The sequence below is a fragment of the Cyanidioschyzon merolae genome, chromosome 1, assembly GCF_000091205.1.
Source record: "Cyanidioschyzon merolae strain 10D DNA, chromosome 1, complete genome".
Lineage (NCBI taxonomy): Eukaryota > Rhodophyta > Bangiophyceae > Cyanidiales > Cyanidiaceae > Cyanidioschyzon > Cyanidioschyzon merolae.
In genome coordinates, this window is record NC_010127.1 from 347,233 (window position 1) to 414,135 (window position 66,903).

At 55.8% G+C, this 66,903-nt stretch overlaps 18 protein-coding genes and 1 non-coding gene across 19 annotated transcripts, besides 9 other annotated features; 12 read left to right on the plus strand and 7 right to left on the minus strand.

The window, feature by feature from the left end:
• Positions 1-558: 558 nt before the first annotated feature.
• CYME_CMA118C (hypothetical protein, conserved) lies at positions 559-2,397 on the plus strand (the record flags this gene model as incomplete). Its single annotated transcript, XM_005535040.1, has 1 exon — positions 559-2,397. One exon carries the CDS (start codon positions 559-561, stop codon positions 2,395-2,397), a length of 1,839 nt encoding a protein of 612 aa, XP_005535097.1.
• Positions 1,266-1,605: a sequence feature (possible transcribed region).
• A 407-nt stretch (positions 2,398-2,804) lies between the features above and the next one.
• Positions 2,805-4,337, minus strand: CYME_CMA119C (similar to oxidant-induced cell-cycle arrest Oca1p; the record flags this gene model as incomplete). Its single annotated transcript, XM_005535041.1, has 1 exon — positions 2,805-4,337. One exon carries the CDS (start codon positions 4,335-4,337, stop codon positions 2,805-2,807), a length of 1,533 nt encoding a protein of 510 aa, XP_005535098.1.
• Positions 3,772-7,122: a sequence feature (possible transcribed region).
• Positions 7,123-7,215: 93 nt separating this feature from the next.
• Positions 7,216-9,159, plus strand: CYME_CMA121C (unknown zinc finger protein; the record flags this gene model as incomplete). Its single annotated transcript, XM_005535042.1, has 1 exon — positions 7,216-9,159. The coding sequence occupies one exon, from the start codon at positions 7,216-7,218 to the stop codon at positions 9,157-9,159; it is 1,944 nt and encodes a 647-aa protein (XP_005535099.1).
• A 14-nt stretch (positions 9,160-9,173) lies between these two features.
• Positions 9,174-9,776, minus strand: CYME_CMA122C (40S ribosomal protein S7; the record flags this gene model as incomplete). Its single annotated transcript, XM_005535043.1, has 1 exon — positions 9,174-9,776. One exon carries the CDS (start codon positions 9,774-9,776, stop codon positions 9,174-9,176), a length of 603 nt encoding a protein of 200 aa, XP_005535100.1.
• A 193-nt stretch (positions 9,777-9,969) lies between these two features.
• CYME_CMA123R lies at positions 9,970-10,115 on the plus strand. Its single transcript has 2 exons — positions 9,970-9,992; positions 10,067-10,115. It is a non-coding gene; the product is annotated as a tRNA-Met (tRNA).
• A 1,391-nt stretch (positions 10,116-11,506) lies between these two features.
• CYME_CMA124C (probable cell division protein glsA) lies at positions 11,507-13,477 on the minus strand (the record flags this gene model as incomplete). Its single annotated transcript, XM_005535044.1, has 1 exon — positions 11,507-13,477. The coding sequence occupies one exon, from the start codon at positions 13,475-13,477 to the stop codon at positions 11,507-11,509; it is 1,971 nt and encodes a 656-aa protein (XP_005535101.1).
• Positions 13,478-13,495: 18 nt separating this feature from the next.
• CYME_CMA125C (similar to Rab11-binding protein) lies at positions 13,496-16,936 on the minus strand (the record flags this gene model as incomplete). Its single annotated transcript, XM_005535045.1, has 1 exon — positions 13,496-16,936. One exon carries the CDS (start codon positions 16,934-16,936, stop codon positions 13,496-13,498), a length of 3,441 nt encoding a protein of 1,146 aa, XP_005535102.1.
• Positions 13,636-14,833: a sequence feature (possible transcribed region).
• Positions 16,937-17,644: 708 nt separating the features above from the next.
• Positions 17,645-19,619: a sequence feature (repetitive element).
• Positions 19,620-20,788: 1,169 nt separating this feature from the next.
• Positions 20,789-21,088, plus strand: CYME_CMA127C (cyclin-dependent kinase regulatory subunit; the record flags this gene model as incomplete). The annotated part of the gene is made up of 1 exon (XM_005535046.1): positions 20,789-21,088. One exon carries the CDS (start codon positions 20,789-20,791, stop codon positions 21,086-21,088), a length of 300 nt encoding a protein of 99 aa, XP_005535103.1.
• Positions 21,089-21,998: 910 nt separating this feature from the next.
• CYME_CMA128C (hypothetical protein) lies at positions 21,999-22,610 on the minus strand (the record flags this gene model as incomplete). Its single annotated transcript, XM_005535047.1, has 1 exon — positions 21,999-22,610. One exon carries the CDS (start codon positions 22,608-22,610, stop codon positions 21,999-22,001), a length of 612 nt encoding a protein of 203 aa, XP_005535104.1.
• A 744-nt stretch (positions 22,611-23,354) lies between these two features.
• On the plus strand, positions 23,355-24,161 carry CYME_CMA129C (hypothetical protein; the record flags this gene model as incomplete). Its single annotated transcript, XM_005535048.1, has 1 exon — positions 23,355-24,161. One exon carries the CDS (start codon positions 23,355-23,357, stop codon positions 24,159-24,161), a length of 807 nt encoding a protein of 268 aa, XP_005535105.1.
• A 320-nt stretch (positions 24,162-24,481) lies between these two features.
• CYME_CMA130C (similar to MCM3 associated protein) lies at positions 24,482-29,284 on the minus strand (the record flags this gene model as incomplete). The annotated part of the gene is made up of 1 exon (XM_005535049.1): positions 24,482-29,284. The coding sequence occupies one exon, from the start codon at positions 29,282-29,284 to the stop codon at positions 24,482-24,484; it is 4,803 nt and encodes a 1,600-aa protein (XP_005535106.1).
• Positions 29,285-29,705: 421 nt separating this feature from the next.
• Positions 29,706-31,508: a sequence feature (possible transcribed region).
• A 673-nt stretch (positions 31,509-32,181) lies between these two features.
• Positions 32,182-32,820, minus strand: CYME_CMA132C (unknown metallopeptidase; the record flags this gene model as incomplete). Its single annotated transcript, XM_005535050.1, has 1 exon — positions 32,182-32,820. The coding sequence occupies one exon, from the start codon at positions 32,818-32,820 to the stop codon at positions 32,182-32,184; it is 639 nt and encodes a 212-aa protein (XP_005535107.1).
• Positions 32,821-33,645: 825 nt separating this feature from the next.
• CYME_CMA133C (similar to syntaxin 6) lies at positions 33,646-34,440 on the plus strand (the record flags this gene model as incomplete). The annotated part of the gene is made up of 1 exon (XM_005535051.1): positions 33,646-34,440. One exon carries the CDS (start codon positions 33,646-33,648, stop codon positions 34,438-34,440), a length of 795 nt encoding a protein of 264 aa, XP_005535108.1.
• A 3,168-nt stretch (positions 34,441-37,608) lies between these two features.
• Positions 37,609-38,544, plus strand: CYME_CMA134C (similar to phosphatidyl-N-methylethanolamine N-methyltransferase; the record flags this gene model as incomplete). Its single annotated transcript, XM_005535052.1, has 1 exon — positions 37,609-38,544. The coding sequence occupies one exon, from the start codon at positions 37,609-37,611 to the stop codon at positions 38,542-38,544; it is 936 nt and encodes a 311-aa protein (XP_005535109.1).
• Positions 38,545-39,092: 548 nt separating this feature from the next.
• Positions 39,093-40,295, plus strand: CYME_CMA135C (similar to androgen-regulated short-chain dehydrogenase/reductase 1; the record flags this gene model as incomplete). The annotated part of the gene is made up of 1 exon (XM_005535053.1): positions 39,093-40,295. The coding sequence occupies one exon, from the start codon at positions 39,093-39,095 to the stop codon at positions 40,293-40,295; it is 1,203 nt and encodes a 400-aa protein (XP_005535110.1).
• Positions 40,296-42,692: 2,397 nt separating this feature from the next.
• CYME_CMA136C (similar to Ran binding protein 11) lies at positions 42,693-45,638 on the plus strand (the record flags this gene model as incomplete). Its single annotated transcript, XM_005535054.1, has 1 exon — positions 42,693-45,638. The coding sequence occupies one exon, from the start codon at positions 42,693-42,695 to the stop codon at positions 45,636-45,638; it is 2,946 nt and encodes a 981-aa protein (XP_005535111.1).
• A 1,364-nt stretch (positions 45,639-47,002) lies between these two features.
• Positions 47,003-48,287: a sequence feature (possible transcribed region).
• A 293-nt stretch (positions 48,288-48,580) lies between these two features.
• CYME_CMA138C (cell cycle switch protein) lies at positions 48,581-51,061 on the plus strand (the record flags this gene model as incomplete). Its single annotated transcript, XM_005535055.1, has 1 exon — positions 48,581-51,061. The coding sequence occupies one exon, from the start codon at positions 48,581-48,583 to the stop codon at positions 51,059-51,061; it is 2,481 nt and encodes an 826-aa protein (XP_005535112.1).
• A 2,402-nt stretch (positions 51,062-53,463) lies between these two features.
• Positions 53,464-54,214: a sequence feature (possible transcribed region).
• A 305-nt stretch (positions 54,215-54,519) lies between these two features.
• On the plus strand, positions 54,520-57,666 carry CYME_CMA140C (mitotic control protein dis3; the record flags this gene model as incomplete). Its single annotated transcript, XM_005535056.1, has 1 exon — positions 54,520-57,666. One exon carries the CDS (start codon positions 54,520-54,522, stop codon positions 57,664-57,666), a length of 3,147 nt encoding a protein of 1,048 aa, XP_005535113.1.
• A 416-nt stretch (positions 57,667-58,082) lies between these two features.
• Positions 58,083-59,251: a sequence feature (pseudo-gene of NADPH:protochlorophyllide oxidoreductase).
• Positions 59,252-62,039: 2,788 nt separating this feature from the next.
• Positions 62,040-64,775, plus strand: CYME_CMA142C (similar to trefoil factor; the record flags this gene model as incomplete). Its single annotated transcript, XM_005535057.1, has 1 exon — positions 62,040-64,775. One exon carries the CDS (start codon positions 62,040-62,042, stop codon positions 64,773-64,775), a length of 2,736 nt encoding a protein of 911 aa, XP_005535114.1.
• A 1,229-nt stretch (positions 64,776-66,004) lies between these two features.
• Positions 66,005-66,903: part of a sequence feature (repetitive element) that runs on past the window's edge.

The window sequence follows — 66,903 nt, forward strand, 5'->3', positions numbered from 1 at the left end:
GCGCGCAGTTCAGTGCTCCACTTTAAACTGAAAAGTTTTCAAGCACGTTACCTGCCCGACATACATACACACATACATAAACATACAGCTTCGTCTCTGAAGCGTCTTGATAGCCACGACGACAGCGTCTCCTCGAAGTGCGGCATGCAACCCGGATGTATCGCCTCGCAGGGCGTCTGAGTGATCCAACGACAAAGCGATGCCGAATGGCTTCACGAGACGCTGGCTCGTACAGTGTTCAATAGCTTCTCGAACAGGTGCACTGAACGCTGCCCTGGCTGTTGACAACACTTGAACGCATCCGAAGGCGTCTGGTGAAGTGCACTGAGCGGAACCGGTACGGAACGCTCCGCAGGGGCCCTGACCTGAGCCCTGCCCTCGAGTTACCTGTTCTTGTGAGGAGCACCCAAGGACGCGAACGTCTGCCTCGAAGCTACCGAGGCGCTGTACTCTGGAACGTACGCTAGAAGGAGCCGGGACACCAGATTCACAAGTTTTTGGTTCGGTTTCCCAGGACGGTACACCGCTACGACTAGCCGGCTCTCTGGCTGTGCTGTGATGCTGGGGTTTTGCGCCGGTTGGGCACGTCCCCGAAGCACACATCGACGACGCTCTTTACCTTCGGACGCATGGGCGCTGACCCCTGACCCGTTGGCTCGACAACAGCAACGCACTTCATATGCGGAAAGGAGCGCCGCCAAGCGTGGATGCACCCGGTGGTTGCGAGCGGCGCAAGCTGGGGATCCTGCAGCCTGCCCGGCGACGTCGACCTCGTTGCAGGCAAGTACGAAGCTGATCCACACCGCTGGGGTAGAGCGAGTGTACCTCGTCCGCTGCAGCCGCGTTTGGGTCCCGCCAGCGTGCCGGACGCGTGCTGCTGGGCTGCATCTTGCTATGCAGCCGGTGGCAGCGTCGCCTCCCTCTGGACAAGTAACAGGGGTGACTCGCTGGGAGCCGAACGTGCTCCTCTCAGCGGTCTTCCTGGGAGCACTCGTCATGAATATGGGTCTTTGGGTATGGAAGAGGCTTTCTTTGAGGCCTACCCGCACTGATGACGTCGTATCTGGCCAGGATACTGAACCGGCATTGGATCCCGACTACGCAGACCAGCAGCGTGCAGGTACGCGGCCAGCAGGCCTCAAGACCAGAGTCCGACAACCAGCTGAACTGGACCAGGTCTCTGGGCCAGCGGCAAGTACAGACACGCCCAGTGCAGACGACAGCGAGCGTGTCGGGCTCGGTGAGACGCTGCGTCAGCTCAACAAACGTTTACGAGAGCTCGAAACGCGGCTTGCAGAGCAACAAAAGAGCAACCAAGCGCTCGAGCGCCAGAGTCGAGAGCTCGAGCAGCGGTATCGTGCAGAGAAAGCACGAAGGCAAGCTCTACGGAAAGAGCTTGCACAAATCGAAACAGCCTATCAACAATTGGAGAAAAGACATGAGGAGCAGATGGCTGCCCTGCGATCCAAAGCAGAGGCACAACTACAGGGTCTGAGGCGTACAGCCGAGAAGCGTTTGACGACGCTGCAGACGCAGCTTGAGGAGAGCATGGTGCAGGCAAAGAAATGGCAGAATCGGGCACAGGTGCTTTCGGCTCAGCTGGCATCACTTTCGGCGGATATGGAGTCGTTATCGGAACGCGAACAGGAGCTTCGGGGCCAGCATTCGGAAAAGTCACAGCGATACGCTGCGCTTCTGCGTGCATGGAAGCAGCTGCGTACAGACTACGAGGAGCTTCAGTCCAAACTGGACGCACGAACAGGGATGCTAGACGCCGAGTCCGAGGAGCGCGCCCGACTCGAACGACAGAATGCGCAGCTTCGCCAGCAGATCCAGGCGTGGATAGAGCATCACCGGGCATCCATTCCGTTCCCGGATGGTGCACCGAATGACGCTGGATCATCAGCAGCAGCAGCAGCAGCAGCAGCAGCAGCAGCAGCAGCAGCCCCTGCGACAAGTGCTACGAAACCGGAGAAGGGGCCCTCGGAGTCGGTAGCGTCCGAGACGCCACCTGCCAGCCCCGATGCGTCGTCGAGGATCCCGAGGCATCCGGGATTCTCTGGGCCTGCAACGAGCCGCAAAAGGCGAATCCGCGTCGATGCAGTCGATCACGTGCTCGAAGTGGGTTTCTTTCGGCAGGAGTTTAACGCTCCTGATACGACATCGTCAGCCGTCCATCCAGACAAGGCGCATTCGAATGAAGGCGTATCTGAGACCACACCACAAACGATGGCAACGAGGCCCGCCGAGCCCCATCCACCTACCAGTTCGATGCGAGCAAGTGTTTCCGTCAGCGCAGCAGCAGAAGAAGCAGCAGAAGAGACACGGGATGCGCGACCGCTCGAGGATACGGCTAGCGAGCAAGCGAGTGGCGTCGAGAAGCAGGCCGCCGATTGAATGGACCCTGACGACCTGTGATGCCGGGCAATGGCACCATCACCGATTTGCTGGATGAAGCGTACTACGAGCGGCAACAGATCACGCGCTTGCTCACAACCCCGTTAAACAGCGTACCTGGAGACCGCAACGATGGTGCCGAGAGCGTCACCAAAGTGGCTTGGTGCAACCGCCGGTCCATCTGGGCCACATGCCTAGAACCCGAGCATTGCAACACTGGCCTGGCGCTTGCAACAGACGGACACTCAGGCAAGGAGGCGGGTTCACGGCACTAGAGAAAAACCGGGAGCAGACATGACGCTCTCGGACGATCGATGTGATTCACGAGCGAATTGATTCGCAGTTGCGTCGTGCCTGGGATACGCAAAAGGCGGCGGACACAACAATGTACAGGTGCTCAATACTGCTTATCCCATTTGATCGAGAGCGAGCGCTTCGATCAAATGCGACTGTCCCCGGCTACTGGCATCCAAATGGCTGCTATCCGGCATCAACGTTCGCCATGCGCGGGTCCGTAATACGTGTCGGCGGCTGGGCGTTGCTTTCGCGGATCGTCGTGGTGTCAGGTCGTCACGCTCGCGCTCTTCCATGTCGCGCGTTCGTGATCTGGGCAGTCGTAACAATCGACGCAGGGATGTCGAGTCAACAAGATCCACAAAAACGTCTGCACATCGATTTCCAAATACCAGACCGTCTAGAATGTAGTCCCATTCGGTAGGGCGGAGCGCGCGCTGAAGTGCCCCCTGCATCTGCGACCATTGCAATGCATTATCGAGCAATATGGTATTCGGGACGCTGTGTCCTACCAGGTCTGCGGGTTGCAAAGCTCGTTGCGGAGCCTCATGCCCAGGTTCGCTATCGACAGGTGTGCTCGTTGCCGCGAACCACAGCGCGTCGGAAGCATCGTTTGCACAAACCGATCCTGGTTGCAGCTGGATATCTGTGGAGGTTGCTGGATATGCTTCTTCTTCTTCTTCTGCTCCTTCTTCTTCAGCCGCTGCTGCTGGAATTGTTGTTGTTGTTGTTATTGTTCGCGGTGGTAGTGGTGTTCGTTCCAGCGCAGCCTGCGCATCCTGTTGCCCTCGAGAGCGCCCTGGCTGGTCAAACGGAGCTGATGCTGATGATGTGGCGATCAGGGCTGCTGCCCCTGGGCCCGGGACTGTACTGCTAGCAGAAGCACCAGGCATTCTGGGTTCGGTCGCAGTCGCGCTAGAGGAGGGCGATCCTTCGACAACAGCAGTCGTGGCGGCAGCAGCAGTCGTCGCACAAGTGATCATGCTGCTGGCATTCCACGACGACGTGTCCCCGGGTGTCGGTACACGGGACGGTCCTGGACCGGGCCGCGAACTCGCCACGCGAGCAGTGCCGTTCATCGATGCTGCGTCTATGTACCGTAGACGTAAATAGGGATGTCGGGTGATACGTCGACCGCCCCAAAGCCAGTACGGCAGCTCTGAGGGCAGGGTGATCTCGGCTTTAAAGCTCTCGACGTACTGGGACTCACTGAGCCGGATCTCGCTGCCCTTCACGTATCGACAAAACTCTGAAAATATGACAGAGAGGTTCCAGTTCTGTAGTCTTCGCAAACACATAATAACGAGACCGGTATTATGCCCTCCGTCACGACAATGGATAAAAAGCGGTTGGTTTCTCTGATCCAGCAGACAGAAGAGAATCGACGCTATCGTGCTTGGCGCAAGCGTTGGCACATCCTCGAACTTGTCCGCGTGCCAGTGCCACAGGCGAATTTTTTCGTTTTGGCAAAACTCGCGCAGGTCTTTCGTCGGTGCGTCGGCTGAGAGCGTTACGATCGACCGAAGTTGCAGACGGCGCAAGAAACGCCAGTTCTTCAGCGTGGGGTACGCGCCACGGTAGAGGCCGTCCTCCACGCACCCGAACCGGAACGGTGTGACCAGGGCGGGAAGCTCCCACTCCTGCATTAGTGAGGTTGTGTACGAAGCGAACCGCTGGAGTACGCAGTTACGCCCAAACTTGACCGGAGCCTCTGGCCCGCTTGCCCTGCTCTTATCCCGGTTCGCAGAAGCGTTCTCGCGTGCACAGCGTTGCCACCACGTGGAGAATAGGAAACCGGAACGCTGAACAACTGGCTATGCGCTGCCTCGGGATTTGTTTTGCGAACTTGTTTTCCATGCAGAGTTTTGATATTCACAGTGAAGCTATAAGCGTTGACAGACTCATGCGTGGTTTGTGGATTCTCGGACGTCTTTTCGGAGTGGTTCATTCGACGGTTTGCTGTTGGAACGTGTGATGTCAACGGAATCAAGATGACTCGGTACGCTCTCGAGCACGGGTGCATGAGATAAGTGATTTGATTAAGCTGTTCATACTTGCAAGCCTCTATGATTCTCATTTCCCTCCGTATACCATGCTCAAATGCCGCATGCTTCAATTGTTTGGAACAGTTCGTTTTGAGGCTGCTCGTAGGGCAGCTATCTGTGCGGACGCACTGACGAGAAAAACTTCAGCGTCGTCATATGCGGAATCCTCCACAAGTTCAAGGAAAACGTTCTTCGAGACGAGCACGTCAAATCATCGATCTCGTTCGGAAAGACAAACCTTCATCTCTTTGCGGCCATCAATGAGATGGACATCGACACCCGGCTGATTCCCCTCATGGGATATGCGTCAAGACGCCCCCGTCGCTTCTTTTTTGCACGGCAGAGCGCCTTGAACTCCGAATGCAGTCACCACAGCCATCGCTTCCGATGTCGAGTTCGGTACCGTGTTGCACGAAGCGAGCATGCGAGGATCGAAAATGCTCCGCATGATTTCCGATGTTGATTCTTATTCGGTTACTCGTTTCATCATGGACGACATCGTGTTCTAGAAATCCTGTATCGAATGGACCAGCGTTCGCTACCCTCTGCAGCAGATAGAACAGGCTCAAAAGGGATCGCCCAGAAGAAAGCACGCGATCGAGGGATATCGTAAGGGGTACGGCATTGGGGAGGCGCTTCGAGGAGAGGCCCCACGGACGTGTTTCAAGAGCATGCATCAAGCGATGATATGAGTCTTCATGCGCCACAGGGCAGCGCCCGACGGTGGAGCTGTTGTTGAGCTTTCGGAAATACTGTCTATAGCAAAGTGTAACCGCTGCGGGGAGTGCACTGCAGAAGTAGGCAAAGGCGTAGAAAACGGCAAGCAAAGCGTAGCTCGCGACGAACTTCGGTACCTGAAAAATGTCGACAACAGCTGGAAGCTGCAAAATCGCGATGTTTCTGCTTCCATCAATACCTTTTGACTCCAAGCAATAGAGCTGAAGGGAAAGAAGAGCCCGGCGTGTTTCATGCCAAAGCTCAACGGGAGAGGAAAACAATGCAGTTGAAGAAAAATCCGCCAGAAGCTAGTGTCGATGACAGTGGACAGTGATACAAACTTCAGCATGGACGCCCGAGTTGGCTGCGTGCGCCTTGCCCATTTCATTCGAACATGAGTATAACGCATCCGGCATTCTACAGCAGCGATGACACCACATGGACAGGGACGAAGGATCTGGGCCCTAGACGATCCGCAGCGTTGCACGACGTGCGCACCTTGCGTATCCAGCCCGCTTCCCCGGATGCCTCCATGAAAACCATCATCGGGTATGTACCATGCATGGCGATGATGCGTTATTCAGTGAGAGGGAAATGCAAGCCTGCACGCCTTGCCCGAACGCCTCTATGAAAACCATCATCGGGTATGTACCATGCATGGCAACGATGCGTTTATCAAAGAACCCGGGCTCGCGTGCTGCCTCGCAGCTGGTACGCCATTTGCGTCGGACGCGCTCCAGTGCGTGGATCCGACTCGAGCGTGCGACAGTCAAGTTGCTTCATGGAGGCAGCTGTGGTGTCTGTTTAGGTAACCAGCGATCATCATCATTTTGCGCATTGGATTCTTTGGGATTCGCGTGAGCAAACCTATCACGGACGCATTAGAGAAGCAGAGGAAACACCTGATCTCTCGAAAGCGGACACCTGCCAGGGTACACGACAGAGCCCTTCTGTACTGATTCAACAGCCAGGGCTGCGCATTCAGCGCGATAGCTAACCCATGCACTCGACTCGAAATCGTCAAGTTTCCAGCAAGTACGGCGTTTCTCTATTGACACTGCATGCATCCTATTCTAGATGTTGTTGAACGCGACGGCTTCGTAACATCTACTGCGCTTTCATCCCTACCAACAAGTACAAGTGCCAGATCCACAGCCGGATCGCCAGAAGTATCGATCTCGTCCCGGAAAAAAGGACTTGGAGCCCGCATTGCCAGTCGCCCGCATCTCTAGGGCCGTTTGATGCACGCCGCAGCGGCACTGCGTCCATTGCTGGTGCAGCGCCAGCGCGGTACCCTCGGCGATGTCCGCTTTGTCCAGACCTAGGATCGATTTCGAGAGCGTGCCTCGCCTGCGTTCGACGCGAGGGCGTACACGTGTCCCATTTTCTCCTCCGACGGTTCCACGTTGTAGGCCTACCCGCGATCGCCGGCCATTCTTTTCTTTGCAGATTGGTGCACTTACCCAAATAAGGCAGTTCGGAGCGGGCATAGTTCTCCGCTCTATCTCTACTGCCAAGTCCGACACTTTTGGGGTTATCGGTGCAACAAGGCAGGTCTCGGTGTGAAACAAAACTGGCTTGGGCGCTAGCTGCCGGAACAAACCGCCTCGTACAGCATACCGTGCCTCAGGGCGAATACCCCTGGGAGCGGTGCTGAACATCGTAAAGTGCGTTCCAGATAACAAAGACTGTTCAGGGGGGTTTTGGTATCTGATTGAACTTATTGCGAAAGCCTTTGACTCCATTGTTTTATTGGTTTGACATGTACGGATCAGGTGCTGGAGCCTTTGCGGGGCAGGAGCAGTTCGCCGCGCACGCAAGTCGACGGACCTCGTTGGAGATGCCGTTGCAGGAGCGGGCCACGCACGCGGCCCCTCGAGGTGAACTCGAAGCTGTCGGTCAGAGCGCTGCATCGCAGGCGAGTCCGAGCGACGCTGCGTCGCCCGCGGAGCGTCCCAAGCCCGCTTCCTCTGCGAGTGCTTGCTCACACGCGAGCGTGCCGCTCTGGGAGAAGCGGTCGTTACCTGGATTCCGCATCGACACGACACCCGTGGTCCATACGAACGGAAAGGATTCGGGTTTTGGAATTCGCTCGGGCAGTACGCTGTCGTTAGCTTCGCGCTCAGATGCGCCTGGCGACGCGGTGCATATACCTTCTCGCAGGGGTACCCTGAGTAACCTGAGCAGAGCGAACCTAAGCGAGCAGCCCTTTGCTATCTCGCCGACGAAGAAAGAGCTGAGATCGCCCGGTGCGCTCGAGCCGAATATCGGACGCGGCTGCAGCAGCTGCCGACCCGCACACACAGGAAACCGGACTCCCGGCTGGGGCGCGCAGTCGCGCACATCTACGCACGAGACACGTCCAGAAGCGCACCCATGGACAACACCAACAGCAGCAGCAACAGCAGCAGCAGCAGCACATCCACCACGGACGCCTGCAAGTGCACCGCCCATTGGCGCCCACGCAGTCAACGACCTGTACAAAACAGAACTGTGTCGGTCGTGGATAGAGACTGGCGCCTGTCGCTACGGGAGCAAGTGTCAGTTTGCGCACGGACAGGAGGAATTGCGCCCGCTACCCCGCCATCCGAAATACAAGACCAAAGTGTGCAAAAACTTTGCGGAAAATGGAAGTTGTCCCTACGGGAGCAGGTGCCGCTTTATTCACGAACGTACCCGAACGGGAAGCTTTGAGGGTCTCGAGCCCGAGCTCCTAGCTGTCGTGACGGCTGGCTCCAGCGCGACACCACGCAAACTGCCCATCTTCGAGCAGCTCCACCACAGCATCGAAATCGATACCGCCCGCCCGCTTGGCGCCAGACCTGCGACACCCAGTCGCGAGTGTGTCTCGCCGGAGCGCCAGCGAGACCGCTTTTTCGGAACATTCGTTGCTGAGCCGCCTTCGCCTCCGTCGCCTGTGCTGTCGTCGCCTGTGCTGTCGTCGTCGCTGCCGCCTAACTGCAGCAGCAGCAGCAGCAGCAGCAGCAGCAAGGCAGCCGCCGTAAGTGCACAGACGACAAACGCCCTCGCGAACTCGTGGCCCGAAAATCCTTTGCTGCCGTCGCCAGGTTCGGGCGCCTGCCTGTCGCTGCCTCCGTCGGCACCGGAAGCGACGGGAAAGCGGTCTGAGCCCAGCGATCGATCACAGCTGTCGCCAGCGCGAAGCGTGGAAACACCGAATTCGAGGCCGCTGGATGCAACCGCAATATCGTATTGGAATTGGTGGAGTGCGGAGCACTCGCCAGTGAGCAGGCACGCACTCGAAGCCGCCAAGGTGCTTCCCATGGACGCATTACCGCTATCCGTGAAGCAAGAGCGCGTCATGACCTGGCACAGTATGGAGGAGAGTCTCAGCCCAATAACGCCGGCAAATATCGTCGCGGGTGCTGCCGCTGAGGAGCTCCCCAAATCCGTGTCCACCACCTGGGGTAGTGCTCGGAGTCTGTGGACGGCATTCAGTGCGGCCTCGATGCCGCTTTCCGCGACGCCATCGACCCCGTCGCCATCTTCCTCCTCTTCGTCTGCGTGTCTTTCGGCATTGTCTTCGACAGCGACGCTGAGCCTGAAAGCGGAAAGCGGCGGCGTTGCCGACTCGAAAGAGCGGTGCACGGCGGGGAGCCAGGACCAGGGCCAGGGCCAGGCCTTGACGCCTGTCGCCGGTCAGAATACCTGTCACGGAAAAGACGCCTTTACATGGATTCATTGACGGTTCGCGCTATGTCAGACGTCTGGAAACTCAAACACAACATCCTTGCCCGTAAGCTTCTTGTAAACGATGGCATACGTGTCGATACGATGCTCGACCTGGTTGCGCTCGTTGGGGTCCAGGTGCACCCGCAACAGGCGCGTCTGGTCCGTACGGTACAGAATCCGTTTCCCGACAATATCCGTGGGGTACACGACGTCTTCGAGGTATGCCTCATGGACAGCTGTGAGCGTGCGTGAGTGTGGACGTTTCTGTTTCAAGAGCCGGCGCCCGTTCCGCTCCCTAGGCAGAATGCGTCGTTTCCCGATGATCACGACCTGCTTCCCACTGAACTTTTTCTCTAGTTCTCGTACAAGTCTCGTGTGCACTCGGTGGTACTTGGACAGGAGACGGTACGGAACAACAAGCAAAATGGCGCGACGTCCACCACCACCTACATCGATTTCCACGGCGCTATGAAACACGAGCTCGCGCAGGTCCGCGCGCCACTCCGCCGACCCCGACTCGAGATCGTACATCGCTTGTGCCACTTGCTCCTCAATCGGGCTTATGCGCTCTTTCGTTTGTTTCACAATCCTTCTCATGATAACGCCCGAGTCGCTGGGAACGGTCTCCATCGTTTCGGAGAGTACTGGTCAGCGTCTGCACGCGTATGTTTCCGCAAAAGCGCAGCCCAGTGCTCGCCAGGGGTCGCAGCGGCAGGGACGGGCCGGGCGCGGCGGCGACGGCGGCGATCGCGGCGATCGCCACCACATCATTACGCTTTATATATCAATTTACGAGAGCAAATCCCAAGACGTACGGGACCCAAGGATCGAAACCTCGTCTCGCTAGGAGCGGATGCGGCCTTCGGCGGCGGCGGCGGCGGCAACGATACACCACCGTCAGAGGCAGGCACCGTCTCAAAAGCGAGATGGCGCAGCGGAAGCGTGATGGGCTCATAACCCATAGGTCCGACCGAACGCTCTTTTGCCACTCGCCTCGCTCCAGAATACATCGCTTCCCCATATCTGCCCTAGCGTCGACGCATCTCGGGGGCGTTTCCCATGTACAGGACCATGGGCACCGTCCAGGCGAGATCGACTGCAGCACCACACCAGGCAGGAGACGTCGTGCGACGTTCCCCGAGATGCCGCGCACCAAGCACCGCTTCGGGATTCAGGCGCAGCAAGCCTGGGCGTGCATCGACCACACCGATCGATGCTGCCGGAGACCGTCGGGCATCCCCGATAAGCACTCGAACCCGGCGCACGAAACGGACAATCAGTGAAGCTATGCGCGTTCATCCGCAACTGCGCACCGATGACGGTGTTCACGAAGCGTCGCACAGCGGGTGCCAGCGCCATATATTCCCATTGCTGCCGCCGAGCAGCGCATCATCCACGGCCGGTATCTGCGTACCAGACGGCATCGTCGGGAGCGCCCGCGGCTTCAGCGCTTTTGGGCGACGGCAGCACACATGCGCACAGCGACACAGTACGCATCCCATGCGTCTACCTGGATGTGATCGGATGCACCTGTGCCGCTGATGCCCAGCGAAGCGATCTCACGTGCTCTACATGCATGGGAACGTTGGGCTAGTTTCTGCTCTGCATTTCCCAGATGCGAATGAGGCTTGAAGAATCGAGCGGGTCTGCAGGTGCCGAGCCTCACATGAGCGGTCACTGCAACGCATGCCATGTCGCCACAGTCGCGCAACAGAGACAGGCCGAGCGCACCGCACACCCCTGCATGGGCATGGGTTCAAAGCGCGTCTGCTGAGGGGCACGCTGTTGCGGCTGCTGGGGCTTCTCTACCTCGCCCGGCAACCGGGGCATGCCAAGTGCGCGCCCTGACGACACACCCGGTCCGAAGTACCCGCGATAGCGATGCAAGCGCACGCTGATTCTCGAGAACAAATACGCATCATCGTTCGGCGTTGATGGGCGCGAAAACCTCCACCATTCCGCTGGCTGCCGCAGCGGCAGACTGTAAGCGCGGATTCGTAACCAGCACCCGGGCCTTGTCATTGCCGTGGTCGATCTAGACACGCGAGGAGCACAACCCGACCAGGAGCGAGTACGGAGCAGGCAGTGCTGTTGCGTTTATCGCTCGCGAAACGAGTATTGCTGTGGAAGACGCAAATGCGCTCGAAGCGCGCCGCTGTTGCAAACACCTACACATCAATACACAAATATGCTGAAGGAAGCTTCGCAGGAAAGCTGCTTTTTAACGACGCGCACCACGCGGTATGCATATCTCGTCGAAAAAAAGCGCCCGATATGAATGTACCAATCCGCTCATCAGGCCTGAATAACCATGAACTTTACACGGGGATACGGCTGCACCGATTCATCGTCCTAAACCGCTACTCCCGTTTCGTCGAGAACGCACCCAGTGCTGGTCGGCTCGCTGGTGTCGCCAGTGTCACCGGTGACGTCCGCTGATGTCCATCCGCAGTATGATCATAGTCAGCAGGAGCAGCAGCAGCAGCAGCAGCAGCAGCAGCAGTAGCAGTAGTAGTAGTCGAATGTTGCAGCGACGCGTAAAACACGCGCAGTTCCTCAAAACGAGCAGCGCATGCGGCTGCGCTTCGTGTCGGAACGAGGGAGGCGATAAGCTGCCACCGGGCTGCACCTTTGGAAGCACCAAAACGTCGCAGCGCCTCCTCCAGTTGCCGCTGCTCACTGACCGTCCAGGAAGCAACATTCGGTGGCGTCAGGCTGGCAATGCGTTGACCAACGCTCTGTGGCGCCCGCATGAGCGCCTGCGCTTGAGCCCGTATCTCAGCCGGCGTATACCGGTGCTGCAACGCTTCCGCGATGCGCGTCCAGCGGTCTCGCGTACCAGCGGGATACTTTTTCAGTGCACGCGAGAGAAGCGCCAGCTCCTGCGCACTCCATGCATCCGCATTTGCAGCGCGCTGCGTAGACGCGGCATCAGGAGCAATCGTCGCTGCCCCATTTCGGCAACCGCCCACACCGCATGACGTTTCGTGCGATCCCTCTGCGTCTCCGCTGAGCGATGACAACCGCGACGACGAGTTAGAGCCGGCAGTCGTCGCGAGTGCAGCTGCATCGCCACCCGCATCCATGGTGGTGCTTCCAGCGTCTGCGAACTCGCCGCGATGCCTCTGATGCCTTTCGAGCGCATCAGCGCGCCCGGCACGTCCGGTACCCTCATGAACACCAGGCGGTTGTACCAGTGTCTGGCACTGTGCCCCAGGCGTCACTCGATGATCCGTGGACGCATGCGACGCCACTGCGTCTACTTCCACAGACGCAGTGCGCAACGCAGGGCGCACAGCTTCTCCATAGACGGCTGCATTCTGAGATAATGACGTTTCCGCGGGATGCTGCGCCTGCGCAGGCGCTCCATCCGCTGCCTCCAGCCACTGCTCCCGAAAGCGTCGCCGTGCTGCCCGCTCAGCCGCTTTGCGCTGGCGCTCAGCTTCGCGTATCCTGCGCATACGCGGATCCAACCGATAACTCCGCTCGACAAGCTGCCGAATACGTGCGCGCTCCAGCTGCTTCCGTCGCAGGCGCGCTTTGCGCTCCTGGCGTTCATGAAAGCGACGTTCCTCGCGAGTCATACTCTGATCCTCCCACAGCTGATCCGCATCTTCCGAAGGGAACTCGCGCCACGACTCAAACGCTTGCCAGAACGCGTAAAACGCTAGCACTTCATCGTCTGGTGTCGAGGCATCGCCGAGAAGCGGCACCGGCTGCCGGCAACTCCAGCGTGCATTGCGGCGAAACGTTGCCCCGAAGACTGCGTAGAACGCAGCTTCATCGTGCGCATCCTCTTCATCCGGGACACTATCGTCAAAGTTTCCGTCCTTCGAGTCATAAATCAGGCGACGTTGCGGGTGTAGGAGCACCCGCAGCGCCTGCTGGAGTCCCTGGAATACCTCATGCGCCTGCTGACGTGCGTTCGGAGACAGACGCACCACTCGATCCGGGTGCACAGCAAGGGATACCCGCTTATACGCTTGTCGAATATCGTCTGTGCTGGCCAGGTATCGAATGTTTTCCAGTCCCAAAAGCCGGTACCAGTCGCCTTGGCGAACAGCGATCAACAATGCGTCCAGCTTTGCCGGTTGTGGTGCGTTATCCGACACGCTCGGGTCGTCGTGCGTGCCGGTGGAGTCGGCTTCAGGCAACGCATCGCGAAGGCTGGACTCAAAGCACTCGAAGAAGGTACGCCCAGCGCACTCGAGGCGCCTCGGGCGACAGCGCGCTGCGGACGCGAACACCGCACTAGCCGCTGATGTCGTGCTAGCGTACGGAAGCGCCCGCCTGGGTCCCGTCTGTGACCGGGATCGGCTCTCGTGCTCCATGCATGGAAGAGGAGTCTTTTACCAAGGCACAAAGTCTGCAGGGATGTTCTCGAAAACCCCAATGGTGCCGTCGTGTGCTGCAACGACGACCACCAGGCCGTCAGAAGTGGACGTTGCGCGCAGCAGTGCCGCCGTACCAGTTGCAGACGACGACAAGGGCGTTGCTGCTGCTGCTGCTGCTGCTGTTACTGGTGCTGGTGCTATTTTCGCACGTGTTGGGTAGATGGAAGTGGACGGGCTTCGCTCGATGACGTCCAGTCGATTGGTGCTGCGCTGGGGTGCAAACACCGCAGCTGTAACGTGCGCTTCACCGAACGGCATGAAGGCCTCGAAACGGTCGTTACGGTAACGACGAATACGAGGCAGTTGACTCGAACTGGTACCGTCGCGGCTTGTGCCTGCTGCTGCGCTGCTGGACGGATTCGAGGTCAATGCGGATGCGGATGCCCGTTCCGACAGCATACGGTCTGGATAGTACTGCTGCTCGGTACGGGCCGCATTCGTCGTGCTACTCGGGTTGTTGGTGTTGGTAATGGGCCCTGAGTGCCGCGTCTGCGGGTTACTCGCAAGTGCCGCTGACGCTTCGGGTGCCATTTCATGAGCTGCAGCAGCGGTGCCGCCACCTGCGTCACGCAACCGGGGCGTGCCTTTCGACCACTGGCTTAGGTGCAAGGCACAACCGGGTGCGCTGTGGTGTCCGGCTTGCTCGTACAGCACCGTATTCCAGATGTAGACGAGCCGATCCTCACTAGCCGTGATCACGTACCGAAAATCGTCACTGAAACTTGCCCGGATATGGTTCCAAGTACAGGAGTGTCCGACGAACTTGCTTACAATGCGCAAGTCCTGAACCCGATACAACCGTATACGACTGTCGTTGGTGCTGATCAATACTTCGTAGTGCTGAGAGCTGTTGCTGCTGCTGCTGCTGCTGCCGGTGTTGCTGCTGCTGTGTGCACTCGGTGCCATGGTCGCTGCAAACTCGTTGCCGGCGTTCTGTCCAGGTACGAAAACGTTGGAGGTCGTCGACACCGCTGGAGCGGTACTGCCGCTGCCGCTGTTGGTGCCTCGACCAGGGCCTCGATCCGGTGTTGGCATCATGGCGAAACTGGTGATTTTGCTGCCCTTGCTATTGCGTCCGCGACGACTGTGCACCTCCAGGGTCGTGATGTACTGGAGAGCCCGTTCGCCCTCCTCGAAACGGACAACGTTGTAGACTTTGCACTCACCGCGATACGTGCCAACGAGCGCCTGCTCGCCGTTGGGTGTAAACCCACAAGCGGTTACGAGGCCCCGCACTTCTGCATAGTCTGAAACGTGCCGCGAGCTAATGTTCCAGAGACGAATACGCTCGTCCAAAGAGCCACTGAGGAAGAAATTCTCGTTCCGCGGATGAAAGGCGACACAGGTTACAAAATCGGCATGCAGGAACTTGCGCAACACCTGGTTGTAGTCTACGTGCCAAAGACGCACAGTTTTGTCCATAGAGCTGGATAAAAGGAAATTATTGGCAGACCACGCGACACAGAGAACGTCACCCCCGTGTCCGCGAAACACTCGATGAGGCTCTCGGACCTCGAATAGACAGCGTGCGTACAGACGCTCGGGTCCGTCGTCCACGGTGACCGCTGCTCCGTCGCTGCTTTCCGGAGGCGGGGTCAGCAGCCTTTGAAACGCTCGCGCGCCTGCCGTAGCCGGTGAGCGCAACCAGCTGGCAATCTCCAACAAGTCCGCATTCGAATAATTCAGCGTGTGCGGCTCGTTCTGCACTTTCCAAACCATGATCACGGCGTCTTGACCGCCAGTCGCCAGATATCGACCATCGGCAGAGAATTCCATACTCCAGACAGGTCCTGTGTGCGGCCTGAAGCACTGTACCAGACACATGTTGGCGGTGGTGTTAGCTCCTCGCGACTTGTTCGGAGCATGGACGCGCACAAAGCGCTGTGCAACACGGAATTCCCGAAGCAGCCGTTGGTACTCGCGCTTGTTCAAAGCGCTACCCTTTTCAGGGAACTTGAATAGAAAGCGCGGCCTACCGAGTACGGTCGTGTCCTCAGTGATAGCGCGTTGCGTCGCTGTACTGGCAGTAGCTGGTGCGGCGGCTTTTGTAAGCAGGCCCCGGTCGAGGCTGCCCGCGGGTGACCGAAAATCCTCGACTGTGTCGTCGACTACGGAGCCGAACGCTTTTCCATCGCCAGCGAGCGGCGTCTCTGCGGCCGCACCGGCGGTTGATGTCAGCGATGTGAGCGAGTCTGCACCGGCTTGCACTCGCTGTGTATTGAGCATTGCACCGTCTTGCCTGGTGCGGGTCGCTGCCGACTTGCTGTGCTGCAAAGCCGCGGCTTGTGTCGAGGATATCGAGGGCGACGCATGCGTCGGTGCTGTTTTCGCGCGCGGTAATAATGAAAATGCTCGAATTCGCCCCAGTGGCGTCGAGGAAAAGGTACGTGAACGGCGACTTTTCGTACCGGAGCTTGCGCCCGTCGGATCGTCCTGGTGGGGGTCACGACGCTGCATGACGGAACGTTGTCGCCGCATCAGTTGCTGCACTGTATCCGCGGAAGTCATCTGGGCAACTTCCTGCTCAGTGAGATACCGTTCTTCACCGGTATCCAAGTTCTTAATAAGAAATTCTACACCCTGCTGCGGCTTCCTCGAATCACCCGCGGATCGCTCTCTCATCCGAGTGATCACTTGAAACCCAGCTTGATCCACTTCAGCAGTACCGAACTCTAGAAGCAGATCTCGTCGACTCGAATCCGGAGACGGTTTGCGCAGTGGCTGGGTTAGCCTGTGCAGCAAACTGCGTCCCGACTCTGGGGCAGTGCTGAGGCGGCCCCTCAGGTCCGTGTCACCACCTGCACTGGTGCCGATTGGTGCAGCTAAACTGCCGCTTCCGCTCCTTTCGAAAGCCGGCGGGTACGTGGCGTCATCGACACTGCGGCTGCGATGCCGCTGACCGGTGCTGGAACCCGAGCGCTGATGCTCCGGGTGCCTTGCACGCGTCTCCGAAACTATACTGGTCCGTTTGGGAAGGTTTTTCCCGACGAAGCCTCGAACGGAAGAGAGGAAGCCGCGGAAGCTCAACCACGAGGAGTCCGAAGCAGGTACATCGGAGCTGGAGCCCACCTCACCGAGTGAATGTCGGGCAGCAGCTGGTCCAGCGATGTCACTAGTTGATACAACGGCACCGCCAGTGCCTCTTTCGATTTCCGATACCAACGACTTGCAGTCAAGGGGTGCGGGATCCACTTCTGTGGTCTCTTGCGGAGTGGCAGCCAGGTCGAGTGCGCTACCGTAGGAGCGCAGTGACGAATAACTCATTTCAGGAAGCGCAGAGCCCCGGGAGATACGCTCAGGGCTCGAGTCAAAGCTCTCTGTTCCCGTACGCGATCTTGAATCACTCGCGTCACTGCCGATACGTACATAACGCCCAGAGAGCGTCTTTTGATTCATAACCTGCTCGGCAGCGTTGCCGCTCAGCGTGTTCCGCTCTGTTCCGCGTTATTTCCGGAACCTTACGCAAGGTCTTGAGTGCTGGGTTCCACGGAGACACACACACACACACACCGGTTCGCAAGCCTTGCACGCTCCACTGAAAGCAACCTTGTCCGCGCCACGACAAGCTCACCCGCTTTTCCACCTGCAATAAGTGCACTGGAGCTCCTCAGGAAGCTCAGGTTCCTGGAATTTTACTCGTACAAACGAGTTTCTTACGATCCGCGTTGACTCGTTCCGTTGGCGTCGCACGAGCACTAGTGCCAGCTCGCAAAGCAAAACACCCCTGACCGGAATGACGACACTCGGGCGCCACTGGCCTGTCTCCAGCAAGCTTCGCAAGAAGCCACTGACCACAGACTGATAAAGTGCGTTAACGAAAACTTACCTCGACGGAAGCAGGCACCGCTAAGGGAGTAAAGAGCGCGTTCCTCCGAGCTACAAAGGCAGCTCACTGGTGTCGACGTCGAAACCCGTACAAAAACTCCAGTATCTAACCAGTAGGTTCTGCAACTGCTTCCCTGCGCACAAGTCGGCGCGATAGAGCACGCCACACCGATCGCCTGCTTATCGATGCACCGACGTGCACAAGTCTCCCAGTCTTTTTGACCGGCTCCCTGTTACCGGTTTCAACTTGTTCTTCTACGTTTCTACCTTGAGAGGCTGACCGACAAAGTTGTCTCTCGTCAGTTCCAGGAGTCTCTTCTCCAGCACGGCATAGCTCTTTATATTGATAGAAGCACTAAAGTCTCGGTTCACGCACTCCAGGCGTTTCTCGTCGCCGCTTGTACTCACCAGTGCAGGGAGTCCTCGAACCTGTGCCCTGCTTTCCATTTCCTGCCCTTCCGTCACCGCTCCGTACTTTTGGATATCCCCAGGGCTCCTTTGGCACTTTTCCATCTCAACCCTCTGAAGTGTACACCCTAGCTCGTGATGAATGGATGACGTTCCGAACGCATTTATCAGTATCGAAACGAAAAGGTGTGCGCAGTCCTTGTACGCTCGTGTCGACGGAGCTGGTATACAACCTTTTGTGGACGCCCAGCGTCCTGATCCGTATGCTAATACGAGCATTTTACGCTTGTCCTCCTTGAGGGCCCTCAACTCATTGAAGAACTTGTCAAATGCACGCTGCTTTCCTCTGTGCAGACGCATATGCAGACGAGCCCATCTGGTCTTGGTGTACTGTTGCCACAGCGCCTCCCAATGAGCAGTACAAACTTTCATGAATTCCAGAAAAGCCTCAAAGTCCGCTCCTCGGCTAGTCACCTCGCTCAAAGCTTCCAGGTGCTCTTTCACTCCTCGATTCTATTCCTTAATTTTTTCCTCGCGTTCATTTTTCCGGATTCTCGATCGTATCTTGCTCTCGAGAAATTTAAAAGACACATGTCTTCTGACGTAAGCTGCCGTCAGTGCCATCTTCCGCACGCTTGGGTGCTGCGATGGTCATGATATTCGTGTCCCCAGGGTCCGCGCCAACGACATTGTCGTTCTCCTGGACCTCCTGCATCACAGGATCCGCCTCGTATATATGTTCATGTTTCGTCGCGGGCGAAGCCGGGGACGGAACTGGACGATCTACCTTCAAGCACTTATAATCTACAAATATGGCTACTCCATCACTTTTGATCATCCCAGGGAATAACTTTTGCTTGCTCACTTTGAGGCGTTCGAAATCGAACATATTCTTCCAGTACGTCTCCCGGTTTTCACCGGAGAACTCGAAATTCCTTACATCGAACTCTGGACTGATCTCCTTCATGATGCCATGAAGGACGCTCGAGTCGATTGCCACAATATCTGACTTGACGGTGCACAACGGAGCGACATGGAAGCGCTTACCCATTAGGGCAGCCTCCCGTCTCTCCGACTCTTCATTTTTTCCCCACTCAGCTTCATCTCTGCCTTGCGTTCGAGTTCTCGGTCCAAAAACACAAAATACCGTAGAATGAGGCGATAGTATCTTTCCGTATCCTTTTTCAACTCTGATATCTTTTCTACTGGATTCGCTAGCCCCAGTACCGCACGACGCTCTTGAATAGACGCACGGATTCCAGAAGCTTCATTCCTTCTCATGTGTGATGTCTTCTTGTCTACGGATTCGATCCTCTGTTCATTCTCCCTATCGTTCGTGATGCCATCGATGGTGACCCATCTCGCCCTGTGAGGCAGGGCCGCCTATAATGCAAACGCGGTGCGTATCATGAAACGTTCGAGGTTCATAGTCATATCGCTCATCAGGTACGTGGGGTACTTCATCGCTCCGTAGGTGCGAATTCGCCAGTCTCCCCTCTATCGAGTACCGTTGAGGCGGTATTCGGCGTACTTTTTGTGCAGTATACACACTCGCGCATTTTTCGTCGACATATCCCAGGTGCTTACCATCCGGTAGCGTATAACGGTCTCGTTGAAAAATTCCTCCGGAACCTCGACTTTTTTGGTGTCCGTCACGTTGTTGTATATCTCTTTTACCAAATGCACTAGTACTGGAAAAGCCTTTACAATACTCAAGGAGTACGACTCGACACGGTTTCCGATGGCCTCTCGCAACTTCTGCTTGTACGGATCCTTGATACATCCAAGAAAACGAGCTTTCACTACCATCTCGTCGTACTGTCGTCTTTGATGCAGGCATAGACGTCTGGGATCCTGTCTCAGCTTCTTGGACGTGTCTTGTTCCTCTTTGCTCGGCACTGTTCTCCGTTTTCTTCCGGCAGCCGGTGACACCAGGCCTCCAGGATCCTCTACTTCCTTCTCCACAACTTGCCTTTTTTCTATAATTTTAGATTGAATGCTCTTTGAACGCCTCTGCTGTAAACAGTGTAAAATCACTTGAATTCACTAACTTGAGGGTCGAAGCATAAGTGAACTGAAAACTATACTTTGTTATGACTTGAATGTAAATACAAGTTGTGCGTTAGACACCAAGTCAACGAATGATCAGGATCGCATATCCCTTCAATGCCGAGATGCTCGTCGCGTCTGATGCCTCCAAGATGCGGAAATGCGCTAACCGACCGGACTATATAGAGCAAAGAACAGAAACGAACCATTAAATAGCAACGAGATGGCAATTTCTTTCCCCTCTACGGTAAACGTTAGAAAATGGCAAACGCTTTCCGTATAATCGAATGTCTACAGGTGGCATGTCCCGCGTGCCGGACGAGTCTGCAGGGCTAATGCTTCGTGCTCGCCCCAGTGGCAGATGCTTTATTGAGACCTGCGCAACTCGTCCGAAACGCTGCTTATTCTGGGACTAGGAGCGGCTAGCTTGCATCTGGGCATCGCGCTTGTCTCAGCGGACTCCTCGTGTATTCCTTCGCGCTGCCGCATGCAGTAGATCTGTCTGAACAGATTCCAAGCCCCCAGAATAATAATGAATCGCGACCCGGTATCGCGCTAGCCACGCCTCGAGCCAACGTCATCACTCGCATGGTAAAAACGATCTATCTCCGTGATGCTTGTGCTCCAGCGGCATAGGCGCTCCTGCAGGTACAGCACGACAGGCACTCGGCGCTCGATCGAACGCACAAAACGAATTGTATATCCGAAAAGAAGTATAGGTCATGCAACTTGGAGAAAGGATGCAGCAGCACGATGTACGCCTCCTCGAAAGCCAATATCCATCCAATCCGCAACCTGAAATCCAAGGTCAACGGACACTTTTCAGCCATCGACAGAATTCCCGCTGCGCTACGCCGCGCGTACCCGCAGGCTGCGCGCAGGCGCCCCGTTTCCAATCGATTCGAGCGTTTTCAAACGCAGTGCTCCGTATAGGCACGAGTTCCAGCGCCAAAAGTGCGTGATAGAATGCCGGCTCAGCAGATACAGTACTCGGAAAAATATTATGATGATACATACGAGTACCGTCACGTTATTCTGCCCCCAGATATTGCGCGTCTTTTGCCGAAGAACAAACTTCTCAGCGAGGCAGAGTGGCGGAGCCTTGGCGTGCAGCAGTCACGGGGCTGGGTTCACTACGCTATCCATCGACCAGAGCCCCATATTCTCCTATTTAGACGCCCGTTGAACTACTCGCAGGGTGCTACTACTGCGACGACGGGGCTATCGCAGAACCCTTCTGAATCTGCCTCACACGCCGTTCCGTGAACAGCAGAGGATGCGGGGAATCGCTCACCGGCCGCGTCGTTCGGGTGACAGCGGTAGCATTCCCCAGCAAAAAACGTCTTGATGCAAGCGGTACTAGATGCTTGTATTCGGTTGCGTTGAAGTTACTGCATTCGTTCTTCTGAAACTGTCGCGGAATGAGACCGGGTGTGGTACGACTGGTCAGGGGTGCTTTGCAGCAAGCCCAGGCCTCGTTTGACGGGAGTATGCGAGCTAGCGCCCCAGCGCGCTCGCCACCTCAGGTACACGCTTTCAGTTCAATGCCTCTGGTTGTCTGATTGGCATGGTCCGCTTCGGATTCGGTCTCAAGAGTTGTGACGCTGCGTGCGCCGCCTTGCCCTACTTTCCGCAGCAGCAATGCTGCGGGCCTGCTCGGCAACCGTGAGAGTTGACGTTGTCTGGGGTTCGCTGAAGACGCACAGGCAACTGATTCCCCTGAAAAGGTTCGAAGTAGCGGTGATTGCGCTCCAATGTCCAGAGATGCTACGCAAATAGCGTTATAGCGGATCTTTTGGACCAACAGGGACGAAAGCATGGATTGCGCTTACCCGACAGCACCTGGACGATGCTTACAACCTGACGAGTGAGGGCCCCGTGTGCTCGTAATGAAAATTTGCACAGTTTAATGTGAACGCAATTTCGTAAAATCGAATGCTCACATCTAGCATCTGCACCTGAAGCGGTCGAGGAGGCAGCGTCTCTGTCGCGGCGCATCAGACATGGACGCCAATGCAGCAGCCCTGTTACAGGAACGGATTGCACACAGCGGGTGTACGTAAGCTGTTCAAGCAAGTGCCCGTCCCCCGCCTGCAACGCACAGGGCGGGATCGCCTGCTCAATAGTGCGGTATCCGTGCGCCCCAGCACGATGCTAGCCGCTCTAGAGATGGGTGTTACCTGGCGCTTTCCGCCGCTTCATCCGCCTGCTCCGCGAGCTCAACACAGTGTCGAACTCCAGGCTGCGGCGGGTTCAACGCAGGCTCTGACGACTTCGAGAACGACCAGTCCAGGAACGCCCCAAAAGCACCGAGCACCGCGCAGATACCGACCCCAGTGCCGAGCGAGCCAGCGCGAACCCCAAACGCGCTGCCCGCGAGACAGCCGCCTATCGCGCTATTCCAGGGGTCTTGTTTGTCACCACGAAGCGCTCGTGCTGAGTATTCGCCCACGACGAACAGACCGCCAATGCTGGACAGGAAACCAGCGTGCGCAGCTACGGTGCGCCACGGTGACTGCAGAGCCGGGTGCACAGGCGCACCGCCTTGTGCGCTCGTCGCGGATGTGAAGTCTACAGGCCTGACGCTCCTCGAGAGACCCTGGAAGCTAAACGGGGCACGACGTGGACGCTCGCCCGGTTTCGTGGCTTGGAACTGCGCGAGCGGGTTCTGCTCGTAGCTGTGCCAGTAGACGATGGAAGCACCCATTGCAGTTCCTAGCAGAGCACCTGTTACCATGCTCTGTACCAGCGTAGGCAAGAAGCCTGCATCATCCTGATCCGAGGCCATGAACCGATCCCTCGTCTCGGTGGTAAGCGCCGCGGTGCTGCTGCCGCACAACTGCAGCTGTGCGCGATCTGCTGCCGTCGAATGCCGTCGACGACGCGCTGTGCCTGCGGGAACGCGCAATGCCCTGCAGACGTCATTCGTTTGGGCGTCGTTGCTCCGGAAATGGGCGTCAAAGGGTACGCTCCTTGCGACGAGCTTGCTTGTTTTGGTCCCTGATACTGTGCTTAGCGTTTCGCGGAACCCGCTTCCGCATACATTCCCAGAATGGCGACGACGGCGCAGGAACACGGACGAGGTCCGAGCGTCCGAGAATGCCAACAAGCGGTAAGCGTTTCTCCAGCGCTTCAAGTCTCATTGTTGTACCGCGACGCGACCAAACATACCACGTACTAGAAAAGAGTACGAACGCGCCCTGAGCTGCATATCGTGACCGGAACACCCATGGCGCTGCAGCACCACGTTCGCTAGGGGCTTCAGTTTTCCGATCGTATATAGAGATGTTCTCGGGGATGCGTCCAGTTGTCATATCTACGGAGGATCGTGCCAGGCACATATTCATCGCTCCGAGCACGCATAATCTGCCTATGCTTCGCTTTATCCGTATGTGACAGCATGCCGATCAAGTGCCCCGTACCCATAAAGCCAATCCCCATCGAAGCCGTATTTTCATAGCACTCGCATTCGGAACGCTCCCAGGATAGACGCACACTCCAGGTAGGACGTGTACGCTGTACACACGAGTCTATGCATGCACGATTCACTGATTTCTTCGAGCAAATGTTCATGCATGCATGCATGCACTGCGATGGACACGTCACCCGCAGCCTCGACGAGTGCACGCATCGTGCGCACGCATCGTCGGGCAACGGCTGTGCGTACAGCGCTCGCTGCGCGCACACGCTCCCTCCGCACTCATTGATTCATTCTCTTTCGTGTTTTTCACGCGACAACGTGCGTGCGCTACTGTACAGGAACGTGCGCAAGAGCGTTCCGGTACACCCCGGAGCACTTGGTGCACCCATGGGTAACCGACCCTCCACGGAGCGACGGCTGGCGGGTGATGCAACTCGGCAACCGCCACCGCCGCCACCGCCTGGCAGGTCTGTGAATGCACGCAACGGGCCGACTTCATCGACGTCGACCACGTCAGTACCGTGGATGCCGCAACAAGCTCCAGGCCCTGCATCTGAGTCTCCGCCAACCTTTACAATGGCGGCAGGCACGCGACACATATACGCACCGAGTCTGCCGATACGGCCGCTGACCGAAGTACCCTACTATCCGTACCTGCGGTATCGGGTTGTTGTCGAAGACGAGTACGGTTCGTTGCTCGTAGTGACACGGGAGGGTCTTCGTCGTCAACGGGATGCCATTCGAGTTGCTTGTGAAACGGAAGCAGATCCTTACGCACTCATCGCGCTGGCCACGTGGCAGCAACGCAAAGCACGCGTGAGTCCAGTGGAGCTCGACCAGGTTTGTCCGCCGCAGCGCTTCGCATCGCTGGAGGCCAACGACGCCCACACTGTCGAGACTACAGCTGCGCAGACTTGATCTATCTGTCTGGAGAACTTCGCACCGGAGTCTGCTGTTCGAAAACTGCCCCGATGTGGTCATGTTTTCCATGACGATTGCATTCGCGGTTGGGCATGCCACAAGCGTGCACAGTGCCCGGTGTGCCGAACCTGGGTTCTTGACGACGCTGACATGTTGCGACGTTCCATGGCCGAGGCAGCGATCAGGGCTGAGCTGCAACATGCAGCCCTTGTCGAAGAACGAATACGGGAGTACTTGCGTCGTCAGGTTGCTTTATCCAGAGCATGCGGTTGCCGAACCGATACACAGGTTCCGAACGGAACCTGAACAGTCTCGGGTCAGAATTTGTTTTCTGAACTGAACACACACTCTCGAAGACGCGCTTTCAGATGCTCGAAGGATTCCCTTTCATCGCGAACCTGTCTTACGAGTCGGTACCAGCGACTCGGAGCGGAGTCGGGTGATTCCATGGACGCTTGTGATTGCGGATCATTCGGGGACTGGCGATTTTCCGCTGGTAACGCCCCAGCAAAGCCCCACGAGGCAGCACAGCGCGTTTGCTGCGGCCAAAGCGTTGCAGGAACGAGCATATCCGCTGCCCCAAGCTCCGTTAAATGACGCACAACCCAGCCCGCCAGCTGCGTTTGCAAATAGAACGATTCATGCTGCTGGTTTGCGTCTGTCATGGTAGCTTGCAGGGTCGTTACGCACTGCTCTGTGATCGTTGCGATTTGATAACATGTCTCCGCGTGGCGCGAGTTCGTTCGGACATCGGCCCAGCGTCGAAGCGCACTGGCCCAGCTCGCCCAGCGTGAGGCAATACCCGCAACGCCACTTGCGGTGAAGCTGGTGTCTGTGGGCGCGTCACGAGTCGATTCCGCAGCCACCGTTGGCACATCCGTCTCACTCAGCTTGAGAAGCACAATCGAGAGCGGTAGCATCGGCATTGGCTCAGAAATACAGGGGAATGAGATGCACTGGGTTTGGAACCAGTCCCACAGAATGTCGAAAGAAACGTTTTGTGTATGGCGGACAGCAAAACATGCAAAGGCAGATTTGCGGTTCTCGTACACGAGCACTGTATCGTGCAAATGTTTTGTGCACGAAATACCCTCAGGCGTTGCTCTCTTTGTCGTCATTGCTGACGTTGGTGTTGGTGTTGTCGTCGCCAGTGGCGATAGCATCATGAGCACCACCAGCGGGAATCGTCGTTGGCGCGCAAAATCCGTGGACATCTCGGTCGCTTTCGATCGAATCACTTGTTTGAGCGGAGACGCGCACACTGATGGTGCGTCACCGCGCACCACGGCCAGCAGACCAGCCAGGTTATCGGGACACATGTTCCCTGGCAAAACAAGCTGCAGCTGTTGCCGCTGATGCTGCGCATACGACTCGGAATCATCTTGCTCGTTGCATCGGATACAGAGGTCCTGACAGAGTCCTTGGACGAGGTCTTTGCACACAATGTCGTGCGGGGGCCACCAGACACCAATCCGCAGGTCTCCTGCTAGGGATGATGCCAGACGCAGTACCGCGAAGGTCTCAGGTGGCGGCGCAGTTTGCTGCACGCGCGGGCTTGTTGATGGATGCTCGGGCGCTGCAGCGGCCGCGACCGGCGGTAACGGCAGCGACACTAAACGAGTCAGCGGACTGGGGCGAAGTACCAGCTCTTGTACGAGGCGATCACGAAGCAGGCGTTGTGTCTGTGCGATGGTGGCTTCTTCACGGAGCTTGGAAGCCGCCTGGACCGCACGCTCAACAGCGCTTTGATACGCAGCGATTTGGCGGAGTAGGCGGTTGATTCGTGGGCCAACCTCTGAAGCCGGTCGACTAGCTGCGCTCAGTTGCGCAGCAGTCTGTTTGAGCTGACCCAAAACATGATGTGTTTGCTCTAGACGTGATTCGAGCTCGGTCAATTGCTCCCAGAAAGATGATGGTAGTGCGCCACCACGCTCACGCAGATTTTGCGCAAGATATCGTTCTAGCATGAGACCAGCGAGCACCAAGTACTCGATGGCATAGGCGGGCTCGTGGCGCGCCAGGAGCCACTGCGCATCCAATTGTTCCAGGGCTGCTTCGACTTGCTCATCGTGTGCTGCTTCCATTCGCACCAGAGCAGCGCCCGTGGGCGGTATGGGCGGCGGCATTGCCGTCACCGGGCGCTCGCGTGGCACGTCACTTGGTGCGAGGGTTTTGTCATCGACAGCCACCGAGGAGTGCTCCAGCCCAGACTCGCGCCCTGTTGGCGTTGCTCGCGTCTGGTGTGGTGTCATCAGTGCTGGGATCGCTTCAATAGGCGCTCTCTGGACGGCATCCGAGGCCATTTCTGCAGCAGCAGCAGCAGCAGCAGCAGCAGCAGCAGCAGGATCTGTAGCCTGCCTTTGAGCCTTGTTGTCGAACTGAAAAGACGCGGGCGCTGGCTTCGTAGGCGGCACGATTCCTGTCTGCCCTGTTGACGACCATGGCGAGCGTGCAACCGCACGCTCCGATACCTCCTCCGGCCGTATGGTGCGTTGCGAGGTCGGTCCCATCACCGCTGCGGCAGCTTGTACTGGAGCGTTCACAGCTGCCGTAGCAACTGCGTTCCATTCGCGCCGCCGGCTGCCTTCAGCTGCAGCTGGCTGTTGCGCATCCGCGGCATAGGCGTCTGCGGCAGAAACTTTGCCTCCTCCACTGATAGACGCCGTCGGGGTGTTGGTCCCAGTTTGGAGCAGCAGCGGCCGCGCATCCTGCAACCTCTGCGCTCGTTCCGAGTCGTGCACGTCTCGGTCAACACCAGCAGTACATTCATGCATCTGGGGCGTTCCGACTTGTGAGCCAAATGCTACCGGCTCTTTTGTTGCTGCTTCCGGAGATGGACGCGGTTCGAGAAGCGATTGCGCGTTGCGGACACATGCAGTTGGCAAGTCCACCGAGATGCCGTTGCCACTGCCGCTGCCGCTGCTGCTGCTCGCCATCTCGTTACGAGGGCATGCGTCCGACCACTTTTCGCCACCAGCAGCGCCAGGCACGCCGCTTCTCAACTCCACGCTCATCTGATGCGAATCGCTTCTATCCTGAGAAAACGGCGCCGAGTTCGCCGTTGCAGGCACGGCCACGTGCGGGTCTTTGGAAGCCACTTGTCGTTCGGAACGCTGTCTGGCGAGCTCAGCAGCTATACGCTCCCGCAAACACTGCTCCCGGGATGCGGGCGGCACCTTGCCTTGGATAATTTCACTGGGTTTGAGGCCCAGCGCCTTGCGTTCGACACAACGCTGGCCTACGAACCAGTAGAGCGGTCGCAAGGTCGCCTGTGTGGCGTCGGCTGTCTTTGCACGCAGTCTGGACACGTGTGGCTCCAGTGTCGCAAGCGCGACGCTGTCACCGTCGACGGTAACGTGCAAGTCGCAGCTCCGCAGGAATGCTGCTGCATCGTCATCATCATCAAAGGCAAGCAACGACACCAGCGCGCTGAGAGGCCATACTTCCTGACGTGCTGCGGCACGAGCCAACTGCTCCAGCGCCCACAGCCGCATCATACCAAAGTGCCGATGCATCATACACGCTTGGAGGAAGGAGACTTGCGCGAGCAATCGACCGAAAAACGCCTGAAAATCGCCAGCTTGACGAGCCCGAATCACTTGCAGTGCAAGCTGAACTTGCTCACTGTGCAGTGTCTCCGGATCGAGTTCGCGCAGGATCTGGATGACGGCGTCGTTGCGGTTCTGGAGTAATAGATAGTACGCCTCAAACTCGCTTCGATGGGCACTTACAGAACGACCCTGTCGAGCGGCTTCTCGATAGAGGTGACAAAGCGCTAATAAACATTTGTCAAGCTGCTCCATATTCTGTTTTGAGGAGAAGACCTCTGGTCCAGTGACGGCCAATCGATACTCGGCGAGGATGTGAAAGCGTACGCACTGCTCATGCACCCAGGCACAGTTGGTGTCATAGATACCCTGGTACGTGAAATCCTGTCGAATACTGCGTGTTCGATCCCGTAAGAACGCGTAGACTTCGTGAAATGGAACATCTTCACGATCCACAATATGCTGCAACAGGTATTCCATTGTCTGACGCAACACGTGCGGTGGGCGCACTTGTTCCGGACGCACGGCTTCTGCACCGGCAGCCGGTCGCGCAAACTTTTTCACCATGAGTTGTGGGTTCGGCTCGAGGGTGCGCTCCGGGTTCAAACTCATTTCGAGAACATGCACGTCACGTTGCATCCGACGTTGGTGTTGCTCCTCCAGGGGACACATCATCAGGCAGGTACCCAGGAGCGCAGGTTGCGCATCCAGCGGCAACGGCAGCGCAGTGGATGCGCTGCTCCCAGCCTGTTGCTGAGAGTCTCCGTGCTCCCCAGAAGCGAACACGGGCTCCCGATGCTTCGTCCAGGGATCGGTTGTGGAACGAGCGTTTGGTGGCAGGGCGTCGCTTCGGAGGGTCTCGTCGTGCTGAGCATTCAGGTCTTCATGATGGGCGTCACTGTGTGCAGTGGTTGTTGCGGGCATCGATGCTTGAAAAACACTGATACGCTGCTCTGGAAACGTACCGACAGTGGAAGCTGTTCGTGATGCGGTTTCCCAAGTCTCGTTCAACGTCCCGGGTAGTGCTTGATATCCACTGGTCTGGGTCGGCGGCGGGAAAGCGGCAGCTTCTGTGGTCGAACGAGTTATCGACTGCAGGGATGATTTGGCGGCGTTGACAGATGCTCCTGCTGACGTTCCCGTACGCTCTTCGGGAATCATCGCTGGTCCGAATGCGTTCTGAGGAGGATACGCAGCTTGCCAGCGCTGCAGGGACGCTCGTGCTGCAGGCGGGATATAGTAACGAAGGCGAAAGTTCGGTCGGTTTCCCAGCGCAGAGGTGGTCGTGTTGGGAGCCTTACGAAGCGCTGCAGCTGCAGCTCTTTGCGTCTGAAACTCTATGAGCGCGCTCCGTTTCTGCGGACGCACCTGCACGCGGGTCACTTGTTTGGGTACCACCTGTTCGAAGTATGTGCGAAGGCGCTCTTCATCGCAGTACGCTTCAGGGCACTGGAGCAGCAGCAGTGTCCGGCCACGGTACCGCACCTGTCCGGTTGGCGAGAGGTAGATCTGACCTTCATCGGGTAGCGCTTCGAGTACTTTGCTTCTTTCGTGGAACTCAGCGGTGTCCATAGGCTTGCTGCCGGCAAGTCCTCTCCCGGTACGAACAGCCGCGCTTCAAGCGCAGTGCTCGCTCGTGAGTTGAGAAGCTTCCTCCTGGATTCAGCTGTAAACCTCAGCGTCGCAGACACGGAAGCAGCAGTATGCTGCAAGTGCGCAAGGCAGTCCAGAGAAGTTGGATGTTCCTCGGTGTCCTACGCGGGGCCGTGTGGAGCTGCCCTGGCACTCGACCATTCGCCTCGGGGACCCGGAGCGTCCGACCTACAACTTCCCGTCTTCTAAACTAAACCAGTACGGTGCGGTACGAAGTGAACGCGTAGCACCAGACGCTCAAAGCACGAACCAGTGGTGGCACGTGGAAGAACGCTTCTTCATGACCGTAACAACGGCAAACGCAAGTCTGCGTTGCTGGATGCGCTAGCGGTGTTGGTTTCTGGACTTGTCGCCGGTAACGCGCGGTTGCACTAGTGACAACGTCTCTTGAGCGAAATGGCCTGCTCTGGGACAAGCCAGCTTTGATGCCTGATAGCTAGAAGCTTGCTTCAGCTGTGAGCGTTCCGGGAACGGGCGTCCCAGCTCCGGCTTCTGACCAGCTGGCCGAGAACTTGCTTCGAAGCGAGCAGGACTCGTCGTCGGCGTTGCATTCGTTATGATCGAAATCAGTCGAGCGAAACAGAATCTACACGAAGGAACCGCCTTGTATGATACTATCACTCGCGACGTGTTGCTATGGAGCAGACGCTGGTGCACGCTCTAACGAGGCGCTCGTTCGTTTGTTGCGTCTCGAACCAGGGGAAACGAGAACATTGACTCGTAGACTCGCTAGTCTCCGATAGGGACACCTCACTTCCTGCCAAGTTGCAACATATCGCGCAGCGTATTCTAGCGGCTGCTCGTGAGCGAGCTCCTTGGCTACTTGTTGCGAACGCACTGAGTGGAAGCGCGTCGAGCCTCGGCGTGTACCTCGTCAAGAACGTTGTTTTGTGATGTTGCTGACAAGCTTCACCGGTTTATGAACCGAATTCGCTGCGTGGCACCTGCCCATTGTTGCAACGCCAAAGAGGGAGCACGGGCTGGGGACAACCTTCGAGGAGCACGTCCCGCTGCGGGAGTGTTCAGCGTATCTGCTCACCGCCAGGTGCAGATACAGCTGCAGTCGCTTCCTGTTGTCGGTCGCAAGTGACAGAATTTACACCTGAATGATATCGCGCAGATGATCGCATGATCCTTTTTCTGCCAATACGGTGACATGGGTACTCCACTAGCGTTCTGTAGCATTCCTAGACCCGAGCGTATTCCATTCGCGTTCACTGCTTCGATGGTATGGAGCGACTCGTATACGACACATATACGTCACCTATACACATGCTGTGTCGCTACATGTCATCCACACAGTACCGCAGAGCGCCCACTGCAGCCGCATTCGGATACGTGTAGGCTGTGGGTGTCGGGCGTTGCCTGGAGGGCGTGAGTTCGCCAGATCGCTCTTGAGCTAGTCGACTTTGGTATTGGGCATCATCGGATGCTGGAATGGAGCCTTCTGTGGTGACCAGTTCGTTTCTCCTACGTGACCCAAGAAGGCGCTCATCGTTTCGAACGGTAAGCGGTCAGAGGAGAAGGCAAAAACTGATACCGATGCACACTCGGGCACCTTGCTCTACGAACTGCGTGGCGGCCTCGATCCATCGAGCAGCTCAGCGGTGCATCGATCTGCAGCAAGTGCAGCGGATGATACCGGTGCTGCGTATCGAGACCAACGCCTCTAGAGCAGTTCGATAACGGAATCGGGTCGAAAGCAATCTTTCCAGGAGGCCAGCGCTCAGCTAGTGTGCACGCTCATACTGGAAGCTGTTGGAGTGCTTTTTGGATTCGTCGCGGGCGATAAGCGTTTGCGAAGCGTGTGCGTCAGAGCAGCAAACAGACCCAGCCGGATAGCGGCAAATACAAGCGATATCTAATGAATGGAGTGCCTTAGGTGCCGGTGCGGTGCGAGAGCATTCGCGAGTCTCGTGGAAACAACAGAGGAAGAGCGCAGCTGCAACTTTCGTGGCAACTGCTGCACAGACGGCTGCTTCCGATTCCATGACCCATAACCACTGCGATAGGTGATGCATATGAGTTGCTGCAGCCGCCTCAGCGTAAAAGAGTGCCACCTGGTTGCAGCGCGCTTGCGGTGCATGCATCAGTCGTGCTCAACGCTGCGCTTCTAGTCCGAGCATCGCGCGTCATCTACAGGCCTGTTCGTTGGACTAGCATCCGCCCCTACCCGCGGGGTATCGATACAGATGGTGCATTGAACTTTCGTCGTGATCATTCGAACGACGGATCTGATTTCCCTCAATTTCTTCGTGGATGACAAGGCTGCTTTCTATCCGCCGCATTCGCAAGCGCGTCTTCCTCCCAAACTCTTGACGCAGCGAGTTCGCATTAGCCTTGATCCGCCATTGCAACGCTCGAATATCCGATCCAGAAAGCGGTGTTTTGAATACTCGAGCCGTGTGTGCTTCCCGAACATTCGAGCTGTTTTCGTCAAGAGCAGCGATCCGGAGAGGTAGCATGGCCCTGGTCAGGACTCCACGGCCCACATCGCGCACGTGACGTACAACTTTGGTGCACTGACCAGCGCTGTCGTCTTGCGCAAAGCATTCGACGCACCATGCACATCGTCTGCAACTCGCCGCGGCTTGCAGCGAATAAGAAAGGCACGGTTGCGTCAACCTTACCGACGATGCAGGCATCTACCCAGCGAAGATCGTGCAGCGCATGGTCGCTGCGTGATTGGCTCCCAGGAATGCTATGATGGAAGCGTACCAAACTTTTGCGATGCCAGGAGCGCACTGATACCAACGTTGTGACGGATCTCGCCAAATGCAAACTCAACGTTTGCAGCTCCGACGTTCGCCTCTGCTCTAGGGAATGGTCTCGAACGGAGCAGTGTCGCGATAACATGGTTCAAATGCACGTTCTACGGCGTCTCGAGCTTCTGCTTCACTACAGTTGCGGTTCATTTTGACGCTCATTTCGGCTCTGCGCTTGATGCAACGACGGAACTGCCCGCCGATGCGAAAATGGCTACGAGCGACTTCACGGAGCCAGTCGCAATCACCGCTGAGTGCAGCGGCTCGAATCTCACTGCAGGCATGGTGGACGCAGTTGCTCCAGTCCAAATATGCCCTACACTGATCGTAGGCGTGAATAAGTTCGTGGACTAGCGTCGTCGATGTCATTGACTGCGACTGCAAATGATTGGCACACAGGATGACGGTGCCATCGTCCTGGAAGCCACCGCCAACAGCGGCCTCACAGTGGCGACAGCAGATCCGAGAAGACAACTTCTCCGCGGCACCGGGCTCCAAGGACTGCACCCCGGGCGAAGGCGGCGTTCCCGTCTGTTCAACGAACACTGGGCACCCGGCCTCGCGGAGCGCTCTCACCATGAACTGCACAGTCGGGTTCGAATGAACTGCTCGTTGCACGAACTTTTCGCATCGCTCGAGATCGGCCGTATTTCCAACTCCTTGGTCCTCGATTTGCGCTTCAACAACCATGATCAGGGAGACAAAAAGCTTGTGACAGATTGCTCTGCCAGTGCGCTTCCTGTTTGGGTCTATGGCACTGCGATTCGCTGCCTGGTCGCAAAAAAGTAAGCAGCGACAACGTCCTTGTTTGAACGTTCTAAGCGGCACTGCACAGTCTTCCAAGCACCTTGAATAGTCGGCACCGAACACAGCGTCCTGGTAAAGACCTGTTCTGTTTTACGTGCCCTTCTACCGCTAGTCAGAGCCCGTCGACGTGTCTTCGCAGTGAGCCGGAGTTCAGTTAAAGCTGTTTTCTAGAGCGTATTCCTTGACCTGGGACTCAGACTTGTCCAATATAGTGTAGCAAGCCCTCTTCGCCGTGCACTTTTTCCGACGACTCGAAAAGCGAATGCCACCGCAACAGCTGCTGCAGTTCGGCGTCGACGACGCTCCCGAGGCGCCCGGCTCGAGTTTCACAGTGCAGCGTACGCCCTTTGAATAACGACACACTTTCGTGCACCCAGTCTCCACTTGATCGAGCGGGAAGTCGCCCACTCGGCGAAGACTAGACGACAAGCGCTGCCCGTACAAGTCGCTTCGTGCGCCCAGGTCAATGGAGCGATGCGGTGCGGAGACAGGTTGCAAGAAACTACAACAAATAGGACATAAATGTATTAAAATGCCCTGTCGTTTGGAAAGACTCGCTGTCCATCGTCGAGGCTCGTTGAAGCGATTTGCGGACGTACTACAGCACTGTAGACAAGTTGCTTTCAGGAGACACTCGGTTCGAGAGTTGAAAGCAATCGCCGCGTGCGAGATATGGTGTGAGTCTAGACGAGGCTGCGGACTCTGCTGATGCTGTCCACAAACAATGATCCGTTTTATCGTTTCAAAGCTAGCGTGGAGCAGCAGTTGACTGCGCTCGAGACAAGCTTACGACAGACGAGTCCCAACGGCTTTGGGCTTGAACTCGCTTCTCATGATGGCTCGCTATCAGTCGACGGATCTTCCAACTTTGAGGCTAGCAAGGCGAAACTGAAAGAGAATCTGCGAGAGCTTTCCGAAACCGTTCGTGTTGTTCGAGGCAACCGCGAACGTTTCCCTATAACGGACGCGGAGCTTGCCGAACGAGAGCACGCCATTCATGAACTCTGGCAGCGACTCGACGCTTTGGAGTTGTCAGGAAAACAACCTGCTGTAGTGGACTCTCTTTTCTCCGCGCGACCTGGGTCGCGCTCGCGTCAGCGAGACACGGAGCCGTTTGCGAGCACCGCGTCGACCGGACGACCCCTGGACTACGCAGCACAAAAGGCAGCGCACCGAATTGAGCGCGAAAATGAGGTATTTTTGGATCAAGAGCAAAAAGAGCAGCGAGTTTTGATCGAACAACAGGATCAGGACTTGGAAGATATGTTGTCTGTCGTGAAGAGGCTCGGCGATATGGGTCTGGCGATCCGAAGTGAGGCTTTGCGGCACGTTGAACGCATCGATGCAGTCGATTCGAGCATGAGCGCAGTCCAGTCTCGCTTCAGGCAAGTACAGTCCCGCTTGGAGTCGCTTATTCAGGAGACGGGACGGGAACGTTTATGTTCCTTGCTGGGACTGTTTGCGGTATTCGTTGTTCTGCTATTGTTGGTACTCTATACCTAGCAATTGGCAACTGACAAGTTAGGACAATGGAAATTGCGTCATGTCCACGATCTTTGGTTCGAAACTTGTCTGGAAGCCTAAGGTCTCGCATAGCGGAAGCGATCGAGACGGCGGCTGGGTGCTCTCAGGGTATTCGGCACGTCGTAGCATAGGACATGAGCACCATGTTATGCGAGGCGTGAACCACGAGTGCATCAACTGCTGACGTCGGGTTACCGTTGGCCTCGCAGGACCCCAGCGTTAGCTGCTTTGAGCGATCGCATACGAACCATTCCCAATGGATATCAGGATACATGACTGGAGAGAAGCCATCTGGACACCGAGGAACGCTCGTTACCCTCGGTGTCATTAGTAGTTGCCGGCTTGGTGAATAATGCACATGTGTGGGTCCAAAGTCTCCTGGCGCTCTCAGCGAAGTCAGCAAGACTCCCGCGAACAATAGCACTATGCTTACAATCATGACACGAAAACGCTGCACGGTCAGTCCGTCGACAGCATTTCACAGCACCAGCGTCGAGTGCCAGCTCGTGCGCCCATGCGTCCAACAGGGCAGCGACAGGGCGAGGCGCTTACTGCGCCAGCCGTCGTCTCCGACGCCACCACTAGTATTCGTAATATTTGCGACACCAAGCTAGCGCCATAGAGACAACTTCGCAGTGTAATGCGTTGGTCAGGTGCAGCGGTTTCGCACGCCCACTGAAGGCATCGCTGCAGCGGGTTGCAACAACTAGTATTTGTAATATTAGCGACACCAAGCTAGCGCCATAGAGACAACTTCACAGTGTAATGCGTTGGTCAGGTGCAGCGGTTGCGCATGCCCACTGAAGGCATCGCTGCAGCGGGTTGCAGCACGCGCGCGCTAGGATCATGTAAAGTTACCAGCGCTCGATGCAGGTGCCATGTGTTACTTTTTTGAGAGCCCTGGTGTCCGAGTGCACATACAGATTGTAGAGCGCACATCTGGAACCCTGGTTGACGAACCAGGTTTGCTCCCAGACATGGCCACACCAGCGACCCAGGGAAAACGTGCATGCGACGCATGCGGACGGCCCGGCAAGAGCAGGTGTCAGCGCAGTTGTAGCTGTACGTCGCGGTACCGAACCGACTTGGTATTTCCATGGTGTCCTGGACGAGGCATCGACACTTGCGTATCAAACGCTCGAATTCATCATTACAACGATCCTCTGTCATGATTCGATCGTTCTGGGTTCAGGTTGTGAGCAGTGTTCGCACTTACCAGCCCACGCATCGAGAGCGTCTTGCGAAGACCTCTGCATATATGGAGTGATTCATGGCACAGGCTGCGCCCGTGTCAGATGAGCATGGCGTACCGAAACGCTCGTTCCGATCATGCCTTGTAATTTCCTACCCAATGTGTCGTTCACATCGATAAACTCGACATTCATGTTGGAGCAAGAACGGTTCATCGAGTCCAATGGTTTTACAGATTTTTTGGACAGAGCTTCTCGACGCCTTGCCACTACAGTTCCTTATGTTACCGTCATCATGATGATCGGCGACGTCCGTGAGACACAGTTCGTAAAGTAACCAATAGCTTCGTGTGATTCACGCGTACAAGCCTCCACGCTGCTCTCAGTCTCAAACGTAGCATGTTCGAATCAGGTATTCTCCATGTTTTCTATTTTTATGTTTCAAAACGACTTGGAGGCGCTGCAATGCGCTGCACTCCATGGATGACAATCAGTGACTCGAAGCTGTCCATTGACACCTGCATCATAAGCATCATGGCGAAATGCCACAATGCTACTGAAATCAAATAATCGGTTCCGTTCCAGAGACAGATACTCTTTTCTTGGTGTCCGTGGACAAAACGGGAATCGACAGCAGCATGATACCCCTCACGAGAAATATGCTCCAAAGCTCCGCTCTCTTCGGTTTGGACGGAACGACGTCTTGCACTCGGACACAAGTCACTGCTGCGATTGCCTCCAATGGTGCGTGCGTCACGGCCTGGCAAGACCAGAGCGTAGATGGATTGAAATCGCCCGACTTCAACTCCAGCTTGGATATCTCTTCCAGTCCGCGTGTTTATCATGGACAGCATCGCGTTCCATAAACCTCTACTGAATGGCACAGGGCGTGATTGCACATGCAACCGACAGCGTACGCACCGAGGGAATCGTCCAAGAAAATTCCGTTTTCGCTAGGGACGGCAGCGGGCGCGATAACGAAGGAACACGTATCCGGGAGCGCCTCCTGTACCCGTCGGTGGCATGTATCGAACGAGGAAGCGAGCGTTCACACGCCATTTGGGGCACTCCTCAAAGAACCAGGAGGTGCTGCAGACGTAGCGGAAACACCGCATCACAGTCTAGTGTTACTCGTGCAAGGAATACACCTGAACGGTCGATATCGAAATGAAAAAATGGAAAGCGACGCGTAGATCGCAACGTCCACCCGAGCCCCAAACCCATCGACCAATGCTGGATACAGCGATATCGGGACCAGAATCATCCGACCAACATCTTGTGACTGCTGACAACGAACCTCGATCATAAATCAAAGACTGACGTGTCTAAGAACGGAGACAAGGAAAAGGCAAATTCGTAGCAGAATCCCTCAAAGCCTTCTGTTGATGACAACTAGGGGAAACCAAAACATTTGTGCAAACATCAGAGCTAGCGTCTACAATGCCCAGCTGCTGAACGTCAGCATCGGTATAGATCGTATCGAGGCAGCTCTCAGTGTCCATATCCAACACGCTATTCGCCCCAGCAATCCACAAAAGAAACGAGTCGTTATCCAACCAAGTCCCGCGGGTGCATCTGCATCATCCGATGCGCGATACGCCCGGGCGCGCTCCATCGCCAGATGCGGCGATGCCAGATGCGGATTCCGCCAGGCGCGCATCGCCGCCAGCCCCTTGAATCCACACCACAGCAACTCGCAGGTACAGGGATGCTGGACGCTTTCTTATCAGAGACGAGCTCTGCTTCCGTGAATGTTGCGTCGTGTCTCTAAGCGACAACAAGAGTTCTGCAACGTTCTGACTCTGAGCTCGTATTATCGCACGGTACTGTGACTAGACGACTTGACGGGGTAGCGCAGGCTGCATCCGGTGTGACTGCGTGCTTCTCGTGCTGTGTTCGTGGCTGGTCTGGTCACGATTCTAGAACTGACTGACGCTGTGTTTGTGTTGTTACGTGCATGTTGGCACTTGATCGCTGGCTGCAGGAAACACCTATCCTGCTCGAGGGTGCTTCTCCAGACTTGAAACGGCAGCGGCTACGACGGAGCCTTCTCTGGGCGCTTCTCTCGCTGGTAGCCTCGCACCTCTTATGCTATCTTGATGTACCGGCTTTCCTGGAGATAGCCGAGCACCAACTGAAGGCCCCAGTGCTATTTTTGCGGGAGCATCGCGCTCGCAGTGTTTCGTCGACGGCGCTCGTGCGACTGGATCATAGCGATGTACGCGCGGCGCTAATCAGCATCATTTTAGCGCCGATTCTATGGAATGGACTCGCTCGCCTCGAGTACCACTATCGCCTGTGGACAAGAATGACACGGGGACGGAGCGTATTCGCACATCGGCTGTTTTCTCTCTTCATCATCGCATGCTCAACGATTCGAGAGTACTGTATCCATAGAGCTGTTCGAACGAGTTCAGTATGGAGTTTGACGCATCTTCACCACGGTGCGGAGATTGCTCGCGTGCTTCGCTTTTGGGGTGCGTTCTTGTACACTACTGGTGCTGTGCTCAGTTTGAGTGGGTTCTGGCGGCTGCGTCTCTACACGTACATGCCCGAGTATTTCGGGCTTTTCTGCTCGGAGATGGTTTCCAGCTTTCCGTTTAACGTTTTCTCAGATCCCATGTACTTGGGTAGTGCACTCATGCATTTCGGCTATGCGCTCTGGTGTCGTTCATCGACGGGGCTTGTGCTCGCTGTGGTGCTGTCGTTGGTATACTGGGTCGCTGCGCGGTTGATTGAAGAGCCATTCATGTACAAACTCTATGCAGAAGAATTCCGGCGACGTGGAATGGAGCAGCAACGAGAACATCTCGAGCACAGTGTCGATATCATACGCAGTACGACAGCGTGCGTCAAGATGGCGTCGGTGCATGCGTCCAAGAAATGCACTTGAAGGTACCCAAGCAGAAAATGCTGGCATTCTGTATCCGGTACAAGTAGCGTCAGCATCCTTGAGCAGAAACCTGCAAGCTTCTCGCGGAATCGTCCCGATTTGAGGTGATGTCCGTCTTTCGCTTGTGCAACTGGAAGAGTGGTCGTTTGCGCACCATCAATTGGTTCGAAGACGGAGCTTGTTATGAAAATAGAATATTCAGAGGCGCTTGAGAAGAATCAAGTGTACATTTTAAAATTTCGCTAACGTTCAGGTATCTGAAAGACTCCGTTCTGATTGATCGACTGCATACCCCGAGCATCTGCACAACGGCTAGACCTTGACATGAACTGGGTGCCTAAGCTCGAAACATACCGAGTCCTTCGCCTCGTTATCGTCTGCGTTCGCGTCATCGATGGAATCCTCCTTGAGCGGTGTATCACTGCGTTGGAAGAAAATTCTCGTTTGCGTCTGTTGCGTGCGAAATACCTGGACTGCCGCTCCGTTATTCTGCTGAGAGGCCAGGAACGAGCATACCTTGTGAACAACCTACAGGGCTTCAGGCTATCATGCCACAACGACCGAAGCGACCGAACAGAGCTAGGGGCGAGAAAAGCACACTCTGGCTCGTGTTCCTTTGGAGCGGTTTTTTTGGCGTTCTCGCGGCTGTTTGGCGAGCGATCATTGCCCCAAGCGGACCTTTTTCTATCCGCACGTGGTTCCATATTTGTGTCGACGTGGCTCGGGCTCGTCTCGCGGCCCCGTCGTGGAACGTCAGGCCGCTGGAACAGGTTACGGAACGTGCAGTTGCTATAGTAACCGGGGGTAACTCAGGTATCGGCTTCGAAACTGCACGCGGCCTCTGGCTGGCAGGCTACAACGTCATCCTGGCGTGCAGAAGTGAAAATCGTGGCCAAGAGGCCTGTAAACAAATACTGGAGACGGAAAGGCACCCATCGGCTTCGGCGAAGCGTGGTACGCTGACGGTGCTCCCGTTGGACCTGAGCGAGCTGTCCTCTGTTGTGGCGTTCGTAGAGCGCTATCATCAGCGCTGGAAGACTTTGGACCTCTTGGTACTGAATGCAGGCATCATGTCACCTTTTCGCTACGAGGAAACAGCCCAAGGTTACGAGGCACACCTTGGTGTGAATCATTTGGCACAGTACTTGCTGGTGCGTCTCTTGATGGATATGCTGGAGCAGCGTCGAGGTCGTGTGGTGCTTGTCAGCAGTATTCTCGCGCTGCTCGCGGATGACCTGAGCTGGCACGGTCCACAGTGGTCGAGGCAAGGTCAGTGGCCCTTCATGGCCTATGGATGGAGCAAGGCGTACAATTATATGCTCTCGCTGGAACTGCAGCGGCGAGGTCTGGATGCTCGGTGTGTGCATCCCGGTGAGGTTCGCACCGAGGTCGTCCGGCGACTTCCTTCTTGGGTCCAACGTGCCTATACCTGGATCGGATCGTTTGTGCTTCGTACACCTGCTGAGGGTGCTGCGACTGTCCTGTTCGCTTGCTTTGCACCATTAGCGGACGACGCCGATGAAAGGGCTGTATCGACACCGTCCAAGAGTGCACGGACTCCGTCGGGGAACCAGTCAGAGCAGGAGGTCACTGCCTTGACGGTTGCTCAGCGTGAGGCGCTCATTCTTGATGCTGGCACCCGGTTTCTCGCGATGCCGCTGTGGATGCGTGCCCCAGCGAATACACAGCAGCTGTGGATGCTCTCGGAACACGCTGTTGAGCCGTACTTGCGTACATCGACAGGTTCCTGAACCTGCCTTGTTCGGGGTATTGGTTTTTCTTCGGTAGCTGCGCTGCGCACGACCTCGAATGACCGCATAGCGGGGGCAGTATCCACCAAAGGCGCGCTGTAAGAGGAACTTTCATCGAGTCGCCGATGCAGGGTGCGTTTGCATCTGTACCTTGTAAGGCTCCGGACTGGCGCCGGCTGCTGCTTCATGGCGTGAACGTGAAAGCCTCAAGCGCAACAGATGCTTTTGCTCCTGCTGTTGCTGCTGCACTGAACGGGGCAAGTTTCTTGGTACCTGGAAAGCATGCAAGTTGTGTCCTGATCCGAAGCTGCACTAGCAGTGTAGAGGCTGCTGCCGTTACCGCAGAGGCATGCTGAACAGGCCATGTTTCTGGGTACCTGGATCGCACGTCCGCAATCGGCAGCGTGCACTCGGTACATTAGAAATCGTTCTTGATAGCATATGTAGGCCAGCAGCACTCTATTGTCAAGCAACCTGGCGTTGCCTGTACAAGGGCGCAGCGTATATTAGCGTGAGAAACCTTTGGCAGTACTCTAATACTCACCTGAGGCATCGTCATGGATGTTCTGCTTGCACATAGGCACCCAGCCTGCTCAGAGGCCTTTTGTCTCTGAATCGATGTAACATGGGCATTCGGGGCAACGCAGTGCCGCAAAACGAGGCCCTTGTAGCGCCAGACGCTGATACTTCGCACCAGGTGTACCGGCAATAGCCGTGTCCGGCTTCGAATGGACAAGCTCGGTACCCGCTTTGCCGCGCGTGACGAACACGAACAGGGCGGCTATTGCTGCTCGCTGGTCACTGATGTTGTCCAATGTTGCTTTGTGTTTCGTTTCGCGGCTACAGACCGAGCAATGCCGCAGGACAAAGATGCCCACCGAGAAGTTTCAAGGATGCCAGCGAAACGCTCTGCTATTCATTGGATTTGTGTTTTCGCCATTGCAGGCAACTTTTCCATGGACCAAGACAGTGGAGTATAATGCTCTTATCTTGTCGACCAGAGCCCGAAAGCGGAATCCAACAAATACTCGCAAGCGCGCGCTCGAGGACAAGAACTCGAAAGCAAGTTCCCAGCGCGGGTACCACTGCGGACAACGAACGCCAACGCTGGTGCCCGTCGACGCTGGTTTTGTGCAAAATGGACCACCTCTGGGATCCCTGCAGCTCGGTAATTGCTGAGTCTCAGAAGCCTCGAATTCTGTGTGCTGAACACGTTGCTGCGATAGAGCTTCCCAGCATCTGCCGCTGCCGCAGCATCTCTATGCATGCACGCTTTGCCGACAAGTGCTAGAGCCGCTGTGGATTCTCCCGTCTCTCAGCAGTGGCACTGCCGGTGTCCTTTGCTTCGAATCAGGACGATATCCGCTGACTAGCGCAGTCGTTTCGCAGCATTCGGTACAGCGCAGAAGCTCGCACTCTTCTGTTGCATGTTTGCTGTTCTCGTGGTGCCGTTTACCCAAGCTCGCACACGAGACGACCTGATAGAAGCGGATTTGCGTATTCACCTTAACACAGGATGTCCGAGGGCGTCTTACTCGAGACGCACTCAGGAAACAGCCAGAGAGAAGCATCTCTGCGGGACAGCTTCCACAAATTACTGTATGTATCCTACGCCCTGTTGACTACTGGATGCATATGTATTACTTTCGATTAGGTTGTGGAGGGACTTCCAATTTCGTGTGTGTGTGTGTGTGTGTTTGCCTATGTGTGTATGAGCAGGGAGTGTTGTGAGAAACTGCCCGCATGATTCATAGGTCATCAGTACCTGCTTCTCTTCCTTCTTCATTGACTTGAGTGTCCATAGATCCATGGGAGAGACTTTACGGCATCCGGCATGACCAGTGCAATCCACTTGTATTGCTAGACGATCTCGAGAATCGATTGAATCTATACGCGATAAATTTTGTGAACGAAGCTGTCACAGCTGACGAAAGCATACCATTCGGGTATCGAGTACGCGCTTCCGATGCTGGAGAACAGCGTCATCGGCACCAGGTACCACTTCCTCGACACCGTGTTCGCGGGTCCACGACGAGAGGTATCAGTTTGGGACTTGTGTGGTTAGGCGAAGGGAGCACGTTTCCCGTCCGGAGCAGCTCCAAGCCAAAACCGAAAGTTTCTCGAATAGATATCGATTGTGCCTGGAAAGCCGGCGAGCAGGCGTCAGGCACGTGGCGTCGGACGAGTGTTTGTTTATTTGTCTGGCTATATGGGTGTGGAGCTTCGTTCGACACCAGTGTCCCGTCCAGGCTTTGAAGCCAAACCTCCAAGTCTGTAGGCAAGGCTCGTTTCGCACTGCAGACAGGACCTGGACAAGTCAACCAATCGTTCTTTAAGAATAGCTGGTGCGCTCCGGTGCCTCTACGACCGCTGTAAATACTGGGAGTTTGGGTCCCTATGAGCGAGCAAGCGCAGGAATCACTGCCGCCGCTAACGCCAGGCTACCGTGAACTCCTGGTACGTCTGTTGCTAGCGTCAACAGCGGTTGCGACGCAGCCGTCAACAGCGCTCGAGTCGACGCAGTACCTGGAGCGCTTGGAAGCTGAGCACCCTGGACTATTTGTCCACGGGCTCTTGGAGCTTGCGCTGGACACGAGTGGAGCGCTAGACCTCCGCGTCCTGAGTGCGATCTGTGCGAAGAATGCGGTAACAAGGCGCTGGTCCCACTACATTGCTCAGCGTGTCTCCGACAGGGAGCGTCACCGGGTTCATCAGTTCCTCTGGCGAGCACTGGACTCTACCGAACAGCCCATATCACGAGTGATACTTGAGGTTACTGCGGTGGTGGCTCGTTACGACTACCCCAAAGCATGGATCAACTTACCCGAACAACTACTCGCGTGGTGTCCAGCCACTGCCCCACTCGAAAGACAATACCGCTGGCTCGTGATTGTGAACCACATCTGGAAGACCTTGAGCCGTCATCGAAGTCGTTCCCAGCTTGAACATGTGAGCGTTATGGCACGTTCATTATGGCATCGCCTGGTCGACCTGTGGTTCCGTTTGTGGAACCAGAACCTCGCAGCGTGGTTGCCTGGACTCGTACCGGCACCGGCGAGTTGCTTCTGGCAGCCAAGTGCCGACCAGCTCGACCTCTGGTTGGACTGCGTCCGGGAAAACCTAAAAGGACTACGACGTCTAGTAGCGCAGGAGGTTTTCCAGGGTCCAGACGCCAGCACGCTGATAGCGTTGCTGCAGCATTGTACACATGTAGAGCGATGCCTCGCTGGTGTTGTTGGGCATGCGGCTGCTGCGCGTCTGCGGTATCTATTGATCAAGTTCAAGTACATTTGCTTTACGAATCACCGCTCTATCGAGGATTTTCCTCTTTCCATGTTGTTACCTTGGAGCGAAGACATTTGTGCGATGCTCTTACAGGTACCAGAGAAGCGCGAGCGCTCAGATGCGGCGCTCGACGAGTCCAACGAACGTCGCAGCCTCTACGCAATGCGCTTTCTCCGAGACATTCTCGGCGAACTGCGGGATCTGGAAACCGCTGATGATATCGAAGAAGCCTGTCTAGCTGCCTGTGGCGATATCGGTGCACAGCGCGCACTCGAGGATCGGCATCATCCGGTATGGACGACGCTGCAGGCACTGGTGAAGGCACAGTACGCAGCGCTGACTTGTGCCCTGCTCGATCGCTTTGTGCGACTCTCGGCGACGGAGCTGGCCACCTGGCTAGAGCGTCCCGCTGCTGCATGCTACGACGATGAGGAATCGGAATGGAACGACGATCAGATGCGTTCACTGGCGGAACAAGTGTGTGCAGCGCTGGCCGCCATTGATGCGGATGCCTTTGTCACCACGTTGTCTGCCCGAATAGGCGCCTTGCGAGCTGTACATGACTGGCTCGGCATTGAGGCTGCTTTTCGTGTCCTGGGACGTGCAATATCCACGCTGGGCGACGCCCTGGACACCAGGGCGCTCCTAGAGTCGATGCTGTACCCGCTGCTGCAGAGCGAAGGCGCTGATGCGGCGGAGCTGTTCCTGCAGGCTCGTACTGCAATCCTCACGGGTCAGTGCGGTGAGCGTCTCCCGAAAGTGGATCGTTGTCGGTTGTACGGGGCGTTGGTCTCAAAACTCGGGGACGTGGCGTCGCCAGCGCACCTGGTACGCGCCTTCGGAGCCGCACGCGGATTGCTGATGTTGCTCTGTGATCTCGGATTCTGTGCGGATGACTTTTGCCCTTATTTACCGGATGCGATGACTCATGTTTTCACGCTGATGGAAGCATGTACGGAGGAGCCGAAGTCCATGTCGCAGCTGCTGGATCTGGTCGTTGTTCTAGTAGAATCTTGCCCAGGCGCGTTTTTCGACGTGCACGACACTGAGAGCATGATCTCTTGGATTAGTGTTCGCCTGTGTGACGTTATGGAGCGGCTCTTCTTCGGTGGACACGACGACGGAACCCTGCACCTGGTGCGTTGCCAGCTGGTAGCGCATCTGACACGCCTTCTTGCCGCTGATCGAGGCGGGGTGCTTGCACGTCAACCAGCCGTCATAGCGCTGGCGTTAAGGATGATCACGTTTGGCATCGGCTACGGGAGTGATGCCTCGACATACCTCATAGATGATGCATTCGAGTTGCTTCATCGCGTGCTGCTGGTGGCTTCCGAATACGACGTAGTACTGGATCGCCTATTTTACTCTGTCATGGATTGGCTCGGAAACGGTGACCTGCTGCGTCCAGTGCTTCGGGTTGTACGCGCCTACGCCATGCTCGGAGGCTGTGTCTGGTATGCTCGGCACGCTGGAGCGCTCGCTGGACACTTTGGCAACCTCTATGCTTCGGGATTGTCGGATCGAGTTGTCGCAGAGCTTTCGGAGCTGCTGCTTGCTTTGTTCGCCTGTGCAGATGACGCAGAGCGATTTCACAAAGACTTTGGGATCCTGCTCGGTGCACTGGAGAAGGATCTCCACGCTGGTCAGTTTGGTTGCGGCCCGCGAGCGAGCATCGCTGTCCTTCTGGCTACTGCTCTGCGTGACCATGTGCTGATGGATGATGATCTCGCGAGGATTTTCCTCGAAGCGGCTGCGGTGACGTTCTCGACGACCCAGCGAGCGCGCTTGGCTCTGCTCTTGGCCAAATACTTGGACGCGCATGAGGGCCAGCATTGTTTGCATAGAGATCGCATCCTGCGGCTGCTACGACAAGTGCATCGTGAACTTGGCGAGGACTCGACCCCCGACGATGATCTGTCGGCACACAATGGCGATGTGGAGCACGTTTCCGGTGTACCTGGGGACACGGGCCTGCTTCCAGATTGTACAGCGCAGGACATACGTGGTGAATGGAATCGCCTTGTTGAACGACTGCTCGCTAGACACATGTCAGATTAAACTTAAACGCTGAGTTGCGGGTCGTATTGATGGCTCTTGATTCTTTGTGGGACTTTGACATGTACAGCCCCGAGTTTGGGAGTCAACAATAAGCGTATAGGGATGCTTACGAGTATTTTGGTGATTCTTGGTTGTGTTTCTCGGAACGGCTATATTGCGGCTCTGTGTCACCGGCATTCGTTCCATCACCCCGGGATCAAGAACATTCGCTGTGACCTCAAAACAAGGCATCGCATATGAAATGATGCAATGATCTCATGCATAGACAGACAATACCATTCGTTTACTGGCTCCGCATGTAGCGTGGTGAAATCATGTATGGTTCCCGTTTTTTGTTTTTCGTTTTTCGCTCCGTACTGGGCGACGCTTGCGCAAAGGCGGCGCAGGAATGCTCGGAAGAACACGAAGCGTATCGATGAAGAACACGGTTGTTGACTTGCGACATGGAGCTCATGAGCGTTATGTGCATCTTTGTTTCGCAGATTCGAAGGAACTCACGGACTGCTTTAGAGCGAAAGAGCGAGGGAAGTGAAATGAAAGCAAGACGGATCGATTCGCACTACATGGACAAGATGTAGTGTTTCGCTTGGCGGCCAAAAGCGTTGCAATATCCATCGTTATCAACCGCTAAAGTAGGATCTAATTCAGTACCCCTTCGGAGCTTAAATGCAATCCTGCACTTCTGAGGGAATACGCGGAGGAGCGACGAGCGATATCGCAGTGTCGTTTCGCGGGCATGCTCGCCGGTGTGATCTGCATCGGCCCGTAGCCAAGGCGTACGAGACTCAGCACCTGCACTTTCGTGACATCCAAAGCCAAGTCCGACATTTCCTTGGTAACAGGCAACGCTCTTGATCAACGAGTTTCGAGCACGTCGACCTGCTTCCGCGAGGAGTTTGTTCCCAGCGCATGCACGTCGTAATTTCTCAGCGTTTGCGAGTGAGTGAAATTAGGGTACGACCTGCAAGCGCGTGATCGAAACAGACCGGATTCGATGACGCCCTATTCGAATGATCCCAAGCGGACTGAAAATGCATGGGCCATGTAAACGAGTCGATTAGGTACCATGGTGCTCGCCACGCGCATTGGCATGTGTTATGGAAAGGGAACGCGGAGATCGAAGAGAGAGCCAGGAAGCGGATCGCGAGGTATCGAATAGGATAGCGTCTGCCTGCGCCTGCAGCGGAAACCGTACACGCTGAGCGGGTTGTCCAGCAGAGGCTTAGGATACGAGGGTAAAAAACCGGACTCGAAACTGGAGAAGCATATCCTGGCGATCCGTCTACACCAGTCGAGGGCATGCACCGGGCAATGAAACAAGCGGTCATGCGCCTCAGGGCGGCGCTCGGAGGAGGACGAGGTTTAAGGGATTTCCATGGGCACCTACCTACCGCCAAGCGTCTCTTTGCGGGCCGCAGATCGAGGCTCTGTACATCGAAGATGAACATAGCAGCCGTGACGTAGATCGGAAACACCGGCTGTGCTTTGCATGCGTCGACAGCAGCCGAATTTGGCACGATCAGGGTCTTAAAGCGGCCTTCATGGTCCCTGGGCAGCAAACATCAGATCTGAAGCGAGCCGAGTGAACGTCGTACTTGAACCGGGAGATCACTGGGAGGAAACCAAGCAGTCGCCTTAAAAGCCACCAAATGCACGTGTTGGCGTCCATGAGAGGCAAACAAAACGTTTTGCGTGGACGCCCCAAATCAACGGGCACGTTCGATTTTCGTCTGATCTTTTTGTCGAGGTTTCTGAAGCGTTTAGGTATAGAACCTCGGGAATTAGTGAAGCCTGCATCCGAAGAATGCGTTGTAATCGGGGTAGCGATCACCCAGAGACGGGCAGCGCCCCATTCGACTTTGGCAGCTTGTCGAGCCGCTGACGTCTCGGAGACGCCGTCCGTAGCGGACCTATCAAGCGGTATGACGATCGAGAGGCCGTGGGCGAGCACTCTATATCGCAGCTCAGCAGCATTCATCGACGGGTACCTATCACAAGAGTAGCGGACCGGTTCTCATGTGTTGATCGGTGATCCACAAGGAACTCAGCCAGCGCGATTGCCAGCCACCGGAGCGCGTTTTTCTCCGTCAAAGCGACCTGGTTATCAAGCTGAAGGCAGGCGCAGCGAGTCACAGCCAGCGTCCATGGCCTCAGTGTGCTTCCGGGGACGTGATAGTACGCACGCCGGCACTTGTCTACCGGCAGCGCAAAATACCGCTGCACCCCGCGTTGAATGACAAAAACAGTGCAGCATGAATATCACACATCGGTAGAACCTCTGCCTGTGGCGTGCGGCTCTATACACGCTCGGACCTGGTGGCGTAGTCTCCAGACGATTGCCGCGTACCTGTTTCTATTCACGATTCCGATTATTACATAAGCGCCGTGCTTCAAAGCGAGAACCTCTCCAATCGATGCCGGTGGCTTTCCTGTGACGACGCCAGTGCTCCGTAGCGTCCCTGGTTGTGCAGAGCCGGCTCCATCACAGAGTATCGACGCCGCCGCAGAGCACCAGCGGTACCGGCGACGGGTCCGTGGAGCGCGCGCCCTGCCGCCTAGACGTCTGTGGCACGCAGTGCACTGGTAGTGCACCCGATGACCAGAGCCCCCGAACAGAAGCGCTGGTCAAGGAAAATGGAGCTAGGACGTAGAGAGACGGATGTTATCGCCAGCGTCCGGCGCACAATCGAGGATCCCGCAGTTCGTAGCAACCTTCGATCGAGCCATGAACAGCGCACCCGATAGCCGTTACGGATTTGCGGGGTGGCGCGCGCGCCAAATGCGCACGCACGCATGCACGCACGCACGCACGCACGCACGCACGCTGCCAATATTTTTCGAGTTTCAGCTGTGTCAAGCACGTGAAGAAAAAGCGCTTCTGCTGCTGTGTTTGTGTTCCCAGGCGGTACCAACGACAGGTCCGTGTTCTTTTTTCCTATCCGATGGAAAGTCTGGATGTTATAGAGGCGAACATTGGCGAGAATGCTCCGGTTCCACGTTGGAAACGGCGCCAGCAGCGCCAACTCGCCGAGCAGCTCGCCAGAGCCGACTCCGCGAGGCCCGTGTCCATTCGCTCCCACGACGACAACGAAACACGCTCCGTTCTTGAGCGCAGCAACTCAGCTGCTGCTGTTCTTCGGGAGAGAAACCAGATAACCAGTCCATCGTTGGTTCATCGGAAGCGCTCCCGGTCCACGTTACCGAGTCCAGCATCGCATGCTGCGTCCCCGCGTTGCGACCGCTTCATTCCCGATCGTTCTGCCATGGACCTCGAACTGGGTCGTTTCGTGATGACGGCTGCTCTGGGTCGTTCCATCACACCAGGAACAGGGCCAGCGGAAACGCTGGAAAGCGTAGAGGGTTCACAGGCCTCGAGAACAGAGGTGACTGTGGAGCGCCCAGCCTGGGGCTCGGGCGCATTCAGTGCTCCAGAGCATGCTGTGCATACGCATGAGCTACTCGATGACCGAGCGAATCGGCCAGGTGCATCTTCATCATCGCCGACCTCGAGTACCTACCAGAGGTCGGGCACCCTCAGTAGCGCACAGAGCTGGGCCTCTAGCCTCGACACGTTTTCTTCGATACCGAGCACCGCAGACGAACTCACCGGGGAGTGGCAGACAAGTGACGTGCGCTCGCCAGCGCGTCTGGCTGCAGCCGCAGAGAAGATTCACGCACCTGGAGCAGTCGACCCTCGACAGCTCGCCCAGAGCCTAGAGTACCGGAGCCAACTCGCTAGTGAGCTTGGTACCGCTGGCTTGCTCGGCTCCGTGATTGATAGCCCCAGCGATGAACCATGGCAAGCACACGAAGACACCAGCGGACTTGGCAGTCGACAGACGGCAAAACGAGGTAATACAGCCGAGTCCATGCCCGGCAGCGGTACCAAAATCCTCGCCTTCAAACCGAAACCCCCGGTGCACCTCGGCGATAAGGCTGCTCATGCGGCTATCGCTGTGGTCTATACGCAGAACCGCCTCGGTGCAGCTTGTAGACGACACCTCCATCGACATATCCCGAGTGCGCCGGAGCGAATCCTCGATGCTCCCGAGATGGTTGATGACTACTATCTGAACCTGTTGGACTGGAGTGCCAACAACGTGCTGGCGGTGGCGCTCGGTTCGGCGGTTTACCTCTGGAATGCCAGCACTGGTGGCATTGAGCAGCTCACTGACCTTGCACCTGGGGATCAGCACACCAACCAAGACTATGTGTGTTCGCTTAAATGGGTCCAAGGCTCTGGTTGCGCTCCGCATGCAAACGCAGAAGCTTCAGCACCGTACCTAGCAGTAGGGACCGCCTTTGGTCACGTTCAAATCTGGGATGTTGAAGCGAACAAGCGGCTGCGAACGCTGCGAACGCACCAGGGACGCGTCGGCTCCCTGCACTGGAACGGACCGCTGCTGTGCTCGGGCAGTCGGGACAGCACCGTGCAGCTTCATGACGTGCGGGAAGCACGCCACCTTGCCTCGACACTTGTAGCGCACGAACAAGAGGTCTGCGGCCTGCAATGGAGTCCGAACGGTATGCAACTGGCTACGGGCGGTAACGATAACCTGCTGATGGTTTGGGATCGTCGCGCACTGCAGCATCCACGACTCCGTTTCGATGAGCACACTGCTGCGGTTAAGGCACTCGGCTGGTGCCCCTGGCAGAGTCATCTGTTGGCGTCGGGTGGTGGTACCACCGATCGCATGCTGCGCTTCTGGAATACCCATACGGGCGTCTGCTTGCAAGCCGTCGATACCGAGAGCCAGGTGTGTGCGCTGCAGTGGAGTATGCATTATCGGGAACTCGTCACGGGCCATGGATTCAGCCGCAATCAACTTGTAGTCTGGAAGTATCCCGACCTGAACAAAGTCGCTGAGCTAACTGGCCACGGGGCACGCGTCCTGCACCTAACCACCTCACCGGATGGTCAAACCGTGGCAAGTGCTGCCGCCGATGAGACGCTGCGCTTTTGGAAGATTTTCCCCAAACCCCAAACGAGTCGTTTCGGAGTGGGCAAAGCCCTGCTCGCTGGAACAGCGCGGGAAACGCTGGTGCCCGAGGACACCAGGCAACTTGCGCATGCTGGCACAGCCTCGTCGTCTTCCAGCAGCCAAAGATCTCATGCAGGTGACAGGAGCGCTTCAGCAACCGGGCGCTTACCTTTCACAGCGATGTGGAAGTCGCTCGGTTCGGCGGAAAGCGCCCCAGCTGGGGATACGGATGCATCGCCCGCTGTCGAAGGCACTCGTTTCACAGAGGCATCAGCGTCGGCCTTCGTTCGTGTATCCGCTGCTCGCACAGCGGATGCTTCGCGCACGGGAGACACAGCCTCGATGACGACACTGGAGCAGCTTTCGTCGCTGCGGAATGAACTGAACCGACGGATCGGAAGCCGACCCTTGACGACCATGCGCTCAAGTGCGATACGTTAAGGTTGCCTGCTACTGTTGCTGCTGTGCATTGAATGCTGCTCACAGGAGCGGCGTTCGCGTAACTCCTCCTGGGGCACCCGTCAAACGCGGTGCTGCATCTCGGAATGCCAGGGCATGACCCCTGCTTGCAGCCTCCCTCCGCTTCGTTGTTGCACGGAACGCAGGCGCGCTCTGCGGCATGAATAGCATGCTCATGGTCGTCGCAGAGGCTGCTGTCCTCGACACCGTCACAGCAGAGTGCTTGCGGGCATCACATTCCTGATAGGCATGCTACTGGCCGTTGATATCTACGCGGTTGGCGCTACACTTGTCGCGATGGTGTTTCATCGATAGTTGGCGCAGTACGCGCACCAGAGTAAAAAGGACCGCGATGCTGCCTGATGAAAAGTTCCCAGTGACTGCTGCTGCTGTGCGTTCGGCGTTGGCAATGAGCGTTCCTCAGCTGAATGCGTCCGGGCATTCTCTGAAGATGCGGGAAAGAAGCAGCCTGGCACAAATCATGGAAAGGCGGGGCTATTTATAGTTATGCCCAAACTGCTGAAGGTCAACGGGCTCTTTTTCCAGAAGTCATCAGTGGACGCGCTGATACCCACGGTGTGGAGGCAAGCCGCACACGCCCTGGTGTAGGGTTCCACGGGTATTCGCGGCGTGAATGCGCTTACCACTCGTGGGAGCGAAAAGAGCAGTCAGAAACAAGAGCCTGCTTCTCTATCGTTGAGCGCGTCATATGCTTACTGGATTTGCGGGACGTCAGGCACAGCCGCTGGAACCTATCGTGGCAGGCACCTCCTACGCAAGCCCTAGAAAAGAAGGGATTCTGAATTCGTCAACTGCATGTGCCTTTTTGTTGTTGTTGCTATTGCTACTGACGTCTGGTCGGTGGGAAACGACGGACTGGAGTGCTATCTGTGGTGCCTGAGTTTGCTGCTGCTTCGTCTACACCGGCGTCGGTATGAAATGGAACCTAGACCTGCTCGCTCCATTCTTGAATTGAGATTTTGTCCCGAATTTGTTTTCGATAATCAGGCACAACGTTCCGAGTACAGCGATAATGGCTCAGGGACTAGTTCGTAGAATGAGGATTGTTGGTGAGCCTTAAAGGGTGCTTCTTCAACGCCCTGCCGCTCGGTTTCTCTACGTCACTGGAATTACGACGATTTACAACACCGCCGAACACGGGTTCGTACCAAAACCATCATCATCATCATCATCATCTTATGCGAAGGCATGAGCCTTCACTCTGTTTCGTTCCTCAGGTGTGGCATGCTGCAATGCCGCTTGCCTCAAGTTTTCCATATTTCTGTTTCAAGGCCTTTCAGGGCTAACGTCATGGGCACCGGCAGGTCGACGCCGAGCAGCCATCAAAGCCGTCCTCGACGTCTTCTCTTGAAAGGCTCACAACGAACAATCCCGACACTTTTCATGCCAAATAATCGATACCGTTCGAGACGCCTATCATCATCATGCTAGGGTCATTGAAGGAAAGGCGTCCAACAGCATTCGCTAGATTCCTCTTATCCGACATGCTTTCAGAGGCTCGCTTGCCTTTCGTTTGCATGGGAATGTATATCTCGGACTCGGACATCTGGTATCGCTGCATTGACCTCTGGCGGAGAGTGCGTCACTGCATTGTCCCAAGGGAGCGCAGAAGAATCGAACGTTCTTGTGCGGCTCTCGACACTGGGTTTTCATTCCTGTACGCGATCCATCATGGACAGGATTGCGTTCAACACGTCCTTGTGCTAAATAGGACAGCATACGTTACCGTATGCATCGGATGAGGTACTCGCCAAGGAAAACGCCTCAAAAAAGCATGTGATTTTAGAGTACGAGTGTAGGGCGCAAGAATGGAAACGGGCCTCCAGCGCAGCCTTCTCTCCCCGTCGATAACATGCACCTTGCGGTGAAGCAGGTGTTCATGCTCCACAGGGCCGTGTCCGACGGAGCAGCTGCGATGGATATACGATATCATCTGACGACTGGCAAGCGCCACCGCAGCACATGGCGCACCGAGACTGGGCATGATCAAGCTGAAAATGGAAAGGGAATCGTAAATCGCAACTTTGGGGAGTCTGTGTGTGTGTGTGTGTGAGGCATGCTGAGAAAAAAGCTGGAAGCGGTGAAATCGGTACTGTAATGCAGCTATCAACATCCTCCGACTGCTGACAAGACAGCGCGAAGGAAACGAGAGTCCAGCGTATTTCAAGCCGGAAATAGGAGAGAGGGCAGGATGCAGTTATGGGAAAAACCCGAATAGGCTGGTGTTGATCACAGTGGAGTGAGCGACTCGAGCTTTAGCGTAGACGCCTGAGTCAGCACAGTGGACCCATTCCATTCCATTCCATTCCAGTCTAGTCTCGTCTACTCCAGGCTAGGCAACACAGAAAGCACACACATGGCTAGCTTTACTGTGAATCCAACGGACTCGTGTACCGGTCAGCTGTGACATCTGGACAGTTCCTGGTCTCTCCGCTGCTGCGCTCCTTCTATTCGCGTTTGTTTTCAACTCCGCCTACCTAAAGCGTCCATTCCAAGCCGAGCGCTCGACGCCAGCATACGCAACAAATACCGTACCACTTTTGAACAGTATCATAGCGTCGAGGCTTGCAAACGAAGACAAGCGCTGCATCCAGCGGCTGCGCACGCAGTCGACGCGCTCTGAGCCTACGGAACACGTCAACGCTGCACGTGCGGAAGGTCCTGCTCGTTCCTCGTCCGAGCAGACGAGTTACCAAAGCGCTCAGGGTTTCGATGACGCTCCAGCTACGCGCGTTTACTCCAGAGTGATACAATTACTAGCGCGCCAAGTCGGCTGAGTAGCCTCGTTACAACGATTCTACTCTGCTCTGACCGCGAAAAGCTTATGCTGGATGTGCATACTCCGCCAAGTCATACGCTAAGCGTAACGAAGAAGTTGCTTCTTCCCTCGGGGCAAACGTATGCGCCCAGACTGAGAGCTCTCGCGACGTCCGCACCTCACGTCAGGATTCGGAGCCGGTTCAGCTCGGATCGACGCGCCAGCACAATGCCAAAAAGTTCTGTCTGCACAGGTTTAGGCCACAACATTGAAAGTACAACGCATTTCAGTTCGTTGCAGTGCAGTTTCGAAGACAACAAGGCGTGCCTGCGGTAGTCCCAGTGGAGTCATACGCTGCGAACTTGCCACTGCGGGGAAACCGCACCATATGACCATTGCGCAGCAGTGGTGCTCTCGGCGAAGCGTTCACGGGAAACTTGCTGGAGTCGGGGTCTCGGAACACTTCCAGGAAGCCTGCTGAACAAGCGACTCACCCTCGATCTATACCAGGGAAGCAGCCTAGGCGAACCGCTGTGTCCGACACACACACACACGTAAAGACTGGCAAAGGTTGTTCCGGAGCTCGTGTCTTCGCAGTCGTACAAACGGCTCGCGCCGTCGAACGAGGCTTCCAAGAAAGCGCGTACGCAGCTGTTCCGCAATGCCGCTTCCGTCAGCACAGACGCGTCGCTTTATTAAAAGAGCAAGAGGTGCTGGTGCCACTGGGCAGGCCTCGGTGCTCCGCGTCTCCCGGGAGCACTACTTGCGGAGTGATCTACCGCTGCCTCCGGAGCCAGCCCTGCGGCCGTTTCTCTTGGTACCCGACACGAACGTAGTGCTGCGTGCAGCGAGCCTTTTCGAACTCGATGCCGTCCAGGAGGTTGTCTTTTTGCAGACCGTGCTGCAGGAGACCCGCAAACAAAGTCCAGAGACCTACGATCGCATACGGCGACTGTTAGCTTCCCCGGAAGCGAAGCGCCGACACCTCTACCTCTTCAGCAATGAACACTGTGCAGCAACGTTCTCGGAGCCACTAAAGGGTGAGTCACCAAACGACTACTACGACCGGCTGATTCGCAAGTCTGTGGCGTGGTTGAATACTCAGTACAACGCACTGCAGGGGCCGCGAGTGGTGCTCCTCACCGAGGATCGCGAGAACGCTCGTCGAGCCAGAGACGATGATCATCTGGTTACCTTCAGCCTCGCGCAAGTGGATGCATGGTGTGCGGGCGCTGCAGACACGCGAGTTAGGGACCTAGTGGCAGACTCTGGCGGTCACCATGATGCAGCACTGAACGAAAGCGCTTCGGAAAAAGCGCATGCAGCACCTGCGTCCAGGACGGAGTCTGCGCCCTACCCGGAGTACTGGCCAGTCGACAAGGTTGAACGCGCGCTCGCCAGTGGTAAACTGTTCCGTGGCGTATTTCGTGCAACCATGTATGAGCCGTTGGAGAGCGGTGTAGTGGTCATTCGGTCGCCAGCGGGAAATGCGGAGCCCCAGAAGACACAGGTCGCCACACAAGTGCAGCCAGCGCTGCGCATTCGGGTCCAGGGCGCTGCCGCCGTGAATCGTAGCGTTGACGGAGACCTCGTCGCTGTGCTACCACTGGACGGCGTTGTCGACGGAGCAGCCAGTGCTGGTCGAAATGCGATACCGACCATCGACGCAGACGCCTTCAGTAGCGTGACAGAGCAGGTGGTGACAGCTGCCTCTGCACTGGGATCCGAGTCCTCGGATCCGCTGGCTTCGACGCCTTCCCAGGGGCCTCGTCTTGGGAAGATTGTTGCAGTGCTTGAGCGCCGTTGGCGTGCGCAGTACTGTGGATCGCTGCAGGCCAAATACACCGCAGATACATTGAGTTTCCAAGGTCGCAGACGACACCTCTTTTTGCCGGTGGATCGGCGGATACCCCCGATCCTACTGGAGACACTGCAGGCAGCGTCTCTCTACGGCAAGCGGGTGGCTGTTGCTCTTGATCGCTGGGATACCCAATCGCGTTTCCCGGTTGGTCATGTGGTCAGCGTGCTGGGGCGCATTGGCGATGAGCAAGTCGAAACGCAGGTTTTGCTTCTGGAGAACGGCATTGTGACCCGACCGTTTTCGGAGGCGGCGCTAGCGTGTCTGCCTCCACCAGACTTTTCCGTTGCGCCTGCCCCGATGGATACCACGCTGGTTGGTCGCCTCGATTTGCGGTCTATGTTTGTTTTCAGTATCGACCCACCGGGGTGCACCGACATCGACGATGCGTTGCACTGCCGCCTCGTGGATCGGAGCAATGGACAGGGAGCAAATGCGAGAGCGTCGACTCGCCTTCAAGTTGGCGTGCATATCGCTGATGTGGCGAGCTTCGTTCGAGCAGGGACAGCACTCGATGAAGAGGCACGGGAGCGTGGCTGCACTGTCTACCTGGTGGACCAGCGCATCGAGATGCTGCCGGCGCTGCTAACGAGCAACCTGTGCTCGCTGGTTGCGGGCAAGGATCGGTATGCGTTCTCGGTTCTCTTCGAGTTGGACGTTGAATCTGCCCAGATTAACGATGTCCAGTTTACACGCAGCATGATTAGGTCACGAGCATCGTTGACCTACGAACAGGCTCAGTTGATGCTGGATGCATTGGTTGTCGACAAACAGAGCGCGAAGCAACTGGGGATACCGCCCGAGCTAGGCGAAGCGCTGCCGCTTCTAGCCCGCGTTGCAGGAAGACTGCGGGCTGAACGACTCGCCAATGGTGCGCTCATTCTCGCGTCACCGGAGATCCGTTTCGAGCGAGCGGATGGTGAGAGCCCGAGTCCCAGCGTTGGTTCAGGCTCCAGTTGTCGCAGTTTTGACACGCACCACCTCGTCGAGGAGTTTATGCTGCTCGCAAATGTGACGGTAGCTAAGCGCATTGTGCACCAGTTTCCGCACTCGGCGTGCTTGCGCCGACATCCTCCGCCGAGTGTCGAGCAGTTTGAGCCACTGGTACGGGCGGCAGCAGCATACGGAATCGAGATGCACGTGGATTCGTCCAAGGCGCTTGCGGCAAGTCTCGACGCCGTCTCAACGACCTCAGCTGGCCAAGAGGACCCACTGCTGGAAGAGCTGTTTCGGATGCTTGCAACTCGTTGCATGATGCAGGCTGCATACTGCTCCGCTGGCTCGGCTCCTGCGTCATCCTACTACCACTACGGACTCGCAGTGCCGCTGTATACCCATTTCACGTCACCGATACGGCGCTATGCCGACATTATTGTACATCGCCAATTGGCAGCAAGCTTGGGGTATGAGGATGCTCCTGGTGAGTTGCTCATGAATGAGCAAGTCGAACGTATCTGTGAACACGTGAACGAACGCTATCGCAATGCACAGGCCGCAGGACGAGCGAGTTCTGCGCTCCATGTGTTGCTCTGGTTCCATCGGCAATGCCAACGCCCAGCTCATGAAGCACGCGATACGGCCTCGATGCTAGAGACAGACGGCCGAATTCTGCGATTCTTGTCGACTGGATTTGTGGCGTACCTGCCCAAGTTTGGTATTGAGGGCGTCGTTCGCGTAGACGGTGCAGAGACCTCCTGGGTATTGAGCCCTGATTCGCAAACGATCCTCCATAAGGACTCGGGAGTGACGTACCGTATTTTGGGCGCTTGTCGTATTCGAATTGTTATTGATGAAAATGCTGTCGGTGCCGATCGTATTCGATTCGAGCTGCTTCCTAGGAACGCCAACAACGCCGTTCAAAGTCGAACGACGTCGGGCGTGTGCAGTAGTGGCGGCAACCGCGCCCAAGACGAAACGTCTCCTACTGACGTACAGATGCCACCAAAATAACATACCATCGGAGGAAATTCCCTTATACCTCCCCTGCGGTATTCCTCGGCGAGCTACGTCGAAGCTCATCTACGATCGTTGTGATCTCTAAGCGCAGCGCTGCGGAACCCTTGGCACTATGTACCGGCGAAGTTGTTGTTCGAAATGGTCAGAGATCTGCCTAGTTTCTGAAAAGGCATTGAGCGCTTGTGCTAGTTGCGCTGAACGCTAGACAATCTACGGGAGATTTAGCTCGGACTCTGGACAATTGACGGGCGGTCACTCGTGCCGCTACGCAAAAGAGGTTTTTGACTGGATACGCACACTTACGCGATCGATTCTAGCCGATGACGTGATCGGCAGCTTTCGCACCGGAGACGTCCTAACCCAAGAAAGTACAAGGCATGTTTGTCTCTGATCCGCTGTACCAGGGCTAAAGAGTAGTTCGCTCACCTGCTGTAAGTAGAGCACCGTTTCCGCTGGGTACCGCACGTGACGGGTGCTTCGCAGCTCGATACCGTCACCACTGCCAGCGTCCGCTTCCTTTGGTAATGCAGCGTTCGCCTGTAGCGCGCCGGCAGCACGCGCTGCATCTTCGAAAGGGCCCGAAGCAGTCGCAGATCGCCGTGATCACTGGCGCGTCCTCTGGGGTCGGTCTGTATGCAGCTCGCGCTCTGATCAGCAAGGGCAACTGGCACATCGTCATGGCATGTCGTGACATTGATCGGGCGGAACGCGCAGCAAACAGCGTGAACCTTCCAAAGGACGCCTATACAGTGCTGCATTGTGATCTGGATGATTTCGCCTCTGTACTAAAGTTTGTGAGAGAGCTGTCAAGTGTGGCGCGCATCGATCACCTAGATACCCTGATCTGCAATGCCGCTATCTGGCATCCGCGGGACAAGAAACCGCGTTTCACGGTGGACGGCATCGAGAAGACCATACAGGTTTGCCATCTGAGCCATTTGCTTCTATGTCGGGAGCTGTTGCCGAAGCTGAAAATATCGCGCGGGCGCATTGTGTTTCTGACGACTCAGACACACTCGCCGAATTCGCTGCCGGGAAAGATCCCCCCGCAGGCTCGTCTCGGTGATTTGTCTGGTCTAGCCGCGGGGCTTGGTCCGCAGACGACGGGCATGGTGGACAGTGGCCCGTTTGAGCCCACAAAAGCTTACAAAGACGCCAAAGCCGCGAACGTGTTGACAATGAAGGCGCTCAGTGATCGATACGGCCGCGACGGGGTGACCTCTGTGGCGATTTTTCCGGGATGTGTCGCCGACAGCAACCTCTTCCGCGAAAAGCGTGGCTGGTTCCGCTGCGTATTCTTTCCGATTCTTCAAAATACATCACTCGGCAATACGTTCCGAATGATGAGGCCGGACGCCGCGTAGCCGAAGTGGCGCCCCAGGGACAGTTCCCGGACTCGGACTGGTATTATCAGTGGCGTGGCAAATATACGGAAGGTCGACAGAAGACGAAACCGCAGGTTATTGAACCAACATACGAAATCCACAAGGCAGATCAGTTTTTCGAACTGAGTCTTGATCTGATCGACCAGGCGTTGCGGCGGCGAGGCCTCAAGTCGACTATCTTGGCCCCTGTCTAAGGTTTGTTAGTGATGAAAATGAGATGCGGGCTTCGGAGCGCAGACCGCTGCTTCAAGAACAGATGTGGGAGCAACAGCGTAACGATGAGACGGCACCCCACAGTCACGATCGGATCGTGATCGGGTGAAAGGGCACTCATCCTGACGTGGTGAACCAAAATCGCTCCGCGAGTCATGAAGCGTACTGCAATAGTGATTAATATAGCTATAGCTATGACCTACTTCGGATCGAATGCGCCAGAGTATGCTAAAATCGGTCGTCCGTGAGTGTAGAGCATATGTGCGGCCACTGCATATAGCGTATCCGCTCTGGAGTGTACGCGAAAGCGTTCAGAATTAGGGACATTTATTGTTGAATCTCATCGTGGGACCTGGTACTGAATATGAAATGCATCCGATTCTTTTGCTCCGGCCGTGAGACAGATGCATGGAATCAGGATTTCCCTGGTCCCTAGGAGCTGCCTGGGTACAGGGGATGCTACGAGTGCCCTCTTCCGAATTTGAATGGATTCTACGAGTTGCAGAGCGGTCTCTCATGTTATATTAGTGGGTCGTACCTTCCGGGCAGTGCGCTAGGACATGTCATTAGTCTGCGACAGCCGAGCGACAGCCATCGAGTGGCGAGCTAGAAGAAGCTAGACTACTACGGCACGGTGCTGACCAACACAGCCTTCCCCGTGTGTACTGGGAAAGCGGTGCCGAAGAGGAGCAACGTAGGTCGTGTTTGAACACCGCCACTACGGCGAGGAAACGGGATTTACCATCTCCACAGATTTTACCCTTTCGAGGCAGATTCTGCCAAGAAGGCGAATCGTCAAATTGAAGGATGATTTCAGCTTTCAACTTCTACTCTGGGGGATTAATTGCGAATATCTAGTTGCGAGCATGTATTTAGCTTCTGTTTCCTTTTTTCTTTGGATACAGTAGGGCAAGCAGCTGAACCACGCAAGCAGCCCGCATGTTAGATTGCGAAAAATATTGCAGAAGCTGGATCGTAGCATGAAGAAGCTCTAAACTCCAGAACGCGCCTTCACATGCGAGGAAATCCAAATAAACCCCGATGAATCCGTAGCAGCGAGCCATCGAACACAGAACAATGCGAGAGGCCCAAGGAATGGATCATGGCTCCGCTCACTGACAGAGCCGGTGATCGTGCCTCCCGCGAATCATTGGACAAAAGAGAACAAGGAATCCAGGGCAATATGTCTGGGGAGAGCGTTCAAGAAGAAAGGATATGTACTGGGCAATGTGCTGTATGAAAAGCACATTGCGAAACAGGTGCTGGCATCATTGCCTGAGCACGGTTGAAGTTCGAGATAGAATTTGTCCGTAGACTTGGTCGCCAAGTCTCGCTGTTTGCTCGATAACTATGCGGAGATTTTCGTGGATCCTGCTGGGAAGACTGTCGGATCGCCAAAGGTATATATGGTACTTATAAAGTGCCCGCTACTCAACTAAACAGTTACGGAACGACGCCTCTGGGAATACAATTGTTTATGATGCTAGGCACCGTCTTGAAAAAGCAGCTACACATTCAGCGACTCTGATCAAGCAGGCAAACATGATCTGATTTCAGTTTTCGAGCCCCAGACGTTGGATCATTGTCTTGGCTGCTGCCAAAAGACCAATTCAGACTAGAGCATTTTCAAAGTTCAACAAGTTCCCACTCCGAAATGCGAGCATGGATATTCATTGGTGTCATGACGCCCTTGGCGGGTTACGGATCGAGGCCGACATTCATGTAGACAGTGTCATCTGCAGCAGCAGAGCTCTCTTTCCGGGGAGGGGATGTAAAAATACACTCCACGGAGGATTTTTCGGTAAATTGGATGAAACGTGAGGAAGTCTCCGATTGTGAAAGTATTCTACGCGGATCATTGGTCTGCGCCAGCCCTGCAAATGCATGGTGATGCAAGGCTTGCCAGCGGCAGTTGAAATACATGCTCAAAGCTTACGCCGAATAAGGTTAGATGAAGAAGTGACTTACGAGTTCCCACTTCGTGGGTTGATAGCTGAAGCATGGGTACGGACATGTGCGGGTGTTTTCGAGCAACGAGGGAGGGTCCCGAATCAGAGACCACATTCCTCGCGAGCAATATTGTTTAGTATTCCTCGCAATAGAAACATTGGAGCTCACTAGTTAATGTTTCTTATCTAAGACAAATACCAATGGTACAGACCTACATAAACCTCCCAACTACTCAGCTTGGCTGTCACCACGAGAACAGGACTGCAACACAATAAATCTAACACGGAATATTTCCACTACAATCGTCTCCCTAAAATATAAAATAGAAAATACGCCTTAGAGATTCATCTGCCTTTCAGGTGGAAGACGAACCTCAGCAACCGATAGTTCGTTATTCGCTATCCTTCTTACCCCAAGCCATAGTCTGTTGAGCCCTGCTGACTCGCACCTGGAAGGAGCAGTACTCGGGAGTTACTCATTCCAATGAAATCCCACTAGCCTATATATAGCTTTCAGTACCTCTCTCAACTTGGATATTTCGGACTATGAACCCCGAAATCCCTACGTCCGTTACGCTCCAGTCTCGACATCAACGTGAATTCTTCATCGCATCATGATGACTCCAATTCAAATTCCTCTGCAGTGCGCGCGCGCGTTTCGCGTTTTTGGCGCTATCACGTTGTGCGTTGTTGTTTTGGCTTTCACAAAACACGGCGGTTACGTTCGTGTTGACCATAACGAAAAAACAATAGTGAAGAAATATTCACGCAAGAAAGAACAAATATCCGTATTTATTGGACTGAGAGAGCATCGAACGAGATGTTTCGTGCTCGCTCTCTGGTACGTGCCCTGGGAGTAGCTGTTTGTCTATTGTTGGCGGCGACGTTTTCCGTTTCGCTTGTGGCTGCGTTGTCGCCTGTGAGTACGGTTAGCTGGACCTGGATAGGTGGAGAGACGGGTGTCAATAATCCTGGTAATTATGGAACGCTGAACCAGACTTCAGCAGATAGTGTTCCAGGAGGCCGTTCCGATTCAGCAGCCTGGGTCGGAAGTTCGAGCTTGGTATACTTGTTTGGCGGGCTTGGGTATGGAAACCCATATCTGAGCTACTTTAATGATCTATGGACCTTCAACTTGACCTCATATGAATGGACGTGGATAGGAGGTTCCTCAGAAACCGACCAACCAGGAGTGTACGGCACAGTCGGCACAGGCAGCCCAAATAGTATACCCGGCAGCCGTTACGGAAGTGCGTATTGGCAGACGGACGAGCACCATTTTTGGTTGTTTGGAGGACTCGGCTTCGATGTGAACGGTAATCAGGGCGAACTGAACGACATGTGGCGGTACGATACTGAAACGGGAATCTGGACGTGGTTCAGTGGGAATGATACTTTTAACGCCAATCCAGTCTATGGACCGAAGGATATCTACAGTCAAATTTACAACCCCGGAGGCCGAGGTAGCGCGGCATTCTGGCTAGGCGCGGACGGTTTGTTTTGGATTTTTGGTGGTGCGCGTATTGCGTATGATCTTCTGTCAGATCTCTGGTCATTCAACCCTGTTACATTCGAATGGGCATACAGAGGCGGATCACAACTTGTTAACCAGCCTGGTAACTATAGCGCACCTGGCGTGGCGAGCAACTCAAATGCCCCAGGTGCGCGCGGCTTCTCGCATACGTGGACAGATTTTGAAGGAAATCTCTGGTTGTTCGGCGGCTATGGCTACGGAAACAGCACAGCACTAGGGCAAGGCGAATTGAATGATCTCTGGGTCTACAACATAAGCCAATCCGTATGGATTTTTATCACAGGGAATACCACTATTAACAATCCAGGATCATATGGAAATCTCGGTGCTTTCTCCCCAACCAGTTACCCAGGTGCAAGATTCTCAGGCGTAAGTTTTGTGGATCCTTTGGGTAATCTACAGCTGTTTGGCGGTGCGGGACTCGCCAATACAAGCGAATCCTTTGGCAATTTGAACGATCTTTGGGTATTTGATATCACACTTGGTCAGTGGGCGTGGATCAATGGAAGCCAAAGTGTGGATGCTCTTTCAGTATATGGAGTTTTGAACGAATCCGACCCGAGTGTTGTACCTGGTGGTCGCTTTGGACCAGCTTTCTGGAACACCAGTGGGACTGATCCGCTCATATTTGGTGGAAGTGGATTCTCGAACACGAGCAGAGGTGGCTTTCTCAATGATGCCTTCGCTTTGAGAGAAACGTTCTTTACGCCTACCTCTACGCCTACGCCAACATCAACGCCAACTCTGACACCTACAATTACGGCAAATGCTACTGCGACCCCGACACCCACGCTGACACCTACACCAGTCTGCACCATTGAGATCTGCGGCTCTCCAGGACAGTACACCAACCAGGACGCTTGCGAGCAAGTCGGATGCTGCTTCAACTCCCAGACAAACGCGTGCACCCTGAAGAGCGTCTCAGTGGCGTGCAGCGCTGTTCCAGTGACGCAGCGCGTCCCCTGCGGCTGGAGCTACATCTACCCCGACGAGTGCACTGCGATACCGGGATGCTGCTGGCAGCCCACAGCGAACGGCATCCTCGCGCCCTGGTGCTACTACGACATCAACCATGCACCGCAGGCTTCTGTAGCGCTGCAGGAGGTGCAGGCACCAGTACCCGTCTGCCCGTCACCGGGAGCGCAGCGCCAGCCGTGCGGCAACGCGGGTATCAACCAGTTTACATGCTATGCCCAGGGCTGCTGCTACGACTCGCAGGCGCAGAACCAGTGGGTGCAGAACGGCAAGCAGCAGAGCGACTTTGAGTCGAACCCGTACTGCTTCCAGCCCGAGAAGACGTGCGCGGTGGGCGAGTTTGAGCGCCAGCCGTGCACGAATGCGGTGAATCAGAACCAGCAGCTGAACAATAACATCAACAATAACCAGTTTGTGCGTCTGCTGAACACGCTGCTGTACGGAGAGCAGCATCGGACGCAGCGCACGAGCTACTCGCCGCAGCAGTGTCTGGAGGCTGGTTGCTGCCTGGGGCTCGGCAACGAGTGCTTCCAGCCGATGACCGAGTACGTGTGCCAGACCTACGGGTACGTCTCGAACTCGCTGAGCGGCACGACCGGCAACGTGTCGAACTCGAGCTATATTGCTTGCGGCCCCGAGTGCTGCAACGCCGAGACGCAGAACTGTACGTACAACCCCTTCAGCAACAACAACAACCAGCAGCAGCAGCAGCAATTGCAACAACAGCAACAACAACAGGTGCTGCTGCCGTCATTCTGTGTGTGCAAGGACCCAACGAAGCAGTGCGGGACGTACCTGATCCCTTCGGATAACCTTGTGAACAAGGTGCGTTGCTGCCGCGCTGACGAGGAGTGCATCAACAACCAGTGTGTGGTGATTAGTCCAACACCGACTCCGAGTCCCGTGGCTGTGACAGCGACACCCTCTGCGACGGTGTCTGCAACAGTCTCTGCGACAGCTTCTGCGACGGTGTCTGCGAGTGCATCAACGAGTGCATCAGCGAGTGCTTCAGTTTCAGCTTCTGTGTCGACGTCTGCGAGCGCCTAGGAAGCAGCGACATCTTGAGCTCCACGGACTGCGTTGGCGGACGTGTCAACTGTTAATTTGCTCACAGTCTAGATCACGTCTATGCTGATACTCTGTTGCGACAATATTCCACTCATGTTCACAAGACCCGAGAGTACGAATGAACGAATGCGTTAATGCGGATAAATGTGCGCGGAGTGTCATCTGAGGTCCTCTTCGGGGACTGACATTCAGAGATCAGATGAACAGAAAGAATGGACCAGAATTTGCTTTTGGAACGTAAAGGAATGATTACCTCTGCCTATGAGCTTGCCCCCGATGATAGCCTTGGTGGTAATGGCGGTATATTGGTACCCTTTCTTCTCTTTGTAGTCAGAATACGGTTTCCGAGTTGCATGTAGCGAGTGTGTCTGCAGTAGGGCGTCTGGAACTGTTTTTTTAGTTTCGTTGTACTTGAGCACATTCTAGTCCTGAGGAGCGGTTCTGGAGCAAGTTTGACTCGATCCGTACAACCGCAAATTTCACCAAAATCCGATTCCTCTTGAGGAAAAGCTAATATTCGTGACGCCTGCATACGGGCTCCGGCTCCGCTTGGCACGAATGGAAGCAGGGCCGCCAGCCTCACAGCGCACTTATAGCTTGTTCTGTCGGTCGAGGCATCGTCTCGATATATTCACCACTGTTGCCTACCGTTGCTCGTAGGCTACGTCAATAAAACCGTCTGAAGTGTTGTGCTGATTTCCGGATTATGTTTATGTCTTGTACACTAGAAAAAAAACGAGAACGAAGTGGTGGTAAGCCGTGAAGACGTAGATGCGCAGTTACCGTTACTCGGTCCAGAGGCACACCATGCCAGGCAGTCACATCCTGGGACGAGCTGTACGCTATGTAAGCATTAGCACAGCACCTTGAGCACAGCTGGAGGCATTCTAGAAGCGGCCAGTATCGATTCTAAACAATTGATCTTGTTCTATATCATTGCAAACAAATTGGTAAACGGATCCGTTGCTAATAAATGGACACAGGGCCCTCGGAAGATAGATAAACGACAAGGCAGCTGATGATGTATCGAATACAGAAGAACTCGAGTTGCCCATTTTCCACATTTTCTGTCACATCAGTCCTGTTACAGCCATGGCAGCGATATCTTCACGAAAAGCATCAACTATTACCACATATACTCTAGGTACTCTTCGCAAATACGGTCTGAATAAGCGACGTAACGCGCCCGCACCGAACGCTTCTCAAACGACGAACGTCGCCGCCGGCCGTGTACGGTAGTGGAGGGAAAACCGCGCCTTGGACAAATCGTCTCCAACTGATGTGCAGACGCCCCCCGCCTTTCTCGACGAGCCACCCACTACTGCTTCCAACTTCTTCTCATATAGTTCGACTTTGAGAGGTTGTCCAATAAAATCCTCTTGTGTCCACTCTGGAGGTCGTTTCTCCAGCACCGCACATCTCCGTATATTGATAGCGGCATGAAAATCTCGGTTCACGAACTCCATACATTTCGTGCCGTTGGGAGCTGTACTCACCAATACGAGTAACCCTTGAACTTTCGCCTTCCTTTCCATTTGCTCCTCCGCCAGCGGTCCGTACTTTTGCAATTTCCTCAGCGCTCTTCTGGCACTTTTCCATCTCCACCCTCTGAAGCGTGCAGCCCAGTTCTTGGTATGTATAGGACGTCCGGAACTCATATACAGGTATCGTAACGAGACGCCGGGCGCACTCCTTGTACAGCTTCGTCGCTGGAGCTGGCGTAGTTCCTTTTCTGTTCTTCCAGCGCCCTGCTCCATACGCTTCTACGAGCCTCTGACGGTCATCCCCCTCAAAGGCGCTCAACTGATTGAAAAAATTCGCAAACGCCCGCTGCTTCACACCGTATAGATTCATTCGCAGACGAGCCCACCGGGGCTTTCTATACTCCTCCCACAGCGCATCCCAATGGGCAACACGAAATTCCATGAATTTCCGAAAAGCTTCATGGACCGCTCCGCGGCTCGTCGCCTCGCTCAAAGCTTCCAGGTGATGCTTTATTCCTGCATTCCACGTAACGATTATCATCCTTGCATTCACTACAACGGATTCTCGATAGTATCTCGCTCTCGAGAATCTCAGCAGACGCATGTCTTTCTGGCGTAAATTA